General features: G+C 36.4%; 1 protein-coding gene across 3 annotated transcripts; it reads right to left on the bottom strand.

Moving 5' to 3' along the window:
- Positions 1-12,920: 12,920 nt before the first annotated feature.
- LOC129251090 (uncharacterized) lies at positions 12,921-51,440 on the bottom strand. 3 transcript variants are annotated; one of them, XM_054890499.1, is made up of 3 exons: positions 50,755-51,440; positions 50,016-50,699; positions 49,661-49,952 (listed from the first exon to the last, which is right to left on the bottom strand). In XM_054890499.1, the coding sequence occupies exons 2-3, from the start codon at positions 50,464-50,466 to the stop codon at positions 49,927-49,929; spliced, it is 477 nt and encodes a 158-aa protein (XP_054746474.1). In that variant the 5' UTR covers positions 50,467-50,699; positions 50,755-51,440; the 3' UTR covers positions 49,661-49,926. The 3 variants fall into 3 exon arrangements, with proteins under 3 accessions (XP_054746475.1, XP_054746474.1, XP_054746473.1); XM_054890500.1 differs by lacking the exon at positions 49,661-49,952 and adding an exon at positions 12,921-12,956 and having other exon boundaries at positions 50,016-51,440; XM_054890498.1 differs by having other exon boundaries at positions 50,016-51,440.
- Between the last annotated feature and the right edge of the window lie 20,649 nt (positions 51,441-72,089).

A 72,089-nucleotide genomic window follows, 5' to 3' on the forward strand; every position in this document is an offset into this window, starting at 1 on the left:
ATCACTTTTAGGTAGAGTAATAATTTTATTATTCTTTTTTTCCTGATAAAAATAAAGCCATATTAAGTACACCGCTTCACCTTAGCAGGAATAGTAAAATTTAGCCGTACACCCCCGAATCTAAAGAATTTTTGCAAGACATTTCTTTTTTTTTTGTTAGGGCGAACGTAGGGCCTTAGGGTCGGATCTTAGAGTATGACATATATCGTTATTTTTGTCTCGAGGAGACATTTTTTTCGTTGCAAAGTTTATTAGCCTGAAGTACTTAGTATCACAGATCTCAGTTCCTACCATCCTAATGCCAGTAAATTAAATGTCGCTGAAAATCACCTAAATTTTGCTAAGGAAGTTTTTCGATTCGAAGACATTTTAGTTTTGGGTAAATACTTGAACGGGATAGTTGAGGTCAATGACGAATATAGATGTATAAGGTAGTGCAAAATTATGAAGAAAAACAATATTTTGCAGCTGTCTAGTTCACAAGTGTCAAATAGAATCGACGTACGACGTCATTATAAATCTTCTAATAGGGTGACTGATTTTGTGTCACCTTGTATCATATTTTAAGGTATGACTGTAAATTCCAGAGATACTCAGGTGTGTACGGAAATTTTTTTTCGGTATGACCTAAAATTAACTCAAACATAAATACAGAGAAAAGGAACAAATTTGTATAATTAATAAATTATTCTTAAAACTTTCATTTACCAATTTCTGTGTACCTCGTCCAAAACTAATGATTTTCATCAAAAGCTATCATACACTAGTTTCTTAACTGGTAAAATGCTGTTGCAGGGACTGAAAATTGAAATTTCAAAAATAATAGCGGACGAAGCAAACTGGTAGTAAAATAGTTCAAAACTAGTAGCTCCGAATGCAGGCAAGATTTGCTTTAATTTACATACAAAAGTACTTTTATACTTTTAAAATAATATATGTATGCATATGTATTCTGTAAAGTGTTGAAAACCGGCTCATGCTAATTAAAACTTTCTACTCAATGCATTCAACACAAAACTATTTTACTCAGTTGCTGTAACTTTTCTGTGCCCAAGGGAACTAAAATTGCATAACAAACGATAAAGGGAAATTTGCAGGAAAAGTCTGCTGGTGCGTAGGGAAACGACAAAAAGTGACAAATACAGAACTTTCATACATCTGAATATGTCATGTGACAAATAAGCTTATGCCAAGTGGGAAAAGTGGCTTTCGGAAATGTAGGTACATGAACAAAAGAAGAAATAATACTCGATTTATGTAGTATTTCACATTGGGATGAGCTCATATTTTTAACACAAACTCTTTTATCAGAAGCAAACTAACAAATAGTGGGGGGTAGTAATGGGTTTTATGTAAATCGATCAGCATTGAAAAATAATTTATTTATCTGCTAAATCTTCAAATATTCAATGCGAAATTCCAATTTAAACCGTCAATGCATTTTTCCTAGTTTGGAACTTTCACGTCAAATACGTAGCGTAGGACAATTAATTCCTCTTGAAACACTTGTTGCTTATGTGCCTGGGGCAGATATATTAGCGAGGCGTATGCTCAAATTAATTAGCAGCGCAATAACACGGAACCTGTGAATTTCCCTGCGGGGCTTGTGATGTAATATTTATGGATTTAAAAACAATACACGCCGGTGCATGGATTTCTCGCTTCACTTCACACGCGCCCTTGTGTAATTGTTAAAAATTTGCGGACGAAACAAATACAGTAGCGGTTAAAGCAATAGCAGCAATGACTAATTATGTTTCTTTATTTATTTTATTTTATTTTTGTACATTTTAGCGTGAACTATAAACTACAACAAAAACTAAATAACTCAAAGTTTCAAGCTTTGTAAAGAATATTAAATATTCCGGGAATGTACATCAAAATTTGAAATTTTTAGCAAAAACTTTAGAAAAGTTCTGGGTGAAACATTGCGTAAATTTGAAGTGGCTATAGAAAACCAAAATTGTTTTAATATTTTATATATTTGCTTTATCTATCATATTATGGGGTTAGAAGTAGTCAGAATTTTCAAAAAATTGCAATTTTTCTCAAAGTATAATATCTTTAAAATATTGTGTGAAAATTTGAAGCGAATCTTACAAATACTTTTCGACTTATTCAACAATTAACAAAGAGCGCTCGGGCGCTCCGGAGCGTTCGAGAGCAAGTAGCTGGCAGCAACTGCAAGCAAACGACGTATGAAAGTGACAGATGAGCGCGCTAACTATAAGGCTCGAGAAGGGAGAATGCTACGTAGGCAACAGCAAATCGATATTTTGGCAGCTGCTATGACGGCTCAAGAATTATTATATGGCCCAGGAATAGATGACACAGTGTAAGTAATTAAGTAATTCGTATAACTCTACATAAATCGATAGCCAAACTTTAAATGCGTTTTCCTCAAAACTATGTGGTTTGAATTGATGATCACTGTAACTTCATAACCACTTGGTAGATTTCAATAAAATTTATACTGCTTTTGTAAAACACAAAAAAAAACTCGTGCCTGATCGAAGGATTTTTTTTATTTCGTTTTTGTTTTTTAATGATTAATTGTCAGTTATGTGTTATTATGTTTTTATTATTTTCAATTAATTTCTCGCCACTGTACATACACCAAGTAGTCGTAAAATATCTAATAATTTAATTTTTCAGTGAGAGAGATATTTCAGTATAGAATTTACAAGAGAAACTTTAGGGATTAGATATAAGGCGTTTTTCAATAGGTGCGCTTCAACTTTTTTCCGATAGGGAGGGCGAACGACGCAATATTTTTTATTTTTCGCTTGTCATTTGTAAACTTCTTTAGTATACATTTCATCACGGGACGCTACACACTTGAGCAACGCTTTAAAGTTATTCAGGCTTATTATGAAAACGGGCGTTCAAATCAAAATGCATATCGCGCACTTCATCTTCAGTGAGGACGCACATTTTCACCTCAGTGGATTCGTCAATAAGCAGAATTTCCGCATTTGGGCGAAAGATAATCCAAGACAGATTGCCGAAAAACCAATGTACCCACAAAGAGTGACTGTTTGGTGCGGTTTACATGCCGGCGGCGTAATTGGCCTATATTTTTTCGTTGACGAGAACGATCGCCACGTTACTGTGAATGGGAATCGATACCGCGACATGATAAACGATTATTTTTAGCCGCAATTGAATGGTATGGACTTAGACGACATGTGGTTTCAACAGGACGGGGCCACAAGCCACACAGTACACGCTACAATTGATTTGTTGAAGAGTAAGTTCGATGAGCGCATTATTTCCAGAAATGGACCGGTCGAATGGCCGCCGCGCTCGTGTGATTTGACGCCTCTAGACTATTTTCTTTGGGGTTATGTGAAGTCATTGGTCTACAGTAACAAACCGGCGACGATTTGTGAGGTCAGAGCCAATATTGAACGCGAAATTGTTGGAATTTCGGCCGATTTATGCAAGAGACTGGTCGAAAATTGGGTTCAACGATTGGACTTCGTAAAACGTGCACGCGGTGGTCATGCAAAAGAAACCGAATTTTATACTTAAATGTATATGTTCAAATTCGATAATAAAAAAAAAATTAGTTAAAAAAGTTAAACCGTTTGTGTTTTATTCAAAAAAAAAGTTGAAGCGCTCTTACTGAAAAACGCTTTATATCTATGTAAATATCTATAGTATTATGCAAATATATATTACTAGCCAACCCGGCCCCCTTCGCTGGGCACACTAAAATAGAATAGATATGGTTTAGAACAGAAAGTATATGATTTTCATATTATTTATTTCTTTATTCTTTATTCAAGCGCTTTGGCATAAACAATATTTTTTGTTTTTCTATTTGTTTTTGAGTAAATATAAAATATAAATTGAAAATCAGGAAAAAAGAATATTGTTTTTAAATTTCAAATCAACGCATATGAATAAACAATCGTCTTTTTTCCTGATCATCCATGTTTTTCGTTTCAATTTATATGTTTTATTAAGCATTGGAGCTTTTTTAACCATTATCCATTTATATTTTTCAAAAACAAAAAAAAAACGAAAAAAATTGTTTTTTCCACGAACACATAATTTCATTCGGATTTCAAATTAAATTCTCAAATTTCGTAAGAAATTATTCACTGTTCCAAAATCCACTCCAAAAAAATTCACAAACAATTTTTACATGTTGCACTTACATTTTTTCCTTATGGCATCCAAATCAGAAAGAAATATTGACACATTGTAACTCACACTGTCAATTTGACAGTTCAGTTCCGCCCCAAGGGTTAAAAAAGTAAGCGACATTATGGCTGGCTCAAAAGAACGCTGTACCCGTTGCCACTGCTCCGAATTACAACCAAACTTTACGAAACCCATTTTCAATACTTACTTAACAATGTGCATAAGTTTGGTTTAATTCGGTGCAAAGACACGGCGGGTCCACGTTTTGGCATATATTTCGAGATCCTAGTCATCAATAGGTACGAAAATTACCCCGTATTAAAGCACTTATCAACAGCTTTCATTTGATAACCATATTGTACATACACAGCCAAAGGTTACCCGGGTCCACGTTTTGACCTATATCTCGAGACCCCAGTCACGGAGCCGCATGAAAAATACTCTGTACTAAAGCATTCACCAACAGCTTCAATTTGATATCCATATTGTACAAACACATTCTAGGGTCCACGTTTTGGTCTCTATCTCGAGGCCCTAGTCACGGAGCGGCATGAAAAATACTCTGAACTAAAGCATTCACCAACAGCTTCTATTTGATACCCATATTGTACATACACATCCGAAGGTTACCCGGGTGCACGTTTTGACCTATATCTCGAGCCCTATCCACCAATAGGTATCCAAACTATACAGAAACCATCTTCAATACCTTCTTAACATTGTGTGTAAGTTTGGTTTAATTCGGTGCAAAGACACGGCGGGTCCACGTTTTGGCATATATTTCGAGACCCTAGTCATCAATAGGTATGAAAATTACCCCGTATTAAAGCACTTATCAACAGCTTTCATTTGATATCCATATTGTACAAACACATTCTAGGATCCACGTTTTGGTCTCTATCTCGAGACCCTAGTCACGGAGCGGATGGAAATACTCTGAACTAAAGCATTCACCAACAGCTTCCATTTGATACCCATATTGTACATACACATCCGAAGGTTACCCCGGTCTACGTTTTGACCTATATCTCGAGACCCTATCTACCAATAGGTATTCAAACTATACGGAAACCATCTTCAATACCTGCTTAACAATGTGTGTAAGTTTGGTTTATTCGGTGCAAAGACACGGCGGGTCCACGTTTTGGCATATATTTCCAGACCCTAGTCATCAATAGATATGAAAATTACCCCGTATTAAAGCACTTATCAACAGCTTTCATTTGATACCCATATTGTACATACACAACCAAAGGTTACCCGGGTCCACGTATTGACCTATATCTCGAGACCCCAGTCACGGAGCGGCATGAAAGATACTCTGTACTAAAGCATTCACCAACAGCTTCAATTTGATACCCATATTGTACATACACATCCGAAGGTTACCCCGGTCTACGTTTCGACCTATATCTCGAGACCCTATCTACCAATAGGTATTCAAACTATACGGAAACCATCTTCAATACCTTCTTAACAATGTGTGTAAGTTCGGTTTAATTCGGTGCAGACACGGCCGGTTAGCGAACACACACAAAAAGTTGACTTTATTTTATATATAAGATTTTTTTCAGTTTGTGTCCGAAAAATCCAAATATCTTACGGAACCCTATTTTTTTCCAAAATAAAATGTAATCCGTGTTACTCGTGGATAATGTAGTTTTCGAATGGTGAAAGAATTTTTAAAATCGGTCCAGTAGTTTTTGAGCCTATTCGTTACAAACAAACAAACAAACAAACAAACAAACAAAGTTTTCCTCTTTATAATATTAGTATAGATGAAGGCATGGCTGAATGCCATTGCGTAAAAGTTTCGACAAAAATCAGTCATATTTGAACCTTGTCATCTTCATTATTTTCCTTTATATTAATTTTAATTTGTACATCTTTTCTTTTTGACACTTTCAAATAAATCACTCCAACTAATCACACTGAAGATTAATACAAATTTTTGTGTATTCTAAATTTGATTTAATCTGTTTTAGAGGCCTCTAGTTTCGTTTTCGTATTTTTATTTCTTGAGCCCGGTTTCACAATGAAACAATAAATTAAATTATTGTTAACAAAAATGTATGATATTGTATATTTGTGGTCCTTTTCAAGTTATTTTAGTAATATTCATAAGAACTTGCGCCGTTTTCTATTCGTTGATAAGTCGAATTTTAAAGTAGTTAGTCCTTTAAAATTACTTTAGGTCATTGAGAATGTGAAGGATAAAGCTGCCAATTGTTCGGAGAGAGCTGACTGAAAATCACTCCAAGTGGAGTTTCAAGCAATGGCTGATTTACATGGACTGTTGTAGTGATAGAAGTAAATATACATATATATAAATGAAGTTAAATCAGTTATGTGAATAGAATAGTTAAGAAAACGATTAATTTCTACTAAAAAAACGAAATAGAGAAATGGAGAAAGGGGAAAATAGCATAAATTAGCAACTAGTCTTTTTGGTTAAAAAGTAAATTGTCATTGGAATTTCATAATGAATAATTATTTGGATAAAAGCATATATACGGGAGAAGATTTTCGCATACCCAAACCAGCCGATTCATATATTCGGTATGCGGTAATGCTTTCATTTTGTTCCGCGAATTAAGTGCTTTATCGAGATTGACGAAACGTACTCATTCCAGCAGTACCTATATTCGTGCGACTACCTTGACTTTTGTCCAAAGGGTGGAAAACTTATAAACTTGTCTTCGCCTTAAGGGGGGAGCCTGGTTTATAAGGTCAAAAAAATTATTTTTTTTTTTTCGTTTTAAGCGATTCCTAATATATTTCAGAATATTCACACAAAGTAACAGAGCCTAATTCTCAATATTTCCGTAGATACAAAGCCAAAGCTAGGCGAGCGTTAGGTAGTTACGCTGTGACCGGACAGCTATAGTACAAACTTTATCTGCTTTTCTCGACTTTTCATTTTTATGATTTCTTTGAATTGGGGTACATGAATGAAAAAAAACTAATGAACCTTTTGAAATGAATCATAGCTTGTTCACTTAACTATTACATTCTCTTCTATTTGAACTAACAAAATAGATAAAAAAGAATTTTTCAAGATTTTTATACCAAGTTGAAGTGAATTTTTTTTTATAGAAAGGCATTTTTTTCTTTAAAACCTCCAAAAAGTTGAAATTTTGGAATTTCTCTCAGTTTTCTTAGTTCATCTAGAATAAAAAATCATGATAATTAGAAATCCATTTGAATTTCTTGCTTTAGATAATAATTACGAGCTGTATCTTGTACGCCAGTTGGAAACTCCAGCGTTGCAGCGCTCTACAAATTTCTATGTTAAATATTTTTTTCAACTTATTTTAACCAGTACAAAATTTTTTTATACTTTTTAAAAGTTCATTAAAAGATATAAAAAACTTTGCAGTGCTAAATTAACTTTTTCCTTAAAAAAAAAAATCGCAAAGAGATGCAATTTTTAGACCTCATAAACCAGGCTCCCCCCTTAATCATCTTTTGAAAGACTCCATGTGGTCCCGGTGACTTACAGCCACCAAAAGGGGCTAAACAAAAATTCACCGACTCCTCAGCCATCACCCATAACGCCAAGCATCAGTTTAGTGTACTTTCCAAAATATATAACTGCCAACAGTAACGGGGTTCTAAGTTACGCAAATGCTGACTTCTTGTCTAATGACAGAGAACACTTCATTTTCGCCTGCAGGTTCATTGCATTTTTAAGGCCGAAAATGTCGATATCATAAGCATACGCCAGTAATTGCACGCTCTTGCAGAAGTTTCTACCATGTCGGTTGAATTCTGCAGCTTGTACTATCTTCTCCTGAATCAGATTAAAGAAATCACACCACAGAGAGTCGCCTTATTGGAAAGCTCATTTGGAATCAAACAGCTCAGAGAGGGTCTTCACAAATCTGATCCAACGCTGTATTAGTTTTGCAGGGATATGAAATCCAGGCATCTCGACATACACATATACACTAATGTTCGTCCTATTGACGGCAGTGGTGTGCATCGAGTATCTTCTCTCGGGTCTGTTCTACGTTCGGCGTACTGTGAATATTAGTTAAATGATAAATTTACACGGTCTATAACCACACTGATAAGATCCTATCAGTTCACTGACACTGAACTTTGGTCTTTAAAACAGTATGCTCGATAGAACCTTTATGCGATATTAAGAACACTGGTCCCTGTGTAAATGGTGCATTAGTGCAGGGCGGCCCTGTCTTGGATTGGGTAGAGTAGACTTAAGTTCCAGTCGGCAGACTTGCGTTCATCCGACCAAATTCTGCAAATGAGCTGGTGCTTGCAACTTGCCACTGGCTCGGGTTTCTCATCTTCTCCGAAGATGCTCTTGCTGTTACTATTTGATAACGTGCAGAAGTGATTTTTAACGTCGACTATAAGGTCGCCGTTTTTGTTCTCTTGGAAGTCGTAGCGTAGCACACACCTTAAATTTCGTCAATTCTGCAAGCAGAATTTTTGATCAAAATGGCGCTTTAGTGCCACTCGAGAGTGCCAGGCCTGCACTTCAACCATTTTACCTACCCAATCATTGAGGACGGCAGCTAACAAACTTAGGATAAAAATTTCAGGATATCTATATATCTATTAGGCCGCTAGTGTCCAAATAGTTAATGGCCATATGAAAAATATATTAATAATATAAGACATTTTAAGAAATCATTTCATTTCTGCTTCTATAGTTTAAGCTTCTATTGCGGTAAGGTACCCAACACAACTTAAAGAACATTTTACAAATTTTTAAGTATATTCTTAATATTTCAGCGAATAAAAACAAAAAAAGATGTAAATTGTACGCAAAAAAAAACATAAATTTAAGATATTCTGTGGTATAGTTCCCCCAAATATGTAACCTTTTCCTTAGAAATAATCATGCATTACACTATAGAAATCGCTATTACTTTTACGTACATTTTTGTATCGTTTAACTACTTTTATCATTCAGTTAGAGTTTCCTTGAAGTCTCGTTTAAATTTTGTACGAATTTCAAATAAATGAATGCAAAATTGCCTTCATTAGTAAAGTGGGTCAACTTTTTACTGCCAAAAAATATGACTAAACTAAAAGTTGGCCAACAAAATTCTCCCACTAATATACATGCCTAAATACTATTAGGCTCATTCATTTGCGGGTGAAGCTCAAAAATATATGCAAAGCTTCACCGACACAGCAGCTGGTATTTCCAAAAACTACTCATCGGAATTGCCGTCAAAGTATATAAATTGTGCATTGATTTATGTAAAATTCGCATGCCAGGCCGACGCCAGTCACCAGCCGCCAACGGCAATGAAAAATTCTAGCCAACAGCAGCAACATTTCCGCAATAATGGCCACAAACAACATGCAAAATAGCGACATAAGCAAAGGCAGCTGGAATTCAAGCAGAAATTCAAATTCGTTGAGCCATTCAACACAACTGAAGCATGATTGTAGAGGAAGACTGTCAGTAGCATCGTCGTCCACACCGCAGTAAATTCAGAGCCCGTTTAGCTTCTGGCGTCACTTTGTAGGCTCAACAATAGAAAAACGACAACGAATGCATCACACGATGAAGTTATCCTTTTGATTTGTGTACAAAGCAATGAGACACTAGCACATGACATACCAAGCAATGGCGAAGGCGAAACAGCATTACCAGCTGCATACAAACAAAAGGGATTTCGGCATACCGAAAAATACTTGTACGTTTATGCAAGAAATGCACCGAATACAATCAAAGTGAGAAAAACGGAAAACTGAAATTGCCATTGTCGAGAGAGACAGAGTCTGTCACTAAGCACATAGCATAGCCAATCGCGTAACAGTTAGAAACAGAGAAATGGAACTCAAGTGCCACAACTTGAGCGCTGAAGGCGAACTAATAAACCCTAGTCAATGTGTGTGCCGCGCTGGAAGCTAATATTCGGAAAAGGACAACACACAGCACCTGCCTTTTTCTAGATATATTTTCTGCAGACTTTGAAATTGTATTTCTTCAAGTAGCTTGAAAGCTATCTGCACCATTCATCTGGTTACGAAGAAGTTTTGAGGAGTTGTTTTGAGTCTACCAGCGAAGGTGTAAGTTATCATATCATGCCTGCCCTAATATTTGACCCAGCAGTTAGCATTGCTTTGATCTTGTTTTTCACAAACAAGTGCGCCGTCTATAATCATCACGCCGTAATGGGATCCTAACGTGATCATCAGTAACAATGAAAAACAGCAAATCCCTTTACGGTACCCAGGCACCCAACTAAGAGCATTGCTGAACAATAGCTTAGCGGTCTGATCTTGTTTTTCACAAACAAGTGCGCCGTCTATAATCATCACGCCGTAATATGTTCAGTTATGGGATCCTAACGTGATCATCAGTAACAATGAAAAACAGCAAATCCCTTTACGGTACGCAGACTAAGAGCATTGCTTAACAGCAACCTAACAGTGGCGTTCGCTAACAATGCATCCCAATAACAGCGTCACCGGGCATGCGGGATCAAAGCATATGATAACAACAACAACATAGACAGACAAAGGGTATTTAAGGTGGCAGCGTAGAATAAGAAGTTAGTTATTTGATTTGTGGATTGACGACGATAAGTCGTGGTCGGGAGTAAATAAAGATGTAAAAAAAAAGTGTTTTAATATAAAAACTTAACTGGACTAAATAAAGTTATTTAAAAAAAAATATAATAAAAAAAGTGCTTTAATACAAAAACTTAACTTGCACAAGTTTTGGCTGGGTGGCGCTGGTATTCAGATTTTTCCAAAAGTTAAATTTAAGCCCGATTTACCTGTAGTCAAGCCTATAAGTTTTTGACGTGATAACGTCTTATAATTCGATTTAGCCGGCTGCACGCACGAAAAAATGTGTCGTTACCTTGCTCATTTGTCGTTACCTTGCTCATTTGTCGTTACCTTGCTCATTTGCCGTTACCTTGCTCATTGTCGTTACCTTGCTTATTGCCGTTACCTTGAATGAACTGCAAGCGAAAGCGCCGAACGAACGACAAAGCAAACAAAGCAAACGAACGGCAACGTTCGACATCTTGCTCTCTCCTACTTAAGTGAGCGTATATATGTATGTATATGCGCATATGTACATATATAAATTGACGTATTTGTATTTGCATATGCCTTCTTATTGATTATTATTATTTTGATTTACTTGAAGAATTTAAAATAAAACCAAGTTTGTTAATAATACCTGTTGTTTTAATGTTATTATTATATTTTGACGTGATAACGTCTTATAATTCTATGTAGCCGGCTGCATGCACCAAAAAATGCGTCGTTATCTTGCTCCTGCGTCGTTACCTTGCTTGAACAGCATGTTATGTTATGTTATGTTATGTTATGTTGTGTTATGTTATGTTATGTTATGTTATGTTATGTTATGTTATGTTATGTTATGTTATGTTATGTTATGTTATGTTATGTTATGTTATGTTATGTTATGTTATGTTATGTTATGTTATGTTATGTTATGTTATGTTATGTTATGTTATGTTATGTTATGTTATGTTATGTTATGTTATGTTATGTTATGTTATGTTATGTTATGTTATGTTATGTTATGTTATGTTATGTTATGTTATGTTATGTTATGTTATGTTATGTTATGTTATGTTATGTTATGTTATGTTATGTTATGTTATGTTATGTTATGTTATGTTATGTTATGTTATGTTATGTTATGTTATGTTATGTTATGTTATGTTATGTTATGTTATGTTATGTTATGTTATGTTATGTTATGTTATGTTATGTTATGTTATGTTATTTTATGTTATGTTATGTTATGTTATGTTATGTTATGTTATGTTATGTTATGTTATGTTATGTTATGTTATGTTATGTTATGTTATGTTATGTTATGTTATGTTATGTTATGTTATGTTATGTTATGTTATGTTATGTTATGTTATGTTATGTTATGTTATGTTATGTTATGTTATGTTATGTTATGTTATGTTATGTTATGTTATGTTATGTTATGTTATGTTAAAGTATATTATGTTATGTTAATGTTATAGAGAATGAGGCTATAGCCATACAAAATATCTATCAAACAAATAAAATTAAAATTTTCTTTTGAAAAATGCAACCATTCAATCAGTATTTTCTATCGTCAGTAAACCGACTTTACAGACCACCTCTTTTTAAATAGACCCGTTATGTAATTTTTAGATTGGGACATTTCCAAAATTTAATATGAAAATGCTTTAGAATGTGTTTTGAATAGAGCCCTTATTTATCATCGAGTACACATCAATCGGCTGGAATCAGTTCAGAAGACATTTATGAAATACGCTCTGCGGTACAATTTATTTGATGCTTCATATTTCTCAAGTGGTCAATTTATCAACTTACTGACCCCGAGCAATAGAACAATCTTCTTGCCTGTATATTCTATTGTTGATATTGCTTCTAAGCTAAGTCAGTCTAAGTTAGCTTAGCAAAATTAAATTTTATGTTGACGCGAGTTCTTCGCATCTTAATAGTAATGCAGCAATGAAAAGTAGGCTGTTTGAACTCAACAAGCTCTCAAGTTCCGTGGGCTTCGAGCTCTCGGTCGCAAAAAATGTTTTAACTATTAAACGTGAGCTTTTCGTGTTCCTTATATGAATTTATTGTATAACTCTTGATTGTTAAGGGACAGATACCTGTAAACGGCCATATTTTCCCTGATTTTCATTAAAATTATTCAAAATGAAGAAATCAATATATTTTTTTTAATCATATAAAATAGCGGATGTACACTCAATTCTTCCAGGAAGGTCGCAGCGGGCTTCTCAATCGGCGGGCATTGTAGCATCGACGTTAGTGACCTGAATACAAAAAACCAAAAGTTTGTTTGCTTATTAATGTCATTATTTCTATATGATTTAAAAAGAAATGGAAAAAGAAAAATTCGCGGAATAAAATGCTTAAAAAAAAAGAGTTTTGGGGCGAATTTTTCTACTATTTTTGCTTTCGAAACATTTTCGAAAACTTGTAAATTCACATAAAGCGTTTTTCAGTAAGAGCGCTTTAACTTTTTTTTTGAATAAAACACAAACGGTTTGACTTTTGTAATGAAATTGAAATTCGATTTCTTTTGCATGACCACCGCGTGCACGTTTTACGAAGTCCAATCGTTGTACCCAATTTTCGACCACTCTTTTGCATAAATCGGCCGAAATTCCAGCAATTTCGCGTTCAATATTGGCTCTGAGCTCACAAATCGTCGCCGGTTTGTTACTGTAGACCAATAACTTCACATAACCCCAAAGAAAATAGTCTAGAGGCGGCAAATCACACGAGCGCGGCGGCCATTCGACCGGTCCATTTCTGGAAATAATGCGCTCATCGAATTTACTCTTTAACAAATCAATTGTAGCGTGTGCTGTGTGGCTTGTGGCCCCGTCCTGTTGAAACCACATGTCGTCTAAGTCCATACCATTCAATTCCGGCCAAAAATAATCGTGTATCATGTCGCGGTATCGATTTCCATTCACAGTAACGTGGCGATCGTTCTCGTCAACGAAAAAATATGGGCCAATTACGCCGCCGGCATGTAAACCGCACCAAACAGTCACTCTTTGTGGGTACATTGGTTTTTCGGCAATCTCTCTTGGATTATCTTTCGCCCAAATGCGGAAATTCTGCTTATTGACGAATCCACCGAGGTGAAAATGTGCGTCCTCCCTGAAGATGAAGTGCGCAATATGCATTTTGATTTGAACGCCCGTTTTCATAATAAGTCTGAATAACTTTAACGCGTTGCTCAAGTGTGTAGCGTTCCATGATGAAATGTATACTAATGAAGTTTACAAATGACAAGCGAAAAATAAAAAATATTGCGTCGTTCGCCCTCCCTATCGGAAAAAAGTTGAAGCGCACCACAGTATCATAAAAAAGATCTGTGCAAAATTGCAAGGAGGTCGGTCAATAACTTTTCGATTTATCGTGTACGCCAATTCGAAAAATATAGTTTTGAGAAAAACGCGTCTAAAGTTTGAATACAACGTAACTATACCTCTCCCAGCGCTCGAAGGTAAAGAATAGAGTCGTCACGGTTGACGATCTATAATATAAGAAATACTTAAATTTACCTTCTTAAATATGAAAAAAAAAATTTTTTTCGAAATTTTACAAGTATTTTTTTTTTTTTTTTGACTATCAACTGGTCTGTATTACACAAAAAAATAATGAGTAAATGTACCTGCCAGGGGGAGGGAATTCGAGCCACCGACTTTTTTGGCTTGTGACTTCTTTTATTTTACAACGATTTGTTTGGTGTTTGGCAAAGGGCAAGTATTCCTTTGACAGAACTCTTTCTGCTTTACAAAACTATGTTAATTGTATTTTTGTTTTATTTAGTTTTTTAATAATTTTAAGGCTTAGAAATGGAATACCCAGGAGGCAAGAATCAACATTTTCGACACCTGCTCGTCTTTGCTTTTCATCGATATCAAAAACCTGCCGAAGCAACCCAAGACATTTTCGACGTGTATGGAGAGTATGACGAGTTTTCACATTTTTTTTATTTTTTCTTAATGTTAATAGTTTTTTTTTTTGTTTTCAAGTATGACGCATTGTGTACTAAACATATAAATCCAAACTTCATACTTTTTTTTTTTGAATTTAAGAAATGGACAAATTTTCATCAAAATTTAAAAGATTTGATACACAAGTAAAACAAGTGCAAATTTGAAGTTGCTGGTAAATCCCGTTAGTTTTTAAAATTTTCTTTCTTAGATGGCTTTGCGCCTTTGCTCAAAATAACCAATTCACAGATTTTTTAATATATGAAAAATTTTGAGCTGCTTCAGATTTGTATTGTATTGTAACTTCATAAATTTCAAAAATTTTGATGAACATTTGTTGACTTTTTTATAAGTCTTACACAAAGTTTCAAACCTGGATTATTGTGGTCTTTATTATAGGCCGCCGTAGCCGAATGGGTCGGTGCGTGACTATCATTCGGAATCAAGAGAGAGCGTAGGTTCGAATCTCGGTGAAACACCTAAATTAAGAAAAACATTTTTCTAATAGCGGTCGCCCCTCGGCAGGTAATGGCAAGAGTGTATTTCTGCCATGAAAAAGCTCCTCATAAAAATATCTGCCGTTCGGAGTCGGCTTGAAACTGTAGGTCCCTCCATTTGTGCAACTACATCAGGACGCGCGCCACAAGGAGGACCTCGGCCAAATATCCAAAAAAAGAGTACGCACCAATTATATGTATATTATAGAAGGTACTATATTTTTATAAAAAGTAAGGCTTGTCGTTATGCTTTATTTTTTCCCGGGCTGTATGTGCATATCGTCATGTATCATGTGGTATGATCTTTTACTACAGAATTGTACACATAAAAAGTCGTTAGTAAACTTTCAGATTTTTCCTTTTCTCCATTTTACTAGAGAGTATATAAGTTAGGCATCTTCTTAGTTTTAGTTTGAATTTCTACTTGAAGGAGGGATATAAGTTTTAATAGCTTTAACAATAAATAAAAAAAAGCCAATTACTAAATAGTTTCTTTTACTATATGTGGCGGAATTCTACGTACATTCAACGTATTTTAAACGCTTACGGATGGTTTGCAATTCCTGGTTTATTATACATTCGGTTGCGATTTGTCCATGAAATGTGTTTTTCATAGCATTGCTAATTGAAATCGGAGATTCAACAAGCTTGAAGTGGCTGTTAACACGATTGAAAATTGAATCTACCTGGCAGTGAAAATCGGTACAGCTGGTTCGGAGATTAGCTACATCAAACAAACAGACAGTTAGATAGACAGCCTTTTATATATAAAGTATAACAACTTTTACGTTCAAGCTCTAATTTACTTACTATTTTGTGTTCTTTTCATTTTTCCAATTAAAGTTGCAAAGTCTCAAAATAATTATCCAAAACATTCTTCGTAATTGGTTCTTGATATCGAGCTGTATGTCCCGCTAATAATAACAATGGTAAAAGTTCCCTCTCTAGTTATACACATCAACACTTCAAACGCTCTTCGCCACTCGAAGTATTACCTTAGTAAAGCCAAGGACCACGCCCACAAAATTGGTATTTTTCAAGGGAACATGTTTGAGTAGCGAAACCCTCTCGCCGACTGACTATGCGGATGATGGAAAGCGTGCGAATGGTTGGTTGCAGCTGATGCAACTTATCCTAATGACTACACTTCACACGTACGTGACAATAAAAAACTTTATACAAATAAAAATCAACACTTGACAATGGCCAGCAAGCATACACACATTAATTTGAATAATACAGACTGGCATACACCCAACATACATTGCATGTATGAGTGTGTGTACACTTGACTGCTCATGGGCGACAGAGTTTAGAGTAAACAAATACAAATGCCAGCAGGCCATTGTTAGCTGGCTTAGTTGGTGAGGCAGACAGAAGATTGTGAAACGGATATATTTACATAATATTTGTATATAAAAAAGGTATAGGTGAGTATGTTGCACCTGAAAGTATGCTTACACAAAAAGAGTTAAAAGTTTACTGAAGCTAAAGTTGAGCAAGGGGCGAAGTCCTCGGCCGAGTGTGAGTTGCAGTGTGAGTTTGCTAATGGAAGTGATGCTATGGTGATGACATTATGCACATTCTACTTTTTTCATACTTAGCAAAAATACTATACATACACATAAATATGTGCTTCTCATTGTTATTTGCCTGAGAACAATATACAAGTTCTCATGTATTGTAGACTTATGCTTTATTGTTATAATTCTTGCTGCTCACTTGTGAAGGTGACCAGTTATACAGAAGTTCAGTGTTTGTTTATATACACTTAAGGATTATATTTATAAAAAATAAGCTTATCCATTGGCTTGGATCGAAAGCAAGAAATTTCACCAGTATGAGCTCTTGATGGCGAAGTTGCGCCAGTTATTCCTTCTAAGCACAGACATGACCTATGAGATTGGTGCTTTCATTTTCGGGCGCTCTTGCTTTAGTTGCCTACCCATTGATGCTGAATTAAAAATTCTTTTCATTCATCCTTCTTATTGTGTTCTTGCAGTTTATTATTTCATCTCCTTCTATGCTTTGGAGCATACTTCTTGCATAGAATAATTTTCCAGAATCCTTGTAAGCTGCACGTGGTCATATTTCGAGAGATCCTTAGAGTGAGTTTTTGTATGTGGGGAGAGAGTTATGTTCTTTAGCAGCTTTCCGGTATATACCACTGGCTGAAGTTCATTGACTCTTTCATAATTTTCAGCTGTAACTACCAACAGTGATGTGTGTTCCAGTGCGCGTGGATTTATGTTTTGATTTATTTTCTTATTATTCGCCGCTATTTTGAATTATTATTTCTGACTTTCTATGTTAAAGTCATATCCATTAGTCACCAATATCATACTGTGAAAACTAAACGGAACTTTGTTTCAAGCTCACTTTTGCTTCGAATAGCTCCAAATGCCCTTCACAAAACTGACCAAATTATGTGGTATTCATAGTCACTCTACATAGCCGTATACTTTCACAAAGACATTAACTTTAGTTGCGGCTTTATAAATTGACGATTAAATGACGAAGGTCGATATGTTCATCTGGGTTCTTCTTCACGGTTTGACAAACTTGATAATTTGGTTGATGTTTTGTTTTTTTTTTTGCTAGTTATTAAGCCACACCTAGAGTGGTCATAAAAAGTTAGGTTAAGACAATTTCAGTTTCAGACTATATCGAAAAAACTTATCATACAGAAATTCATGCAAATAGCCTACCTACTTACAAGGTGGTGTAAAACTAAGCACCCTAACGAAAGATTTCCAATTTGCATATAATTACACTTGTAAGCTAGACAGCCTAAACAGCCAAGCAAAGGAGTGCATAAAAGTTAAAACAAAAATTTACTTCACCCAAAATCATTTTTTTCTTATTTAATAAAAAAGTTTTTTCAAAAAGAGGATTGGATAACTAATTATACGCCACCATCTGGCAGACTGCACATTGGGTTCAAAGTGCATTCATACTACTGATTCTCATTTAATACCTTAAGTAACTCCTCGCCTTTGACTTTGAGTATTTTTTCCATTATTGAAATGGTCAAACTCACCCTTGTCTATGTAGTGGCGAGATGTTCTCTCACCCTCGAATATAGCTGTGGGTGTATAATTTTCAAACTCGTCACTATTTTCGGCATCTAATATTTAGAGATAATCTCTTTGCTGCGTCGAGAGCGAGCACAAACGGCGGTAATATCGAATTTTACACAAATTTTGATGTGAATAAATCTGAATTTTTCTTATAGCGCATTTTTTTGCCAGTTATTGTAGTAGAATTTGGTTTATATGTGACTACCATGCGGCAAGTCTCGAATTGGTGAAATTCAATTCAGTGGAAGCGAAGTTATTGCATCTAAAGTGTCAGTATGTTTGTGTCATCGGTACAAATATGAGTTTCGAAACAAAGAGGTAATATCAAATTTTGTTTTAAAATCGGTAAAAGATTTAACGAAACATTTGAACGGATGAAAAACGTGTATGGTGATGATTGTCTCTTTCGTGCCAAAGTTCATGAGTGGTTTACACGCTTCAAAGATGGTTGTGAGGACATAAATGACAATGAACATACGGGCTGTCCCAAAGCAGGAATCACCGAGAACTCCATCGAAATTGTTCGAACCGAAATTATCGTTAGATTTCATGGAATCGGAGTTGAATATCTCCAAAACATCGATTTATTGCATTTTAACTGATCATTTGGGCTTACAAAATGTATGTGCACGTTTCATTCCGCATAAGTTAACTGAGAACCAAAAATTGCTCAGAGCTCAACATTTGAAAGACCTCATTAAAGAGGCGAGAAACACCGAGAACTTCCTTTATAACAATTTAACTGGTAATGAAACGTGGTGTTTCCAACATGAACCTGAAACTAAGCGTCAAAGTGCCGAATGGAAGGCCCCAGACTTACCACCATACAAAAAATCGCGTTTAGGGAAGTCAAAAATCAAGTCGATGCTCATTTGTTTTTATGATTTCAAGGAAATTGTCCACAAGGAATTCGTACCAGTGTGCCAAACCGTCAATGCAATCTTTAATCTTGGGGTTTTGAGGCGTATGTTGCATCGCATTTGTAGGGTACGAAGGGTATGATCTCATCGATCCACTCTTGTCACTGATTTTTTGACTAGAAATCGAATTTAGCCATCAATTACTCACCGTATTCGCTTGATATGGCTCCCTGTGACTTTTACCCATTTGAAAAATCGCATTTGGCCATGAAAAGAAAACGTTTTGCGTCCGTAGAGGCCATCGGAAAGGCTTGTACCGACATCCTGTAAGACATTCCGGGGAATGACCTGATACACTCTTTCTTTCTCTCTTTATATATTAAACTCACAATGTTATACCAAGTAGGTTATAGAACACTGAATAGACGCGTATCTTTTTTTTTTAATTCTGATTAAAAGTTTAAATTTTGACAAAAGTTTTTTTGAAAGTTTTAAAATATTACGCATTGTTTTGCAACTTGAAGTTATAAGGTTTCTGTTGTAGTATGAACTATAGTTTTATAAAAAAAAAATTGATTACAAATATTAAATGAAAACTAAGCAAATAGTTAAAACTTTGCACCATGTCACGCTTCTGTTAATGTGAACATAGGTGTATATTCATTAAAGTGGCGAATGATGTGTCGAAGTACTAAATATATCTTGCGAAACTATGCTTTCTGGAAAGAGGCACATATTTTACTTTACCTATTTTGATACTGGCGGCCGCCGTAGCCGAATGGGTTGGTGCGTGATTACCATTCGGAATTCACAGAGAGGTCGTTGGTTCGATTCTCGGTGAAAGCAAAATTAATAAAAACATTTTTCTAACAGCGGTCGCCCCTCGGCAGGCAATGGCAAACCTCCGAGTGTATTTCTGCCATGAAAAAGCTCCTCATAAAAATTGCTGCCGTTCGGAGTCGGCTTGAAACTGTAGGTCCCTCCATTTGTGGAGCAAGGAGGAGCTCGGCCAAACACCTAACAGAAGTGTACGCGCCAATTACTTTTTTTTTTTTTTTTTTTTTTATTTTGATACTGGATATTTAATAGTGCCGTAAAGTTTATGAAGTTTTGAATGTTTCTTCTAAGGGAAAAGCCGTTTTTCACAAAAGTTGATAAAAGAAAACGCAAAATGGACAAACAATGTATCTCTTAAAAATTGATCAAATTGTTATAAAAAATAACTTTTTACAATATCAGTACAATTAAATAAGCTCTCGTTTCAATTCAAACGAAATAATAGTATTTTGAATTTCAAAAAAAAAACACGAATATTAGGACCTCAAGTTTATTTTTTTAGACCATCCTATTCTGGATCATATATGTATATGTAAGTATGCATCAAATTGTGCTCACATACCCACCTCTTGCTCCCCTTTTGTACTTTACTTCATCTTTGATGTTGATGGTTGAAAACAATATTTGCAATCGGCAGACGGCAAGCGACCGGGTAAGCAGGCCCATGAAATGTGAGTAGGCGCGCGCAATTTGTTTTTGTTGTGATTGTTAATTTTTTCTTCTTCATTCTTCACATTTGCTGCTTTTGTAGAAAGTTATTCAGGCTTAGCAAAAAAGTTAAAGTTGTTTGTGCCCAGCAGTTACTTTTAGTTTTTCAGTAGTTCTCGCAGACTTTGTCCGTATGCACATTGTTTTTGTAATGTCTTTTCCTCTCCTCTTCCCTTTTTATTGTTCCTTAATTGTAGTGTCAAAATTGTTTACATTTGACATGAAACGAATTAATTGCAGTGACGCAGCAGAGCTCAGCCTGAGTAAAATATTCACTCCTTACCCGCCTATAACTCACACCTTAGTAAAATATGCACTTGTTTGTATGTATTTGACTACTGTAAATTCGTGTATATGTTTTTGACTTTCACACAATGCTTTAAGGCATATTCGCAGGGCTTTGTTCTAAGCATAAAAACAGAAACTGGTTCCTTAAAAGAAATATTGCATTCTACGAAAAGTTTAAAATTAATTTTTATGAGCGTTTAAGGCAACCGAAAGGAGTAAAATTTATAAAGCCTGCGAAAGTCGTAGCTTTAAATTGCATATATTTTGCAGGTAGGAGACCCAAACAAAACCGAAAAATTGGGTGATGAGCTTGTCCTTAAACAGTCAAGATTAAAAAAAGGAGATACCACAGTAATTTAATATGTTTGGTTAATTTCAAAAAATCGGCAAACTGTTTTAACTAAAGAATAAAGAGAAATACAGAGTGAAGTAAGATATTTATGGTCTCCATAGAAGAATGGTTCGGTGCGTAAATATAATTCGGTATTCTACGGGTTCGAAACCCGCTGTGGATACGAAATACTCAAATAATGGAAAATATTTTTCTAATAGCATTCGCCTCTCGGTGGGCAATGGTAGGCCTCCTAGTGTAGTTTTGCAATAAGGAAGTTAATATTAAAAAAACATCTGCCGGTCAGAGGCGGCGTACAACTGTAAGTCCCTCCATTTGTGGAACAAGAGCAACTAAATATCTACCAAGGATGCGTACCTAAATTATTAATCATATATTTATATTAATTATCAAACTGGTTTTCTTTACATCCCTTCTCTGGCGTAAATAGATTCTTTTGTATAAATAATTATATATTATTCAAAAGATACTTTCTGGAAGTAAGAAAATTAATAAAAAATTAGTTTAATTTATAGCGAGAAAATGAGCTCAAAAATGACTGTAATGCAAATACCAAAACAAGTACTAGTATTATGACTCCTAAATGTATGCCTTGATATTGATACTGAATCGAAGAAACGTTTCACACGCAGCGGGTAATGAATAGGATTTAGATTCAGATTAATGACGACAAAACGCCGAAGGTAAATGAAAATATTTAGATGAAGAAAAAAATAAAGGCAAATAAATATTAAGATACATTTAAATTCTTCGCTTCACCAAACCATGGTGTAATAAGGTGATACCCGTTCCCGTTGTTTTGCAATAATCGCCAAACTGAACTCCCTAAGAAATTTAATTGTGTGTGCTTAAATCGCAAGTACTTTTTGTGTATTCGATATCATACTAGTAACTAAAATTAAGCGACAGCTTTTTTGCTGTTTCATGTGCTTGCACATTTCCCAAATTTTATTGGCTGCCTGTTGCCAACATTTTTGCAATTATTGTCGAATCCGCTGCTACGCTCATAAGCGATTTTTGAAAATTAAATTTAGCAGCTATTAATGTAGTTTTTTCACAGGTGCTCGCCGGTTTCACTGAATGTATTTTACTTGCTTCATCAGGTTTCTACACCAATTGGGCAATGTCTTGCTCCACTGGTAAGCTCTCCTTCAATGTTAGAACGAGCTACTATTACTCAATAATTTCCAAAGGTGGTTAGCCTATATGCCAATTGTGTCGTGTCCATTATGACTCTTGGTCATTGCCTCTTGAGACCGTTTCAGCAGTTTTTCTTAATATTCTTCAGCACTCGTAAGTAGTTTTGCAATATTTGATGGAGCAGTTTCAAGGGATGGCTTAATCAAATCATCGAATAAATTTTTATGTAAAATTAAGGAGATGGAAATATTTTTTTACAATTTCAAAGCGCAATTAATAAAAAAGGCAATTTTTATGTGTGAAATGAGTGTATGTGAAGAAAAAAAAAAATATTTTTAAATCAGAAAGCATTATCTTATTAAGCAGCTATACAGGATAATAAAAAAGAAAAGTTAAAAAATTTGTTTGTGTTTTTATTTACAAAATTATCAAATTTTATTCAACTTTTCGGAATATTTATTTATTTTTTTATTTTATTTTATAAAGGTTTACATAACAATAAAATTATTATACAAACTAAAAGTAGTGCAGCGCTAGCATCGGAGGCTTTCGGCTAGAATAAAATTTGAATGAGCCCAGAAAATCTAAAATATATTAAATTTTTTGTTTGAATCAACTAGAAAACTATTTACACTAGAAGTATATGAAGTAAATGCCAAATTGGTAAATTCACCGAATTAAAACTTTCATTAATTTTTTGATCACTCGTATGTATGATATGTATTTATTTGTCACACAATTTCGAAAAGAAACCCTCTTTTCTTCCCCTTTCTAGTGTGCTTCAAAATATCACCTTTAATTATTACATCATCCAATCCAAAGCAAACAAAGATGTTAGAAATCAGACTTTTCTGAACAAAGTCGAAAGCAGGCTTAACGAATTCGCGCTCATTTTGTAAAGAGCAAGGGTAAAAAAATAGTCGAGTCCAATGGGCTTTGATTCGCGGTAAAAAACACAACATCATAAAACGCGTTTAAAGTAAAACTGTAAAAGAGTGGAAGAAGTGAAAGTAAAATAAGAAATTACAAAAAAAAAACGAGGAAAAACAAAATGTTCAATTCTATTTGAATTATCAAAATTGAAAGTCTTAAAGAAAACGTGAAGAAATAAAAGAAAGGTAAGAGCTTGCTCTCACGAAAAGAAATGAATGAAGATGTGACGATAAGTGAAAGACCCTAAAGTTTTGAAACGCCTGCGCACATTTTATTCTAAATTACCTAATCCTCCCCTTACAGAAGTCTAGACGATACAGAAGTAAAAGATGACAAAAAATAAGACCAGAATTGGGAAGCCAAAGTACGAAAAATAAAATTCTCGCAATAAACCTAATATGTAGCGCCCAGCCCTGCTCCGCATTTCCCAGTCTGACGTGACTCCGTGAGCATAAATCCATAGTTTAGTGCCAGCTTACATCCCGTAACCTTACCTCTAAGCCTCCAAGGTTTTAGTGGATGGTGTGTTGCCTCAACGCAAGTCTCTCTATCTCTAACCAACGCATCCGCTACTTCATTCTGAGGTATGCCATTACGAAATAATCTCTGAGTATCTGGGCAAGTGGGAACGGCAGGCTCAATAATTGCATAATTTTGGATACAATCACTTCTCCTTTAGTAAAGCATCCCCTAGTCATATTAAACAGGGTGCACTTGGCTAATTGCTGAATAACTATGTGGAGCGGTGTCAGCTCGAGCACCATCTTCATCATAGATGTAGGGCAAGCCCCATCGCTCCCGTGATGCACACACATGCTAAGCGCTGAAGCTCAGTGTAGCTCGTACTGTCGAAAAGACGCGACCACTCTGTATGATATCATCCGTCAAATTATCATCGTGTACATCCATCTCAGGATTCTTAGGATACAACCCCAGGATTTTCCTGCTTAACGTTGAGTTTCACGTTTCACCATGAGTTTCTTTGTTGCTTTGGACAAGGTACATTTTTCACTTAAGCTTGGTAACCAGAATAAGACGAATAAACTTAACTTGACGAATCATTCCAATAGCAACCCCGTACATACTGATTTCCATCATTTCTGATAAGACTCTTCTTCTTTATATACAATATATTCAGACCCATCCCAACATATCATCTCTTCGTCAAGTTTAAAGCTGTTATATCGCAAAGGGAATTCTCGCGGCTTATTTTTGCTATGATTACGTATTTGTGTATCCTTAAATTGTTTACAGGATTATAGGACAAAAGTGAAGGTGAATATTTAGGTAATGAAACTAATAAAGATAAAGATTAAAATTAGTATAGCACGGAGATTCGAAAAACTTAAGTGGCTTAAATATCTATGCTTACATAATTGAAGAGCACATGCTTTGTAAGGTATACTGAAATTTTTGCTATTTTCGTCCGAGTGGCGATCGCTTTAAAAAAAATGTTTTCTTGCATTTGCTGTTTCAAGCTCACAGCGGCTTTCGAAACCAGGCTCTATCAAATCGCAGTCAGTCATTCAGCTACGGCGACTATGTTTAAAACGGCGTTATTAAAAAAAAAAAGAAGAGGAAGCCGCATCTGCGTGTCGAAAACTCGCTCGTAGTTACCGAGAAGCTAATGCATCAACAGAGAATGACAGTTTGGTGTGTATTTAAAGCGTTGGCATCGTTTCTGCAGTTTTTTCGAAAACGAATTCAGTTCTGTTTCATTTTATTTTTTTCGTACTCGATAATCTATCATATCCTATAAGCTAGACTTCACATGCACACAACTCAATGTTTTCATTTCGTATTAACTCATATCGGTTAACCCCAAGGCACTATACCAGAAGTACATACGTGCGCTTAGTTAAATTGACACTTCCTCGACACAACGAACTGCAAATTAAATTTTTACATTGTCACGTTGTTAGTCATTGTGACCAAAGTGAGTGAAGTGGTAAGTAAGTGAACGGCCAAAGCTATGCTCCCACCTACTACCTACTACCACGTGACACGTATAATTATTGACGTGCAGTGTGAGTATTTTTAGATTTTGCTAGTAATAAAAAGAAAACATTTTAACCCTTGTCAAAACCGCATACCCACTACACAGCCACATCAAATCGCTTGCATGCATTGCAGGTGCTATAAATGTACTGCACGAGTATGTGTGTGGTACTCATGCACCAATAAATGTATGTGGTATATGTCACAAACAAGCAGACACAGCTTGTCACATAATGTCGCTTAAACGTTCAGGCACGCTACACAAAATTAAGCGCTTGAATGGATGAGGATGGACGAGAAAAATATTATCACGTTTGGCTCCTACATACAATATACACCAATACAGGACATGTACAGGTCACAAGAAACGATGGCATGCATATACTACAAGACATACATAGATACGTACTTGGTATAAAGACTGTCTCACTGATTAGTGCTGTCAGTGGCTGGTTAAGGTGGTGAAGTTAGTGAAAATAGTACCGTGAACGTGCTGTGCTAGCAGCAACAAATACATGCCGTTGTTTATTTACAACGTAATCTGACCAAAAAAAAATATTATAAATTATAATTTAATTTTTTAAAGCAAGAAAGTCGCGTGCCGAAAGCCAATCTAACATTTTTGACCGACAGCGGCAATAAATGAACGAAAAAGTTTCAAAAGGTACTATCCACATATACCTCCTTATATTTGCAAACAAGCTACTATTTAGTATATTTGTAAGTTCAAATAATCAATGCACAGTAGGGCGGGTCGATTTAAAAATCGCTCATTGCTCTGTGAAAATCGTATCAAAATAAGAAACTTTGCCGAAGGAACCATACCTCTAAAACGAATTCTGATGTCCCCCAATTTGGGTCGAACTTTTGGGTAGGGGCAAATTTTGAAAAATCCCACTTTGACCCATTTAGAGTGCTCCAATCGAGTCCAAATGTATGACCGACCCCCACTAACTTTGGACGATCCACCCATGCCAGTGGCACACATCCTGGAACTCCCCTGGGGGGTTCCCCATACAATAATTTCAAAATATCACCATTTTTGGCCTTTACATGAGAAAAGAAACTAAAAAGTTCGACCCAAATTGGGGGACATCAGAACTCGTTTTAGAGGTATGGTTCCTTCGGCAAAGTTTCTTACTTTGATCCCTAGAATATGATTTTCACAGAGCAATGGCCTAATGCACAGTTACATATTTAATAGTAAGCAAACGCTTAGAAAGCTTATTTTCTAAAAGCTAAACCTACCAGCAACTTATTTCGTATCTGAGTAGCTATTCTAACCAGGAGAACTTATCCATACGTTCATTCTGCCCTCAGAAGATTCTACCACGATGTACAGAGTGCAGAGGTGTGGCCAACATTAGGCTGTAAACTGGGTCTCATCGACCTTAAAGCAATTAGCTGATTTGCTGAAGTAAGCGAATTGTTTACGAAAAACATTAGGTTATGTTGGTGATATACGAAAAAATCAACGCCACCTATATCCATATTACTTCGTTGCTGTCTGAACAACGACCAATTTGGCGACTGTGTGAATGCGTGTGAAATGAACTGGTAGAGTTCTACTAACGAATCTCCGATGACGTGGCAGCCGAAGTTACTTTCACAATTTTTCTTCGGATGACTAAATCTTGTAATTTATCATCCTTAAATTCTACATCTTGACTTATAGGTCAACATTCTATAAGTGAAAAATTGCGCGCAGTATTAATATGGATTATTATGCAACTAATGCGTTTGAATCGAGTTCTCAAAGAAAAGCGGTCGGAATGGGTAGACATGACAAACTGATTTTGCTGCATGACAACTCCAGGCCACGCGTTGCTAAATCGGTCCAGAAATAATTAAAAAGACTGAATTGGGAAAACTTGCCCCACCTGTCGTATTCCTCAAACATTGCACCTTCGGATTACCATCTGTTTCAGTCATTATTGGAGAGCGGTTCACTTCTGACAAGAGCATCGCAAACTGACTCAATGAATAGATGAAGTCAAAAGAACTCGAATTTTTTGCCAGAGGAATCCGTATGCTGCCTGAAATATGGAGTAAAGTTGTAGCTTCCAATAATAAATTTATTTGTTTTAGACAACAAAATAGATTTTCAACTAATATCTGAAATAGGCTACTGTTCCGAAATTTTGGAAAGTGTTTTTTGTTACTTTTTCTTTGGGAGAAACTACAAAAGTGATGAGTAGGAAAAGTTTTATGTGCAGTAAGTTTCGATCCTGGATTTCACACAATGGTAGTCACGTACTCCAGATTTCAAGATTTTCAAAAAAAATATATAATATCGCCTTCAGTGGGCAGAAATATACCCCGATCAAATAGATTTATAGTATCTCAAAAAGTCATGTGAAATGTGAAATTTAGTGGAGAACAAGCCTCCAGCATGCCTCCACACATAGAAATATTTTTCAAAAGTTAATAAGTATCCTTTTATTTTGAAGAAGTTTCATATTCAGCCGTATTCGGCACAGACATACATATATAAAGGAGTCCCCTTATTTATTTTCTACTAAAAATTTAAGTTTATCTTTCCCTTTGCACCGTGATTAGCTTTTCATTTAAATAACGGTGTTTGGTGAATGCTTATGACCAAACCGAAAGTGTTACTAGATGATGGATTCAAGTTTTAATATTTAATAACTCCTATCGTAAAAAAGTTATTTATATTTGCACATAACTAGTGACTTCAAATCTGTACGTCCGTGATATGTCAGTTTTGAAAATTGACTAACGCTTTATTTTTCGGTTTGGTCATAAGATTTCACCAAACACCAAACAAACTTTTCTAAAATTCATCTTTTATTTATCTTAATTGGAGGTTTTATTCGTTCTCGCATATATATTTTTTATTAAACAAAGGTATCGATGTCATAGTTTTAAGCCACCGTCAATGTACTCTACGCCGTTGGCTTCAGCGGCTGTGACTTCAGTTTAAGACACGCTTCATGTACGGAAGTTTACTGTTGAATTTCAAAGATCAGTGGTTCACAAAAGTTGTATGAGGTCATTATCACTGCTAAAATTACTTAATACATTTCATCAGTTATGTTGTTACGTAATTAGTCGTGTGTCACCATAGTCTCTGTAGTACTACATATATTATTACCAGCTTCTTAGAATTCGTTTTAAAAATAAAAGTATTTGTAGACAGATGTTTTGTATATAGATTTTAGTACAGTTTTTAATAGAAGGAAATATCTGTTGTTAGACAGATATAAGCGAAAGAGCTGAAAGTCGTATGCACGTAAGCTATTTGTTGCTGGTTCCATTCAAGCATATCTTTATTGGCCAAGTGGGACCATTTCAATGTCACAGGTTAGGGCTTCCGCATATACCCATAAAAGGTGGCCTTCAAAACAACAAGACTGCACTACGAACACCGAGAACCAACGCTCGGAACAAGCGAGTAAATAAAACAGTTCTTAACGCTTTGAAATGTATGAGCAAAATGCCGAGGTTATGTGATAAAATCATTGTACGCTAAATGAATTTTGTTGTGCGGATGCGTGACCTGGTCGAACACAGAGACAAACGTCAGGAAACTACAAACTTTTATTAATAGATACCTCAAACATATTCTGCGAATATGGTGGCCCATGATGACCACGAATGAACCCCTATGGGAGCCAGTAGGGACAGAAATTAAAAAGATAAAGTATGGCTCGCTGGGCCATACATTAAGAAAGAGCGCTGATGTGGTGCCAGATACAGTGCTGATATGGAATCCACAAGAACAACAAATCAGAGGCCAGCCAAAGACAACATGGCGAAGAACTAAACGTACGTATCAGCTAATAAATCAATGAGTCCATTAAGATATCTAGCAAAAAAAAAAGAGATCCTGTATTCATTACTACTACTCAACTAGCCATTATTACTCCACAATGTCTCATGCCTAGTAGAATTTAACAATAGCCATTTAAATATTGAAACTTATTATGGAGCTTGCGTGCTTTATACAGAAGCCACTACAAGATGTTGATAGCGAAAAAGTAGCGAACTTATTAGGCGGTTTCACTAGCCGCTGATTTCAGAGGATGAGAGGATGATTAAGGGGGTATTCTAGAGACATGAATTTAAGGTATTTTTGCGAGTGCTATAAATAAAAAACCAAAAATAGTTTTACCATCTATTTTCTGCCAGATATATACTAATCTTTTAACAATACATAAAAAAAGTATAAAAATTAAAAACTGAAAATTTTAAAAGCTGTTGAAGTGGGGGGTCGAAAAATTGCGCGCAACACTTGTGTTTTCTAATGATCTGAAACTAAAAAATGGAAAATATTATTAATTTAGATGAGTGCCAGTATCGTACTAACTAAGAAAAAGTGTAGAAGTTTTTTTTTGCTAAATTACGGCTGAACGAAAAAATAGTACTTTTTTTACTTTTTTTATACATTTCTGAATTTTTTAAAACAATTTAAAAAAAAAATGTATTTTGTTAAAATAATACAATAATTTGGACTATAGAAATATTGTATGTATAAAGAGGATCCGGTTCAGCAGAACTTGAGATAGCATGTCAAACGTTTTGAAAAATGTAATATAGTTTCGAGAAAAATGCGCTTAAAGTTTTCAGACAACACGGATGTCACCGAAACGGCTATAACTCATGAAATAATAGGAATTTTCAAAAATCCTCTAAAGACAATATTCTTAAATGACTAACCTTTGAAATTTTGATTTTTTCAAAATTCTACACTAGAATACGCCCTTAAAGGACTTCATTTCGAGAATTTCTCAAATTGCCCTAAGTTATATAAAATAGTAGGTACTCTACTCTACTCATTTAAACTTTCGGATCTCAATTATAAGATCAGACTAAACTATAGATTAACAAAAACAAGTTTGAGTTATATTAGAGTACAGAGGTCACGCCAGCAGTAATTAAATACTTAATTGTTTAAGGCTACGCTTAACTTATAGATTAACTCATAGCATCGTTTGAAACCACAAATAATTATTTAGTACACGTTTTCTAGAGAAAAATGCGCAGTATATCTCTAAAATAAAACACCATCCAAACAGTCTAAAGCGAAGCTTGCCACTTTAGCCCAGCAAACTGTCAAAAGTAGTAGTAAAACTAATACAGATTATGAACGTGCATACCTTGCGGGCACCTAGCTCTAAATATATTAGTGTTATATATATAATAAAGCATGCTTTCAGGCGGACGTGCCTGTATTAGCACAATGGCAACAGAGTTGGTGAGACAGGAGTGTTTTTTAGAAGATGAAGTGCTTCCTTCAAAGATTACAACAGTTGCTTTGGCAGCTAACAGTAGTAGCAACAGTAGCAACAGCAACAAGCGCCAGAACTGGCACGAGCGAATATAAATATTTGTAGATGTGTAAGTAAGCTGACGTTAGCTATAAATATTATTAAGTTGGCAGTATATAGCGTATATATAAATATATGAGGAAATATATATGTACATAAATATGAACATACGTGCACGAGTATGTGTACAAAAATGGTATGTACATAAGAGCGCTTGGGGTTGTCTAAGAGATTTGGGAACAAATCGTCAATTTATGGTTAAAAATATAAATAACTAGTGTAATTTTTGTCGCAACAAATAATTTTATGTGGCATTTGCTGAACAGCCTATGCAATTGTATAATTCAGAGAAAAATTATTTTGATTCGAGTATAAGAATAAGCATACAATTTTTGAACATTATAGGCACATTTTAGATTTCTGTAGAATAAAATAGCAAAACGGCTGCTAAAAATTGTGCGGAGGATGTGTAGTCAGCGAAGCTGAGCCTATATCACTCTCTGTGGATCAATATGAAAATTTTTACTTTAGGTAATACTGACTCATAAGTATTCATGATTGGGTAAGGCAACTAAAATTTTTCACCAACGAATTTTGAACCACTTGAAAAATACTAGATACCAAAGGCAGCTGGAGTGTCAGTGACACTTGAAGTAAGTGCAAAAAAATTGATTGACCAAATTTTAAACTGCTGCTGAAAACGCTGCCAAAAATAAAACTAAATTGAAACATTTTTATGCGAAAGAATGGGGGTGATGCAAAATAGGGTGTTTTTTAAGAACTTGAGAGTTCAAAATGATAATATTGTACAAAATAGGAATATGGTAATGTTTTAATGATTTTTTTTTTTATTATGATTTGGTAGATAATTTCATGACATGTGTTTTTTCAATATGATATGACCGGCGCGGCTGCGAGTTACGTGGTCCATTCCATCAGTCCAATTTCTGATCACTTTTCCCAATAAATGTAGCCGTGGCGTCAATGGTGGCGTGAATATTTTCTTCCAATGCTACATGAGTTGCTGGTTTGTGAGCATAAACTAATGGCGGTGCTGTGAACAGAACCACTTCTGGAGAGAAAGTTGTCACCAAATTGATAGTGCTATAAAACTATTCTTAAGCGCGCTGTATGGTAAGTTGAGCTATCTTGTTGAAACCGAATGTCGTCGATGTTTAGCTGATTAGTTTTGGAAACAAAAATTTAGTCAGCATAGCTCGATAGCGCTTGTCATAAGGACCGATGACACCGCCAGTGGTCTATGAACTTGACGAACAGATTTTTTTTATATTTTTTTTAAGTGAATTTCCACAATTAAGAATTATTGTTCTGCCGTTTGAAGATGCATGATGACTTGCCCAGCCTTATTGAATAAAAAAGTAAACACAGTTTGCCATTCTCAGTCGTCAAACCAATGTTATCAGTATCGATAGTTCTCATGCAGCTAAAAACACCCGATATAACAATAACAGATTATATTGGAAGCAAGCTGCAACTCATTACATAAATAGTAGTTGGAAAGGAAAGAAAATCATGGACTACCAAAACAGCACTGAATTTTCAAATTCGCTGTTGTAGCAAAAATTAAAATTGGATGATAAAAATAAAGAAATACATATGACACGAGAAAAAGTTCAAGCCACTCTTGCACTTAATGAGTTTGGTAAGATTTTGGGAATTATAAAATTAAAATGAAAACAGATGTGAAATAAAATAAAAAAAAATTTTAATTTCTATGGGGCAACAATTAATACGGGATGTTTCCGAAAATACAAACAATTAGTTTAATAGGATTGAAATCATAGTTTGGAAATTTTAAATTTTCTTAAGTAATTTATTTTGAATTAAAATATGCCCATATATGCATATATTTGCACTGTATGTAAACAACAATAATTATATGTGCAAATTTTTTTATACCGATATCTTTCTTGATAGTTATACCATCGGCATAGGAATACCATCAGCAACTTTCTTAAAAATCTTGAAACATATGGTCAACTCAAATGAAGCGGCAGGCCAACTAACATCGACAGCAGATGCAAACGAAAAATTCGTCATCTGGCTGCTCAAAAAGAATTGTCTTGCAAGGAAATCACACAACATTTAAGTCTTAATGCCACCGATAGATAAATACATACAATTTTGGTCGAGGACGGAACACTTAAATATTGTTTGCGGGAGCCGGTACCAAGACTATTAGCACGCCACATTAACGCACGTTTAGCATTTGCCGGAAAATATTAATTTAGGACTAACGAGTTCCGAAACGTTGTATTTTCGGACGAAAAAAGTTCAGCTTAGATGGTCCTGATGGTTGCCAGAAATATTGGCGTAGACAACCAAGGCAAACGCGTCATAAGCGGAACCACGGTTTCGGGTCTTTGATGATTTGGCCCGCTTTTGGACATGATGGAAAGTCTTCCGACAAAAACCAACGCAGAATTTTATATTGAAATATTAGAGGATGTTCTCATTGAGTTTACGGGAAACATATACGGAGACGACTTGCTTGTCCAGCAAGACAACGCCCCAATCCATACGGCTCGTTTAACTAGGGCCTTCCTATCGACAAGAAAAATTTCAGTTCTGGATTGGCCAGCACTAAGTCCCGATTTAAGCCCAATTGAGGACCTCTGAGGAATATTGTCGGCCCGTATTTATAAAAATGGCTGTCAGTTTGAGACAATCAAAGATCTGAAAGGTGCTTTAGTGGAAGAGTGGGATAAGATAGGTGATTCCACTCTTCAAAACTTGGCAGACTCTTTGTCTAAACGTATAAATGATATCCTTTCTCAAAATTTGAAACATATTAATTATTAGAAAATCGAAAGTTATAGAAACTTTGAAAAAAGTGTAAAGAGAGGCCAATGCACACATACTTATTTCATATGAAGTTATTTTAATTTCTTTCTTAATTTAATAAGTTTAGTCAAGTTGAATTTTTTTGGTATAAATTTTTGTTCCTATTTTTCCTAGTTATAAATTAAAATTATTCCTTCAACTTTTCTCCTGCTTCTTTATAGTTTTTCATTTGAAATTACTCTTGCACATATACTTATTTCTGTGAGGTACTTGTATGCATATAAAGTATCTGAGCTCCAATTTTATGTATGTATATATATAAATCTTTATGCATATATATATTTCTATATTTGTATAGAGTTAGAAACTAGTTTTGTTTTCAATTGCTTTGAATCAGTTGCTATTTTATTGTGTACAAAAAATAAAATATAAGCCGCAACCGATTCAAAGTACTAGTTTCTAATCATCGTGCTTATTCACTCATCCTCAACCAATTTTAGTCATAAGCGCAGTCGCAGACACATGACTCACACATGCGCTTTTTACATACATATTTCACTTCGCCACGCACTCACCTATTCGGTAAATCAACTTACAAATGCAATTGTAAGTTCTATGGGTATATTGCACTTGCCGGCTCAGTTCGTTCTATTCGCTGTTGCCGAACAGAGAAACTACTGCTACAACTGCTGTTACAGCTACAATCTCTGCTAATAAAAATGATTTGCTGTTAATACACACATACATATTTTTACCCAATACAAAATTCTCAAACGCAACTAAAGTAATTGCTACTTCAAAAAAAAAATGTATTTGATGATATTAGAAGCGAATGGTACTTAAGGTAGTAGTCTGGCCAAATAATCTTTTTTTTCGAAAGTTCGCCATTTATTTTTCAAAAAAAATTTCCCATTGAAGCACCTGGCAGAATGACAAGCCCACAGAGTAATAATCAGTTTAACTTTTTCGTTTCAGATGTCCTGAAGAGCAAAAATTCCGTTGCAAGCAGTCTATATTTATTTTTAAGATGTCCACTTTGGTGCCACCTTACTACAAACAAATATGTAAAAAAAATTGTTTTTGTATACTATTTGATGTCTATAACAACATACTATAAAATCAAAATGATCGCTTTTTATTTTCTTAAAAAAAATTCCTAAAAAAATATCTATAAAAATGAGTATTTGACCAGACTACTACCTTAAATATAGTCTTATGAAATGTTATCGCTCGGATAAATTAGTGTTGACCTAGCTGAAAGTAAAAGAATTGTACTGGAAAATTTTGACACCTCCACTGCATAGTTCTACTGTTGCGCCCTCATATTATCATTTCTTCCGGACTCTGGAGAACTCGCTGAAAAGTTAAACTCAATAGAAATGCAAGTACAAATACACTTGAATCAGTTTCCTGCTGAGGATCCCCAAAAGTTCTACTGGCTTCCATCTACATGGCACATGATTGGCCAGCACCACCCGACGAGGCTCGTCGGCTTGTGTGTGAAGCCAGAAATAAGAACCTGCTGCTCGGATGCGATGCCAACGCGAGGCATGCGTTGTGGGGAAGCTCTGAGACAAACGACCGAGGTGAGTCTTTATATAATTTTATTATTAATACTAACTTATCGGTATGTAACAGGGGTAACACTCTCACTTTCACCTTTCCTAGTACGGAGCACTTCAGAGGATGGGAGGAAGTGATTGATGTTACTCTACTGTCTGAAAATAGCTCAGTAAGGGTAGATAATTGGAGGGTATCCAATAAAAGGTCCTTTTCTGATCATAGTTGGACCCTCTACGATTTGGACCTTAAGGTAGATCCACCCCTACCGTATCGAAATCCTTTAAGAACCAACTGGAAGAGGTTCAAAAATGCAGTAAACAAATCACTCTCACGGAAAACCTTGAGAGTAGGGTCATAACACTGGAAAAGGCATTTAGTAGGGCCTACAAAACGTCCTGCCTCATAAAATTTAGCAAAAAAACTCACCCTCCTTAGTGGAGCAGTGAGCTCTTAAAACTAAGGGAAAAATCTAGATAAACGTTTAACCTCAGCTACTCGACGGGAAATTGGGAATTGTACAGAGAAAGTCGGAGACAGTACAAGAAGGCAATCAGGGCCGCCAAAAAAGAGGGCTGGAGGGAATTTTGTTCGTCAATCGAATCCACTAGGAATTGTGCTAGGCTCAGCCGTGTTCTTTCCAAAGACCACTCAATGGCTTCTTGGGTCAAGAAACCTGATGGAACTTGGACTGCTACAGCAGAAGAATCGCTAGAGCTTCTGCTAAACACGCATTTTTCGAGATGCAGCGCTTACGAAAGTGAGAGGGGAAACATTAGGCGGAGCCAATATAATCCACAGAATCTTGCAAATGAAATTATTACCAAAGAAAAAGTTGTATGGGCAATCAAATCTTTCTCACCCTTTAAATCTCCGGGGCCAGATGGGATCATTCCAAAGATGTTACACGAAACCTTGGACTATATCCTACCATGGCTAGAGAAATTTTTAAAGCGTGTTTAAACTTAGGCCATATTCCAGATAGCTGGAAACTAGTCGAGGTCGTCTTCATACCAAAAGTAGGTAGAAGAGGACATGAATCAGCGAAGGACTTCAGGCCAATCAGTCTTTCGTCTTTCCTGTTAAAAACTTTTGAAAGACTTTTGGATACGCACCTCAGAAGCTCTTTGGAGAGCTCTGGTATATCAACTGCACAACACGCATACCTTAAAGGCAAATCTACGGAGACAGCGCTTCACGAGGTAATCGGAACAATAGAGGGCTCTCTAGAGAGCAAACATTATACCATGGCGGCATACTTGGATATCGAGGGCGCCTGTAACAATGTTAGCACAGATGCCATCCAACGGGCGTTGATAGGCCTGGAGGTGGACAGTTGCATTAGTAACTGGGTCATCTCCATGCTAGAAACCAGGATCATCAAAGCTGATATGGGTAATATCGACATAACGAAGAAGGTCCACGGGGCCACTCCACAAGGGGGAGTATTATCTCCACTTCTTTGGCTATGTGTGATCAGCAAAATCTTAACAAAACTTAATGGAGGGGGATAAAAGTGGTGGCGTACGCTGATGATGTGGTGTTAATGGTGTCAGGGCTGTGCCCAAATATGATCAGTGGAATCATCCAAAGAGCGTTAGGCGAGCTTAACTCTTGGGCCACAGAATGTGGACTAAGTTTAAACCCGCGTAAAACAGAACTTATGCTTTTTACCACCAGATACAAGGTACCAATTTTTACCCTACCAAATATCAACGGACAAACTCTGTCTTTATCAACCAGTGCAAAATACTTAGGGGTAATTTTGGACTCCAAACTTAGCTGGAAGTTAAACGTCGAAGAACGGGTAAGGAAAGCAGAAATTGCTTTATATGCCTGCAAACGTATGCTTGGAAGAAGATGGGGTCTTCAACCTAAGCATACATTATGGCTGAATAAGACGGTTATACGACCTATTCTATCGTATGGTTCGGTAGTTTGGTGGAAGGCTCTAGGGAGAGAGTACAATACCAAACTACTCGGCAGAATACAAAGATCAGCATGTGCAATAACGGTCGGTGCAATCAGATCATGTCCTAGAGAGGCTCCCAATGCACTGACACACGTTATTCCAATAGACCTACATATTAAGAAGACGGCAACCATGAGTGCATTTAGGTTAAACGAAGCGGGCCGCTGGAGAGAAAAAACTTATGGTCATGCTAGTCTATTATTGCGACAAACTCAGTTAATCTCGGTGAGAACTGACTACATCGTCCCGACGGTAACTTTCAATAGGAATTTTGCCACTCTTTTTCCAACTAAGGAAGAATGGAATAAGGGATTCTCTCTAAACAACTTCGACACTACTGTCTATACGGATGGAAGTAAATGGTCTGTGGTGTTGGAGTTGGTATATATTCTCACAGACTTAAAATTGAGAAATCTGTGCGTCTTCCTAATACCAGCAGTGTCTTCCAAGCGGAAGTACTAGCAATTGGGGAAGCCTGTAGGTTACTAATCGCAGATTTCTCTTTTAAGGGCAATATCGCTATTCTTTCGGATAGCCAAGCCGCAATCCAGGCGCTGGTCGCGACTATAACAACCTCTAAAGTGGTGGAGCAAAGTAGGAATAGCCTCACCAACTTGAGTGAAAACTATAGAGTAACCTTGATTTGGGTCCCGGGACACCGGAACATAGAAGATAACGAAAAAGCTGATGAACTGGCAAGAGGGGGATCTGCCATGAATAGCGCTCTTGCAGTACCAGTATTCACTCCACTAGGTGCGGTCAAGAATCCAATTTCTCTAAAATACCTTCGAATTGCAGATTGTAGATGGAGAGACCAGACGAAATGCAAAATCAGCAGAACGTTATGGCCCACCTACAACCTCAAGCAATCGTTGACATTAAGAAACATGAAACGACGGGATACCTGTAGACTTACGGCAGTCATAACTGGCTTCTGGTCTATCGGAGAACAAGCCGCCAAAATGGGCATCCCTTACAACACATACTGTCATAGTTGTAAACAACCGGAGAAAAAAAAAACAATCTTCCATTTTCTCTGTGAATGCCCTGCCCTATGGAAGGACAGAATGTTAACACTGGGCAAACCGCTGAGTCTCGAGCAACTGTCTGGCTTAGATGTCAACAACCTGATAAGGTTCCTAAACCGCACAGACTGGATATAGTCCTGCTGTAAATAACTGTTAAACAATTTGGTAACGAGGATGTGGCAACAAAATGGTGCGGAAGCGCTAGTTGGATTCTGGATGAATCACCACTCTAACCAACCAACCAACACTGACTGAATTATGGTTCTACTTAAGATTCTGTAAACAAAAGTATTAAAAAAAAAATGCTTTAAGTTTGCTGAAATTGTTGCCGAACTTTTTGGACAGCTCAATACATTTCTGTAAAAAAAGTATCGGGAATTATTCAATAAAACGCAATTGTTTGAGCATCAGAGTTTATTTTGTCGCCTTCAAAATAGGCTTCATTCGAAGCAATACACATATGCTAACGATTAGTCCAGTCATCAAAGCACCTTTTAAAAGCGTTTGAAGAGATCTTTTTCAGCTTCAGTGAATTCTCCCTAATGGTCTCTATCGACTCAAAGCCGCGTACGCGGAGTGGCAATTTAAGTTTTGGGAAAAGGAAAAAGTCACAGTGGGCTGAATTCGGTGAATACGATGGTTGTTCGATGATATATGTCGAGTTTTTGCTCAAAAAAGTGTTCAAAATATGAGACTTGTGAGACGGTGCGTTATCATGGTGCAAGATCCATAAGTTTTCTTTCTACAATTTGTGTTTCCTACGCACATTCGCTCTCAAACGTCGCATAACTTCCAAGTAATATTATTTATTTATCGGAGAAAAAGTTCTGTGTAGCATGACTTTCACTTTTGACCGACTTTGACATAGTTTTTTTGGGTTTCGGCTCATGTGGAAACCGCGATTCAGCCGCCGGTTGACTTTCTTGCATATCACGTCTCATCACCTGTTTAGATGCGCTGGATAAATGGAAAAACGTTGGGTCCGAATTTACTTGCTCAAGCATGTTTTCAGCCACCTTCTTCCGATAAATTTTTTAAAGAAATTCAACTCTCTTGGAAGGAGTCGAGCAGCCACTCGTCTCATGCCTAATTGATGGTGTAAAATGTTGCAAATAGATTCGTGAGACACGCTTAAGGCACGAGCTACCTCTCTCAAACTTAAAGGATGGTCTTCCAGCACTATTTCTTTGACTTTTTCGACGTTTTCATCCCTTGAAGACGTTAATGGGCAACCAGATCGTTGCAAATCATCCACGACTTCTCGGCCCTCTGCAAAATCCTTATACCACTCGTAGATCAAACTCTGCGAGACTATAGAGGACAGTTGTACCAACATTCCAGCAAAAGAAGTTTAGACACACATATGTGTAACGTACGCTTTTTAAATGAACAATTCCCGATATTTTTTTGACAGAATGTATATATACACGTTAGAACACTTTCGCGTTGGAAATGTAGGCCATTTCGTGATGTGGCACCTTTACTATTCATTTGTCACTTCTAAGGTTGATGAAAAAAAGGAGCAGTCGAGAAGTTGGCAACAAATCGTGGGCGAATAGTTGAAATATTTGTGATTGTTGCGCATAAGTATGCCAGTAAATCTAGTCGTACCAGTACTCACACATACATACAATACAAAGTCATAAGTGTTCGTATGCATGTTTGTATTGTACATATTCAAGGTATGCGGTTGTGTGCCTAATAGTAATCACTGATTTTACGAAATGTGAAATTTTCCTTGAGCAACCCGTAGCAGTCGCGACTGCTAGAAAGAAATGGACTATAAAAAAGGCACAAATACTTTCACATGACGTTTAGCAGAAAACTATGGGTTGAAGTGACACACACGAACTCAACTTCGACTCATATGTGGCATATGTGAGTAAGTAGTAAATATTAGAGGTTAACCACGGTGTCTTACGTAAATTAAAATTTAATACGCGCCCCAACTTTCATTGTCAGTCAAACGAATGACGCTTTGTTATTATGATAAGCACCCTGTGGCTACACATACATGCACACAAAAGCCAGCTCGATCATTGCTTTGTAATTATGATGCAGACGTCACTCATTATATATCAAAAATCAGCAGTCACCAGTCAGCAGTCAACATTCAAAGTTCAACATTTAGCATATGTACATACATACATACACATTTCCGTTCATATCCGTTGCTGGGGCTCCAGTATTATCCCACAGCGCGAATAATTAATGAAGTTATATGGAGAAATGGAATTTTATTAAAACACGCCATTGCTTGCTCGCACCGCGATATTTATGTATGCTCTTATGTATACCGACCAGGGTTCTTACTGCTGACGATTATATTTTGTACATACATTCATACCTCATATCTGTATTCAAGAATCTAATTGCTTTCGCCTTATCTACTGCTTTAATTTAATATATTTAATTGTAATTTTTGTTTTGCATGTGGAACATATTTATGTATTGTAGTATACACATACATCCAGATACTCCCATACCGGTCCACACGTACACAAGTCCAGTTTCTACTTGGTAAATGTCATAAAATTGTCATACTGTTGTTTTTTTTATATTAAACTATCTGCATGAATTATGTTTTATTAAAATTTTATGACAGTTCTCGCGAGTGCATACAATACACACTCGTATGTGTTTACATATTTGTTTTTGGGTTGGTCGTGAAAACCTTTTAGTTTTGGTAATAAAGTCTGCGCTCGTTAAATTAAAATAGGATTTTATGTTCCTTTTTATTTCTAAATTCAAATCACTCTGACGTTTAGGTTAATTTATTACAGGATTAAAAATGTAGTTATTTATATATACTTACATACGTATGTACATATATGCAATTATATAATGCAATTTTGTAAGCACATGGAGAAGGAAGTCGAGTTCCAGATTTATATATTGAAAAAATGGAAGAAAGCTTTAAATTCAGCAAAGCCAAATGTATTTTCGTTTTTCTACTTGATAATTCATTTGAGTTTAATAAATGCGACAAAATTATATTAATGTTTTCACACTTTCTCAAGAATCACATAATGTCTGTGACGAGTCTAAAAATATTTGCATTTATATGTGAAGCATTTTACTTTTGAATCAACTACAGGGAATGCGTTTAAACCACCTGTTGGTTAAATCGAAAATAGAAAATGTTTCGAGGGCTCGATCAAAGAATTGCAGTTGATGGGAGTACTTTGAAAGCGATAATATCTCTAAATGATGAATAAATTTCAATTTTGAATTTCCTGAACATTTTCCAGGAATTTTTGAAGTGAAACTTCTTGGGTGTCGATGAACGAGCGCGAATGGAGATTAAAATTTCAAGATCATGCAACGTTTTGGGCATTTTCGTTCCGCGAGAGTGAAAAAAGATATAACGTAGAGGAAAAGGAGAGAGAGATACACATATCTAAGATACACTTTAGGCTATTTTTCCTGAGTTTTTCCTTGTGGTTGCTAATTTCTAGTGAAAAATAACACTGCCTAATTTTTGGTGCAAAATTGCAGGAAATATATTTTTGGTGCCTACTTTTTGGCGTTATATTTCCTTGGTGCCTACTGTTTGAGGCGTTTTTTGGTCCCAATTTTTTTGGTGTTTTGTTTTAGTGTGCCCACTTTTTGGTGCTAATTTCCGTTTCCTGGCTGGTGCTTGTGCGTACTATAAAGTGCTATCCATTCCGGCGTCGGATTTATTGGTATTGCCTTGCAGTAATTTGTACCATTGCTGCGATCCTGGAATCGTTGCGTCTGTGCGGGTGATAAACGCTCGGAGTAGTGCGCGTTGTTGCCACGGTTTGTGTCCGGCGACCCTTTTCTGTTTTTTGTAAATTTTGTCTATTTGTGTTCTCTGCAAATGTTGTGAATTTATTTAGATATATATTCTTTCTCTCTCTCTCCCTCTCTCTCTCCCTCTCTATCTCCCGCTCTCTCTATATATCTCTCTCTCATTCTCTCTCGGGTATCTCCCTCTTTCTTTGTCTCCCTTGAAAGTTTCACTTCTGTTATGTGTACTACGCTACACGCACTTTTTTAATCAAGGTGAAATAAGCAGTCAACTAAAAAAATTTAAATATGTAGTAATTACGAAGGAGACGTCAGGGAACAACTTCATAAAACAAAATAGTTTATATCAAGTATACTTGCGAAAAAGCTTCAAAAATTCTAAATCTATATACATATAGGGTGGGCCATGTAAAATTTGCTTTTTGAATCGGCTATAAAAAAAACTAAAAATATTTTTTCAAACATTTTTTTTTTAATTTGAAGATTGAACATTGTCATTTATGAATGAAGAATAATATCGTTCAAGAGTGACTGCCACGACTGGCTTTACAGTAGGCCATTCGATCAACCCAATTTTTAAGCACATTTTCGATTTTTTGGGCTCCAATTTCATGAATGGCAACTTCGATTTCGTGTTTTAAAGCATAAATCGTCTCTGGATGTTTCGCATAGCATTTGTCCTTAACGGCTCCCCACAAAAAATAGTCCAACGGGCTTAAATCACAGCTCCGAGGCGGCCAATTGATATCGGAATTTCGGCTGATTATTCGGTTTTCGAAAACGGTAGCCAAAAGTTCGAGTGTAACTTTAGCAGTGTGACAAGTTGCACCGTCCAGTTGAAACCAAATGTCGTCCATGTCATCCTCTTCAATTTTTGGAAACAAAAACTCGTTGAGCAAGTCACGGTGACGCTCGCCATTTACTGTAACCGCGGAAGAAGAAGAAGACTCACCACTTTGGAAATAGCTTTTCAATATTTCCCAATTTTGTTCAAGTGTATAGCGTCCCATTTCGTAAATGCCAAACCTTTAAGTAAATTATGAACTCGTTTGACATGTCATTTGTGTTAACATTCTCAAAAAAATAGATGGTTCAAAAAGCAAACGCTATGTGGCCCACCCTGTATATGTGATTTCCCATTTTAATTGATAAGTAAATTTTTAAAATAGATAAATATTAAATAAATTTTTGTAATAGGTTTCCTAAATAAATAAACATCAGTGCCAACTAAAAATATTTTGTATTAAGGCTTCCTGAAACACATTTCATTTAATATCAATAAATTTTACAATACATACGGCAAGAACAAATTCGTAGAAAAAAACTTCCGTTATGTTGCTTTTGTTCGTATGCATTGTCTGCTCATAAATTATACTCAGTTTCGTGGCAAATTTCCTTTGTTAACAACGGAGTGGGGAGCTAAGGAAAATTGTGTTGCAGTGATTAAGTGTGATAAAAGTGCAAGGGAGATTTACGAATTACTGCAAGACTTACTATTTCGAGAATGTTTGTTTACCGCACGCCCAATCGTTTTACCCAAACGTCTGAAGTTACAGACAAAAACAGAAGTGGTCGTCCTCGAACGAGTGCAGCCATAAAAGCCGCTCGAGCAAGATTTCACCGAAATCTCTTTAGAAAGCAGAAAAGCATATCCAGAGCAATGATATATCGACCAGATCCATGTCAAGACTAATTAGAGTCCACATGAAAGTTTTTTGTCTCTCAACTGGTCATCTTTTGACAACGCGCTTGAAGAAAATTAGACTCGGCAGATGCAAGCAGATTCTTCGATGGCACGTCGTCAACGCCCATGAAAATATTATTTTCACATATGAGAAAATGTTTGCTATTGAAGAAATTTTTAATAAGCAAAAGGAAAGAATCTATGCTAAAACTTCTAATATTGTTCCAAGGGTTCAGCGTAACCACCACCAGTCTACGTAATGGTTTCGTGGCAGTGTTATACATATCTCTTCATTACGGCGAAAAAGAGATTAAGATCGAGTAAAAGTGTATCAGGAAGATGTCTTAGAAGGGGTTGTGAGGCAGTTGAGAAGTACTCTCTTCAATGGAGAGTGTTGGATCTTCCAGAAAGATTCCGCTCCAGCCAAAAAACACCCAGCAGTGCCTAAAAAACAATATTCCTGGTTTCATAGCCACAGAAGATTGGCCGCCTAGAAGTCCAGATCTGAATCCATTGGACTGCGGTTTGTGGTCAGATTTGGGGAACATGGGCTGTCGAAGGCCTCACAGAAATTTGGGGAGTCTCAAACAATCTTTGATTCGTCAATATCCATGGAAACCGTGCGTGCTGCAATAGCTGAATGGCCTAATCGTATGAAGGCTTGTGTAAAAGCAAATGATGACCTTTTCAAATGAAAATCTAAATTTTTGTCTTTAGTATCTGCATGATTAAATATAACTTATTTCACTAAGAACAGTATTATAATTTCATATCTCTAACATATATAACTTCTGACAGAACTTATAGCAGGGCTAAGTAATATTTAATAGAATGTTGTGATTCATTTTTACCATAAAATTTAGGTGAAAACGCTTACAAAAAAATTATTTTTGGAATAGATTTTTCCTAAAAAATTTTGTAGCACTTTAATACGTACTCCAATTTTTTAATAAACTACATATTTTTAAATATTATACACAACTCATGTAAAACTCGAGGCAATATGTTTTGAGTGACGCTCGCTTAACATTAGAAGATGCAGTCCGTCTAATAGAAGAGTGGTCGCCATAACTTAGAAACTGTTTGACTCCTAAGGCTCTAACAAACTGCATGTTATGGGCTTATTATATTTACTACATAAAATATACAGTCACCACCATTAGCCATAATGACGTCACATCTTCAAGCCATATTTGGTGTTAATGGTGTGTAGGTAATCGGTTTTAAATAAGCCAAAATTGCCACGATAACTCTTTGACTGTCCATATTTGTTTTTCTTTAAGTTTTTGCTCTACAGCAATCAGGCGACTTTGAAGACCAATCTAACATATCAACAACGTTTTGCTGTTTCCACTCTACGCACCTTCGGCTTCGATGCTTGGGACGGTTGACTACTTGTAAAATCTAAGGTTGGTTAATTCTTGGCAGCTGATAGCAATGGTGCTTTGTGGTAAATTTTATTCATCAACATTTCATTGAAATAGGCGGTAAACACAAATAAACGGTGAAATCATTTTTCAGAGAAGCAGCCCCAAGCATGAACCTTAACCGAATAGTTTGCAGTTCATTCAAGAGCAGGCGCAGAGCAGGCGTATGCAACTATTTACTCAAAACAAATATCCATTCGGGAATATTACATTTGCCCAATCCAGTTCTGAATTTGCCTTAGCTAATGCAAGTCTTTTTTCAATGTACGATAATGAGAACATCGGTTTTTTTTTATTTAGATACAATAACACCGTTTATCCTTAATTCCGCTTCAGCTTCACGCCATGATAACCTCGACTTTGTCACAAACAAATCAAATCTGCTGATCTTGCTTTGGAGAGGTTCATGTTTTTGGGCCTCGACCGGGGAAAGTCGTCCACACTTTTAACTACGGTATACCATTGCATTAATTTATTTATGAACGTCTTCGACTCTTCAAATATCTACTATGCTGATGCACGGCCATATTCGAACCTTTAGGATGTGTACATAGGAACACTGGTTCAAATCGTTCTCATACGCGGAACTCATTTTGCAGAAACGTTTTGCAGCGTACGCTTCCTAAATTTCCCACAAAGTTAACCAATTGCACAACGCGTATTATGAAAGGGATACGCCTAAATTTTTTTATAATGGAACTCTAAGTTTAAATATACCAGTCAACATTCTATTAGACAGACTGTATACGAGGGTGTCTCTTATTTTTCAAGCAGACGCGTTAACTCCACATTCACTTCTGTCACATAAATAACGACGGAGTGATTTTAAACCTTTTTTTAGATTAAGCTTTAGAGGTCGTTCCCACGTAGCACTCTTAAAAGTAGTCCAATTCTTATATAATACACTTGTGTCAGCGTTTTTTCCAATCCTCGAAGCAGTTCTGTTATGCACTTTTTAGTATGTCCTTGAACTCGAAGAATCGCTACGGTTTTTATCTGTTCAATCGCGCAAAACGCTGGCCTTTCATTTGTCTCTTCTTTGGGAACAGGATAAAGTCGCAGGGCGCCAAATCTGGTGAATACGGTGCGTGATGATAACGGCGTTGTTTTTGGCCAAAAATCTCCAAATGTACCATGAGCTGCTTTCCACAATACAGCGCGTTTTTTTCGTATTGCTCACGCAAACGGTGCATAACTTCTTATTTGCCATACAACCTTGTGGTAAGAACTCCTGATGCACTACGCTATGCTAATCGAACAAAACAGTGAGCATAACATTGACATTTGATCGAACTGTACTTGTTTTTTTTGGTTTTGGCTCTCCTGGACTCTTCCATTGGGACGAGTAGGCTTTGGTTTCGATGCCATAACCATATATCCATGATTCGTCACCATTTACAAAATTTTTAATTTGGAACGAACTTCGCTGCCACACACTTCTGCCCAAAAATTTGGAAAAGATTGCTTCGCATGAGCCAACCTATATTCCGACATCCTCAGCAACTTCTCTAATTGGGATTCGACGATGCTACATAACAATCTTCCTCACTTTCTCAACATTTACATCGATTATTGATGTGCTGGGGCATCCAGAGCGAGCGTCATCATTCACATCTCCTCGACCTTTTGTGAAAAGCTTGTACCACTAGTAAACATTTTTTTGACTCAGAGTACTTTTACCGTATGCCACTGTCAACATTTCAAGTCTTTTTGAGCACTTTATTCCATTTTCTACACAAAATTTGATGCAACTTCTTTGATCTATTTTTTTTTGATAGCAGAAAATCGCGGAGCACGTCAAACACTTATCTTAGTTATGCCTCTTACAAATAAACTAAACAAGCTATATTGTTAAAACCGTGAACATATCTTTGAGGCGAGTGTATCAACTTAAAGTCGAATGTACGTAGCCCGCGAAATTTGAAATCTTCACCTTATTTTTGGAATACACCTCGTTTATAGTTATATTAATCCATTGAGGGGCGAAGTGCCGAAACAAGATTTCTCAAGTCCTTTCTGTCGTTAACAAATGTTTTAGCTTCGTTCCAATATAGTTCAAGTCTCTCCAGCTCGACCTTGAATTGTTTTCTACAGGTACGCCTTGGCCGTTCTCTGCGTCCGCTGCCTTGTTGGCTCCACGTGATGGCTCGCCGGGCAATGTCATCAGGTAGTTTGCGTAATGTATGTGCAATTCAAATCCATTTACCTTTTAGTATTTCAATACTGATTGAAATTTATCCCGTTGGGGCCAAAAATTTTGGTTTGTTATTGTGAGAGACATTGGCTGAAAAAGACCTGTACTCGTATTTTCCGTATATCTTTTGGCGCCGCATCAATTTGCTTGTGATGACTAAATATTACTTTAAGAATACGGTATGTAGGTGTTTGGCTGAATTATGGCCCTGGCAAGTGCGTTGGGGTGGCTCGACAAACGACTGCTGTATTTGTGACTAAATCGTTTTATCTCTTCCCGTTGCTGGAGTAAATCGAGTCTCCAGTGATTAATCGCAGCGCGTTTGCCTGAAGCCTCTCTCTGATGTCAATGTTCATTTTCGTCGCCGCTCCCCATAGTTGGATGTCGTAAGTCCAAATGGGTTTAATTATTGCTTTGTACAGGAGAAGTTTGTTTTCTAGAGAGAGTGCTGAGCTTCTTCCCATAAGTCATTGTAGAGAGGTGAGTTTAGGACCGAGTTGTTTGCGTTTGGTCATTATGCGTTTTTTCCACGTTAGGCGTATGTCCAGGTGCATACCCAAATGTTTCACGTTATCCACTTGTGGAAGCTGCTGATCGAATAAGATGGCGGCAGCACATGTTTCTCGTTTCAGTGTGAAGGTAACTTGCGGGGACTTTGTTGTGTTTACCTGTATTCGCCATCTATTAAGCCATTTCTGCATATTTTTAATGTTTTCTTGTAGAAAATATGTCGCCAAAAAACTGTAAGTTGCACTCTCAACCAATTTTGAGAGTGGTAGATCCCCAGTAAATATTGTGAATAATACTGGGCCAAGGACACTTCCTTGTGGTACACCTGCAGATGTCGGGGCTAAATCCGGGATTTCGTCTCGTAGTTTGATTCTGAAGTACCTTTCATTGAGATAGGAGCATAGCACATCATAGTAACAGTGCGGCAATGTTTTTCTTTTTCAATTTATACAGTAAACCTAGGTGCCAAACTTTATCGAATGCCTGTGATACATCGAAAGCCGCAGTGCAAAATTTTTTTTCTTCTACAACTTTGCGTATGGTGTTATAGACTGATGTTATAGACTCTTCAGTTGTTGCGGAAGCCAAACTCATGGTCGGGTATTCATTTGTTTTCTATTAGATTTGGCTTAAATCGCGCTAATATAATTTTTTCAAAAACTTTTAATAGGATTGGGAGAAGACTAATTGGTCTGTAACAGCTTCTAGTGGCTTACCAGGCCTGGAGATAAGGATAATTTCCGCAATTTTGAATAGCTTTGGAACATAACTGGTCCGCAGAATGGCATTGAAGAGTTGCGTGATGTATGATAAGCCTGCGTACTGGAGTTCTTTTAGGACTTTGCCGGTCACAAAGTCATATCCCGGAGCTTGTTTGCATTAGCCATAATGTTTTTTTTGGTTTCCGATATTGTTGTAGGTACAATTGGCAACGACATTTGGTGAGGTGCATCAAGATACTCAAAGATGTCGGTTTCGTCTATTGGGAATGTGGATGGATGCGGAGTAAATACTGATATAAGATGCTTGCGAACGCCTTAGCTTTGTTCTTGTCAGTTTTTCGCCAACCGCTCAAATTATTTCTTAGTGGAGGAACTCTTGTTGTCGAATGGTCGAAGTTTTTCCGTGCCTTCCATAGGGAATAATCAGTATTTTTGTGTGCAGATAGTCCAGACAGGTGTTTTGAAAATTCGCGATTATTATTTTTGTTTGTCTCTAGGGTGACGTATTTCTTTAAATATTTTGCGCAGCTTTCGCTTTTCTTTGACTAACTGCATTATGGATGAGCTGACGGGCTTTTTACCAATGAAGTTAGATGAAGCAGGTGTGCATGACCAAGATGCATGGTGAACTGCGTTATTAAAAAACTCTAAGCTGTTTCTATATCCAGCCAGTTTTTTAAGGGTGGATCGAGGTGCAAGATTGGCCGGTTTCTGAACATGAAGAAAATCGGAGCTGAACCGAGCAAGTATCGGGGAGTGATCTGCAGATAAGTCGACTTTAATATCAAATTGTTACTATCAATCCCTTATAAAACCATGAAATCAATCAAATCAAGCAGTTTATTTAGATCAACTGGCCAAAATGTTGGTTCTCCTGTTGACGCGTGTCTATAATGTTCAGATTGGATGGCTCTGTATAATGGCAGGCCCTTAGGATTTATAGTTCTCGAGCCTCAGGACGGATGTTTGGCATTATAATCAGCAGATGACACGAAATTTATTTGAAATTTATTGTAGTTACAATAACAATGACAAAAAATACATAAATTAATTGAAAGAAAATACAACCGACTCTAAAGCAAGTGAGGAAAATGACAAGTACAGCCATAGATAAAAAAATATACGTATCCTAAACCTCGTCACCCAGCGCAATTCAGTAAGTCTAGTCCGCATAGCCAAGCATGCCTGTTGTTTTGTCAAAACGCTAATGCACCCGTAACTAAGCGAGGGGATATATATTTTTTGTGTTTGTATGTGTGTGAGTTTTCTTGCAGCATTGCACGTTGAAAGTCTAATTAAAATGAAAATATGCCACGGGTGAATCTTTCCATTGCTATGCTAAAGGGCGCGGCGTATACGTAATTTGAATTAAATGGAATTTTGGTGAAGGTTGTGGCACCAAAAATAATATTTCATGGCATTATTACAAGTGACATGTTGCCTCTTATTGTTATTTTCCACATGTCTGTGTTTGTTTTTAGCGACATTAGTACGACTTTAACACTTTTCCAGCTTCCTCTGACACAACATTTTACCAGTGTGCGCGTTTGTGTTCCCCACTGGCCTAAAAATCATGCATGTAAATCATGTAAATTGACAGCGGTGGCAATCACAGTATGCCATTTTGACTTGCAGCTAAATGTATTGAAGAGGATGTAACAACAACAAAACAAATACATGAAATATACAATAACTCACCTGGATCATCGTCATCATCCCAATCGATTTGGCCGGCGCTTATGCTAAAATTCGCTGTAAATACCAACAGAGTGACAAGGCCAACGATGCAGCTACGCCAACTGCGCCAACTGCTCAAACCAGAAGCTAACAGTAGTTGAGGCGGCGATTGCGCAGCATTTGTGTTGCTATCTTTGCCGCTGCTACTGCTGCTGCGGGTGCTTTTTCTGCTTATGTGGGTGATTGGTGTTGCTTTTCTTGGTGTAGGAAGCGTTAACGATGCAGTTTCACATATCACTGGCAATGAACTACATATTCTTGTTGCTGTTGTTGTGGCTGCAGGTGTGCATTTGTTCATTACCGTTGTGGAAGCGCAAACTTGCGCTGTTGTTGTTTTACCAATTTTAGCTTTATTGTAGCGTAGCGCCGTCACGGATAGCGTCGTTGATCGTTGTAATTTTAAGAAATCCATTTTTGCGAAAATTGTGGAAATTTTACTTTGGGTTGGGTTGTTATTGTTCGACGATTTATTCGTACTGAAAGTATTATTTAGGTTTTATGGTGGCACACTAACCATACTTGTTTTGTGCAATATTTCTTTCCCTTACCCTTGTGTTTTTTTGTTTTTGTTTTTGTTTTACTTTCCGCTCGCGCTGCAGAAAACTCGTCGTTGTTGGTTGGTTGTTGCTCTTGATGCTGTTGCTACTGTATTCGGAAGTTATAATTTAATTTGCAACGTCACAACTTGTACCCAACTTACAAAGGATATGCTGTCGTGTATCTAGCGCTATCTTTGCTGCTGCTGCTCTTCCTGTTGTTGTTGTTATCTTATGTTGTTTGTAGCACTTTTCTGTTAGCGCTGCGCTTGTATTCTGCAAGCAATTGCTTGTTTTGCATGTTTCACAACACTTGCCACGCTCTAATGAAGCAACAATGTGCGCCACCAGTCAGCAACAATTACAACAAAAATGGAAATGACCAGCATGCAAAATCTACCTTAAAAGTTTTTGCTGTGTTTCGCTCAGCTCGGGTTTATTTATTTATTTTTTTCAACTTGCAATGTTGTGGAATTTCCTTTTAAAATTCCGTCGCTGTTTTGCCTTGGAATTTCTTATTTTGTATGCTAGACTTTCTTCTTGCTCTTCACTCTACTTATGCGTTTCTATTCAATTACCACCGCTGCGTGTATTTTTTGCCTTTTCGTACACCTCATCTTTGCCTCAGCTTCGCTAATTAACTTGTTTTTCTAGTCCTAATTTCCACCACTTGAAAGTGTTTGGCCCGTATTTGCCACGAAAAAGAGGTTTTTTTGTTTTTTTGCCGTTGGCTTTCGAAATTTCTAAAGTATTCACGTTTTTTGTGTTTTTCTTTTTTATGATCCGCCAATGACTACTTGCCAGTCTCAAGATGTCTTTTTAGTCATTTTGCGCACATTCACAAATTCCACTAGAGTACTTTTGAAAATCTGTAAATAAAGAAGAAAACCATGAAACATCGAGTAAAATGAAGCAACCATAAAAAGAACGAATTGAATAAAGACATAATAGCAAGAATAAAATTAATTAAAATTTCAGTAATTCCACGCATACAATTAAATGTGGGTTTAAGAGCAAATTATTTGTATCCTGCATAAAATCGTATACACGTGCCAGCACAACAACGAAGAAGAAGAAAAAAAAGAACAATAACACTTGGGAAAACCTTTCAAAATAAGCACAAGCACCAAAACACAGCGAATGAATACCTTTAATATCCCGTTAACTAGACTTTGAAACTTCAAGCGACTCAATTTCGAAGTATTTTACTGAAAGCATAGAACAGCCCAACCTTCAATATTTGTTCAATAGGGAACACATTGCTCTGAGAGCTTTCGATATTTTTTTACATATTTTAAAAGTAAAATATGTTAAAAATATAATGTGAAAATTTTAGACTAAAATTCAAAATATCAGTAAAGTTAAAGCGCATATTGAAGAACACGTCATAGCTGCGTTTTGTTAACCGCACATCACCTAGATCCCTTCTTGTATAATAATATATTGTACCGTTGTTATACCTGCTCGATATACCTGAAATGTATATATGAACATCACTACAAACTTATTTTGGAGCATAGTTCCATGAAGATTTTGAAAATAAGCATCAGTATACCTTTATTCTCTCGTGCGTAAACATCGACGAAAAGTGAAAATGGATAGAAAAGGAAAGAGAGGCAATGGTCAAACTTAGTGCGTATTATGGATTAGCAATTACTAGAAACGAAAACTCAGTGGAAGATATGAAGAACGCTGTTGGGCGACTAACTACCATTTGATTTCTACTGACGAAAATCCTCAGCATTCCCATTGCCCGGAGGGTGCCCAGGATTGGTGTGAGTATCAAAAAATCAAAGCCGAAAAGAAGGAACATACTTTTGTTCACCCGTCTGCTTTTGACGAGGATACCATATTGTGTTTGAAGCCGATTTATGAAGAATTGTCGTCAGAGGATCTTTTGAAATGCTGCTTAGGCAAAACCACGCAAAACAATAATGAAGCATTTAACCATTGCGTATAGAATTTGGCTCCAAAACATATTTTTGTTGGGCAAAAGACACTTGAAATTGCTACATTGACAGCTGCATGCACTTTCAATGAAGGATTTCATCCTATTTTGAAAGTTATCGACACTATGGCTGTCACAATCGGTCCGCACGCTGCTAGCTACGCTACAAAATACAATGCCGCTCGGGTATCAAAGGCGGATAAAGACGCAGTCAAGGCTTCTAAAGCGGCCAGGTCAATAAGTAGAGTAGCAAAACTTGCTTAAAATTATGCCTTCGAAAAAACCGAAGGATTATTATACGTATCAGCTATAGACGAGTAATGTAAGTATGAATTTTGTCAAGAAAATCTATTCGAAAACTTTAAACGTGTTCTGCTCAAAACAACGTTTTTCTGGTCAGTCAATGACCTACAGCAAATTCTAAATATTTAACCGATTGATCTGAAATTTCCATCAGTTATTTCATACATCGTTTTTTGTTCAGTCTTAACTTTCCGTACTACAGTCTGATTTCCACCCGAAAAACATAGCTTTTTTCAAAAGTCCGTCATTTGTTATGTTTAAAAAAAAATGCCCCATTGTAGCACCTGCCACAATGACAGGCCTACAGAATAATAATCAGTTTAACTTTCTCGTTTCAGATGTCCTGAAGAGCCAAAATCTTGTTGACACGGTACCTATCTTTTTTCAAGACGGTTACTTTGGTGCCACACTACTACAAAAAAAATTAAAAAAAAAAATTGTTTTTGTATACTATTTGATGTCAATAATAACATACTATAAAATCAAAGCGATCGCATATTATTTGCTTTAAAAACAAATTCCTAAAACATATCTATAAAAAAATAGTATTTGACCAGACTTAAATATGATTTTCATTCGCGACCAAACCAAAAATTTTCAATAATGTATTTATTACGTTAGGAAGTGTACCTGGTGCACCATAATAGATATGTATGTATTTTAATGAGCTATAATTTCTTTAGCATGGAAGTTTTCATTTAAATTGTTATACAAGTACATACAGTGGTTGTCAATAAAATTCAGCAAATTTATTTTGTGGATACAAATCGAGAATGCCTGGAACACAATGCCCCTGAATAGTCACAGTCAGAGTATTTACAGTGAGCCAAATAGCCAAAAAAAAATTTAGTTATGCTTATTTGACCATTCATTTGAATGAATTAGTTGAAAATTTTCACATATAAATCAATTCACACACATATCAAATAAGCACTTTGTCAACTTTTCAAGAAAAATGTTATTAATATTATAATTTCTATGCCCAGAAGAAAAAATATAGGAGTTTGTTTGTCTTGGCATAGAGTGAGTACTAAATTCATATCCGCCACTGTATATACAGCTCGCGAAAAAATTGAAGTACTTGACCTGGTTTGACAACTTTCCTTTGTATTTAAATTTTCATAATTTTTCTATACAAATAAAGTTTATTCTACACGAAACATCATATAAATCAAAGTTACGAGCTTTGTACAAAATTTGTAAAAATTCGTACAATTTGCATGTAATTTTCAAGCTTTTTAATCAGAATTTAAAAAAAATTGTTTTTGCGATTTTATAGCACATTAAATTTTATTACAAATAAATTACTTTTTTGCGCATTTTCTCCATTTGTTATGTGGAAAAAATATGTGTCACGTATACAGGCCCGTGCGCAGAAAATTTCCGAGGGGGTGGTTTTAACTCAAGTTATGTAATCAATGAAAAAAGAAAAAAAAAATTTTTAGAGTACAGAAATTTTATTGTCAAAAGTAATAATTAGCTACATTTAGGTATGTAATAAATCAACTCTTCGAGGTACTGAAAAAAACTCTTTCAAAATTATTTGCGGATCGATTTTGACATCGCGATGTACATTGAGTGAGGCTAAGCCGTTCAGGCGATCTTCAGGCATTGTTGATCTCAAATACGTTTTCAGTCGTCGCAAAGTTGAGAAGGATCGTTCATTCGTCGCTGTTGTCACATGCAAAACTGCCATCACGCGAAGCATCTGGTTAACATTTGGAAACGCATCTTCATTACAAATATCGAGTGCTTCAAGTGAGTTTTTTATTTCCTTTCCGGCAATGAGCTTCCGCCAAAGTTGTACTTCGTTGACCCAGATTTCACGGGAATCGTCGTGCAAAATTGAACAGTATGGTTGGAATAGTTGAGCGGAGGACTCTTCCTCGAAAATTTGCATTTTGTTGGGAAAAAGGCAAGCGAAATTTGATAAAATATTGCGGTGATTTAAGAATCGAGATTGCAATTGTACCAGAAACGAATCAATATTCGGTAAGTAGATTGTTATGCGGAAATAATCTTCAGCTGAATCAGTTTGTACGTTGGAACGTTGGGTCTGTTTCGACGCAATCCTTGGCTTTCGCAATTCAATTTCATATTGTTCGCTAATTTCGCTTCACTTGCTTTGTGAGCTGTCGTCAAAAAAATCGGTTCCATAAGAACGCGTGTAAATAAAATTTGACAGATGCTGACTGTCGCTCGCTGTCGTCTATGTAGGCACAGTATCACGACGAATCGGTTAAATACGCATTGCGGGAACAACAACAAACAGAAAGGAGTATTTACATATGTATTAAATAAGTATATCTGCTATGTAGGTATTACAAGCTTTCAATTCGGTTTTTTATGTGTGCGAAAGCGAGAGAAAATGCCGCATTGCGGTTCAGTTATAAGTAATAAGGCAAATTTAAACCGCTTTGCACTTACAAGTGTGTGCACGAACGTAAATGACAATTTGAATACATACACCCACCAAAAAATTCGATCCGCATCTAAGGCTATAAAGAGTATCAGATGTAATGGAATTTGGCCATTTGAAATATAAATGTTTGCTGAAATCTCCCTAAAAGGGGTGTTTGAACCCCCAAAAGCCCCCCCCTGCGCACGGGCCTGCACGTATATAGCCGAAAGGTATTTCAGCCATGAAACACATGATCATCAAAACGCACACCACAAATTGGAAGAGGAGCTCGGTACAACACCCAAAAGTCGCCAATTATATATACAGTGTACTCTCTCCTAACGGACACCTCTTTTAAGCGGACGCCTCCCATAAACGGACAGTGTTTTCAGTGCCAAAAAGTTTTTAAAGGTATTTGAAAACTCACCCGTTACGTGGCGATGAAACAAAAAGCTTTGTAAGACGTCTGATTTAATGACAGATTTTTTCATGCAGCTCGAGAGAAAAATATAACCTCAAGACCGAAACATCGCTATATTTCTCGATAATGCAATCTCCCATCTTCGCGATCGAAAATTGAAAAGTATTAAAGTTATTTTTCTCTCAGCAAACACAACAGCATTGTGCCAGCCCCTTGACCAAAACTTTAAATTCATGTATAAATCGTTATTTTACAATTTGTTTCGGATGGAAGAGACAAATTCTGCTATGGGGTTGTCAAAATCAATAAATTTATTAGATGTTGTTTATTTCATGCATAAAGTGTCCACAGACAATACAAAGTGGTTCCATTAAAGCTGGGTTAAAACAGATATGCTCAATAACTATGTAAAGCGGTTGGCCAGCAGAAGATGAGCTTCCGCTATCAGCCAAGTACTGGGACCTCCAACGTTATTAATCGAGTTCACAGTGAAATCCAAGTTGACATGAAAAACTGTCTTAATTTAAGTAATGAAATATTCATTAGTGATGAAAATTTGGAAAATATCATTACAGAAGAGTTAACTGTTTCCCAACAATCCTTGGCCATCTCGTCTGAAGATGAAATACAATAGAAAATGAGATTGACGACAAGTTAACTTCCTATAAAGAGGCTTATTTAGCTATAAGAAAACTAAAAGCTTTGTCTTATACTCGTATGTATTTATGTATTAATATTCTTGTTTTGGAAATAAAACTGCATACATCTATTACACATTTTTATCAACTCTTTTTATATTTTTGTCATAAGCGGACAAATTTGTCAGTCCCTTAGGTGTCCGCTTAAGCGAGAGTACTGTATATATATATATATATTATATTGTAAATACTATACTAGCCAGACTCAATATTCTAAATATTTTGCAGGATGATTTTGATCGTTTGCCTCATGGCGCGCAAATAATATTTCTTATTACAATTGAATAACATTTTTTTGGAAACTGTGAAAAGCACTTCGACTCGTTTTCGAAGCAATATTTTAAAAAATTTAGCATACTTTTCATATCATAGGGCATTTCGATAAGTCTTATTACAGAGAAATCTGGAGAAGCCAAGGCAGTCGAATATACAGCAAAATGATTTTCATTTTGTCTTTGAAAATATGTTTGACTAACGCCTCCACCTATCAGTTTTTCGTCGGAATTAAGACGCCACAAAAAGGCATGGAATTCCGAAACAAAAAATCCGCTCCAATCCAACTTGTCAAGAGACTAAAAGATTTGGTAATAACTTGAAACCAGCCCTCCCCATATTGATTAGTTGTCACAATTGCAGTAATTGAATTGGTTGGGTGGAACAAATTATAGGTTTTCCTGTTTGGCTCAGAAAGGCAGTTTAATGCATATTGGCTGAAAAATTTGGTTTAAAACATAGCTAGAATTACGAGTAGTAATTAATATTTGGTTCCACAGTCGTAGAATTACTGGTGATGATTTATTATGAACTATACAGAGAAAAAAAATTATGCCAAGGCAAATGATTTGATGAGTTCGGTAATTTAATAGATATGAATGGTTGAAATTAAATTAATTTAATTAATGCTGTGGGGATTTAAATAAATGCTTTTGTATACCGGTGTACACTTGTGCTCAAGGGTATTGTAATTTTGTTCATAACTGACCAGCATAAGGGAATCGATATAGGTCATATATGTATACCGGAATCCTCAGAATGATGAGAGAAGTCGATTTAACCATATGCGCCGTGGGCACAATAAGTCGTATAATCGGATTTCACTCATAGATGGCTTCAGTAGAATTTTTAGGTTTACAGACGTACTACAAATGTAAAACACATTTTGTTATTTGATAGTTGGCAATTGAGCTGTCAATCAGTAAAAAAGTTTTTTGATTGGTTGCGTAGTTTTCGTTTGGCGTTCGTTGAAAAATGGAAAATCAAAAATATCATTTTCTTCATATTTTTATTTTCGTTTATGGTGACGAAGCTTTAAAAGAACGACAGTGTCAAAATTGGTTTGCCAAATTTCGTTCAGGTGATTTTTCACTCAAAGATGGAAAACGCTCTGGTCGTCCAATCAAAGCAATAATCGATTCGGATTAACACAGTATGCATTGAAAATCACTTAAAACAACTTGGCTATGTTAAAAAAGTCGATACATGGGTTCCTCAAGAGCTGAACGAAACGCATTTAACGCAACGCATTAACAGCTGCGATTTGCTAAAGAAACCTAATGAAAATGATCCATTTTTAAAACGACTGATAACTGGCGATGAAAAATGGGTTGCTTACAACAATATCAAGTGGAGGAGATCGTGGGCAGGCCAGGTGACCCAACTCAAACAACATCAAAAGCTCATATTCATCAAAAGATGGTTTTGTTATCAGTTAGGTGGGATTGCAAAGGAATTGTCTACTTTGAACCCTTACCACCCAACCGAACGAAGAATTCTGATGTCTGCATTGAACAACTAATGAAATTAAACAATGCAGTTAATGCATTTGAAGAAAAGCGGCCCGAATTGACAAATCGAAAAAGTATTGTATTCCATCGTGACAAAGCAAGGCCACGCACATTTTTGGAGGTTTTGCCACATACACCATATAGTCCTGACCTTGCACCATCTGATTAGTTTTTGTTTCGATCTTTACAAAACTCGTTGAATGTCAAAAATTTCAATAATTATGATGATGTGAAATCGTACCTGATTCAGTTTTTTGCTAATAAAAACTAGAAGTTTTATGAACGTGGGACTATGATGCTGCCTGAAAGATGGGTAAAAGGTCATTGATCAAAATAAGCAATACATTACAGAATAAAGCTATTTAGTTCCATGAAAAAATTGTATTTGATTTTCATAAAAAAAATTCGGAAATTACTTAGTTGCCAACCCAATATTTCAAAGAAACTTCCTACACATATTACTTCACACCCGGGAAAATTTGGTATTGAAAATAGACGAAATCGGTACATAACCACTCCGAACTCCCATAAACTGATTATTTAAAAAAAAAAAAACAAAAAGAAAACAGGATATCTCTGCTAAATTTTGAAAAATTATAAAACGGTGAACTCAAAAAAAGAAATGCGACACAAGTAAAGGTTTTATGGTAAATATAGATAATGGTGTATATTTTCATCCAAACTGAGTGCACGTATTCCTCCCTCATTTGGTGCCAACACAAATATTATTGAGAACAGATAAAAACCACGCCCACTTTTTATATGTCATGAGTAAATTTCGTCCATTTATATGATGTTACAAGAAATAACCTTCATTGCCCATGAGAAACTAAATTTTTCTAAAATGTGCACGGGTATATGTATAAAGTTCGGTCCGGACCGAACTTAGTCTTCCTTATTTGTTTTAATTATTGCATGTTATGTTGAATAAATGAATGTGTTTGGCATAAAGTGAACGTAATTTGACTCAATTTATCATTGTCGCCATTACATTTATTTTGTTGTTTGTTTAGAACAAAAAAAAAATGTTTCACTTGTATCCCTCCTTCGTAGAACAACCCGATAAAAAGTTCATGGGCAGCCAAATTACTGTGAAATAATATTCAATAGATTAACACCAAATACAATTAACAATAATAGTTTTCGTAATACCTCCAAAAAGGGGGGAAAGAAATACCTGCCGCAAGGTTCGCAGTCTATTAACTTAAAGAGCAGGCACGCATTAATCGAAAAATCCAAGAAGTCGGAGTCAGATAGGGGAAATTAGAAAAAGTTCGAATGTCCTTTGGAAAAATATGTCGTGCCTGCTTGCAAATGGAAGGAGGCTACTTTAAGCATTTTTTTTTGATTTATTTCTTATGTTTCTGCTTTGTTTTCTTGAGAGCTTTGAAATAAATGTTTCAGAAAAAAATCAATTTCCCATATATCTAAAGCAGTTAATTTGCGGACCAATGTTTATTAAGATAATTATGGTTCATACTGATACCTGATAAAATATTTGTCAATATTTTTATAACACCCTTTGAAGACTTAGCGGGTTCATTTCCTATTCTTTTCCAAAAAAACCAAAGTTTGTGCGCAATCGCAGCCCGAAATCTCAATTGCTGAAACAACTTATTTGATGTTTCATACCCATAGTAGCGATCAAATTCATTAACAACGGAATAATATGTATGGATATATTATATATCCTATGATCAAAAAGTAAAGTGAAAGTGATATTGACTGTTTTCTTCGATTGCCAAGGCGTAGGGCACCATGACTATCTTCTATCTGGCCAGACAGTCAATAAAAAATAGTATTTATCCGTTTTTAAGCGTTTGAGAGATGCTGTACGTCGCAAACGGGCGGAAATGTGTGAAAATAATTCTTGGATTTTGCATGATGATATCGCGTCATCGCACCGAGCCCAAATTGTGCTGGATTATTTGACCAAACACCAAGTAAATACCATCGTGCAAGCACCATATTCACCTGATATGACCCCGTGCGACTTCTTTTTGTTTCCCAAGTTGAAGTTACCACTTCGTGGAAGGAGATTTCAGTCAATAGACGAGATCAAAGAGAATGCGACGAAGAAGATGAAGGCCATCCCTTCGTCGACCTACCAGAGGTACATGGAGGACTGGGTTAAACGTTGGCACATGTGTGTTGCCTCTGACGGGTCATATTTTAAAGGATAAATTTGCCTGAAATTTAACTCTGTTTTGTTTTATTTAAACATTCACGGTACCTTCTGATTATAGGTTACATATAATTAGCGCTTACACCCTTTATTGGGCATTTAGTCGAGCTCATCCTTCTATGATTTTCCACAAATAGAGGGACATACAGTTTCACCCCGACTCCGAGCGACAAATTGTTTTATGAGGAGCTTTTTCATGGCAGAAAAGCACTCAGAGGTTTATCATTGCCTGTCGAAAAAACTTTTGTATCATTTGTTATTTCATAGCCTCAATTTCGAACCTGTACACTTCCGAATATTAGTCACGCCCCAATCGATTCACCTACGTCTGCCGCGTCTAATGTTTAAATCTAAGGGCAGTGCACAATCAAGTTAAGATGTACGATTTCGTATTCACCTGTCTTTTATTATTGACCTTGGTTTTTATTTACTTTGTATTTGGCTTTTATGCAAGTATACAATTCGTGCCACAAAAAAAACCAGTATGTATAATATAAAGTTACAAACATTGTAAAAAATTAAAAAAAATTCAAACAAATTTCATTAAAATTTTACACTTTTTATTCAGAATATTTCGATAAATTCTAAGTATGCAGTTTTAGAGCCCATAAGATTTTTGGTGTATGTACATTTTCGATAATTTTCTTGTTTTTTTTTTTTTACAGTATTATGCATTTTCTTCAATATAACGAATGCTCTACAGTTTTTTATATGGAGTAAATACACAAGATCGCCAGCTAAAACAAATTTTCAGAAATCACTTCATTATTCCAAAATTCAATGAGTTACACTACTGTAACTTGAAATTTTAAACAGATTCTGGTAAAAATGTTTCAAACTTTTATGAAATTTTGATGAAGTATTGTGGGATTTATTAAAGCTTGTTGAGATTGTTTAAATATCCTACAAATTTTAAAACTTAACGTTACCTTAATTTACGCTTTAATTTTAGTATGACGATTTGTTTAATAAAAAAGTAAAAAAGAATTTAAATTAAATTACGCCAAAAATAAATAAATAGTCACAGATTTGCTATGTCATCTCGTTCAAAAAGTTTCCGGAATATATTCAGAAAATTCAAAATACAAACTTATTCATCAAAAGTGATATTCTCGCCTTCGACTGCAACGCACTTATGCCAGCGTTGGATCCAGTTTCCGAAATATTTCTGGAACTCTATTTTCCGTATAGCCATCAGAATTGCCTTCGATCTTTCCATTGGTTCTTTTCAGCGGTTGAAAGGCGTTCTCTGTAGTGGTTTTATGTCTCAATCAAACAGAAAAAAATCACAAGGAGCCACATGAGATGAATTCGATGGCTGTTGACTGGTCGTTGGTCAAAAATTCATGGATATCGATGGCAATCTGCGGCAGTGCATTGTCATGGTGCAAAATGCACGAGTTGTATTCCCTATTTGCTTCACATAAATGTCCTAAAAAGTTCAAGTAATAGTTCTTATGAACTGCCGGACCTTCGGGCATAAATTCGTAGTATTCAAGGCTGTTGTAATCCATAAAAATCGATCTCTTGTTTGACTGAAAATGACGTGGTTTTTTAGTTTTGGTTCATTCGGAACTGTCCACTAGCTCGCCTAATGTCTGAATTCTTGGATTGCGTGTCATACTCCCCTTTGGTGGTTGTTGGGTCGGATTCAGCCCTGGAAATCTTTTCGTTGAAATTCAGCTCCGACGGGACAAACTTTGTAGCAAATCTAATCAGTTTTCTTAGAGCGTCACCTGGCAGTTCTTCCGGAAACTTTTTGATCAAGGTGGCATGTCGCGCTGCTATTATTGGGAACACAGGTGTGCATGCTGATTGTCTTTAATATAATTTTAAAGCTCCCTGCTAGAGCCATCAAAAGTGTGTGAATTAAGTGGATTGCAAAGATGCTTGTTTCATTGGCAAAGTGCCTTTTTGTTTGCAAAAACAACTAGCTTAAAAATATTACTTCACTCTGACTCAATCTGAAGCTATTCAAGAAGATTCTCCTTAAAAAAATTAAATTTGTATTTTATATAGAAACCCAATTAAGATTTAAAATACATCAAAAATTAACACATTGCTTATTTATTGTCTAAATATTTTTACTTGATTATGTTTTTAAAGGAACATGGTTTTAATTGTGAAAGTGCATACAACAACATTAAATCCGTTCGTCGTTTAAAGTTTTTGAAAACTACTACGCGAATACTACTTTTAAAACAGTTTCCCACCTTCAATAGTAAAAAGAACAGTAGTTCAGCACCAGAAGAAGAAAAATGTCAAAAGTATTCGGCACCTGACAGTACATACTGTACGAGTATACATGAGCACATAATATAAAGCACGCACTTGCAGGCGCTTACACCATAGAAGAAAAATGTGTTGTACCTTTGCGATGGAGAGGGAATGTGTACATATGCGCACATTAGGGTGGGTTGAATTATTCGCACGAAAATATCATCGCTACTTTTTTTTTATTGCTGCTCATTTCAATTCGTATATACAACAAGTCGCGAAACACTAGTTGACAAGTGAATGTGTCTTTCCGATCCTGGTATACGAGTCGGGAGTAAAATGTAAAGAGTAAAAAACTTGTGTCCAAATATTCTCTTTTGATTTTTCCTTTGATCACTCAGAAAACGTAATTCCTCTAAAATATTCCGATTAGGGAATAAACGACTTATATTTCTATAAATAAATAAATAACTCGGTACACTAATGTGGACACCCACATTGTGTACAGCTGACGGTGTGATGCAAGTTCATCATACAACTCCTTTTAATGTAAATAGTACATTTACAACAGGTGAAATAATACTACAATAATGAAATAATTGGGCAGTCGCTATAGCCGAATGGTTTGGTGCGTGACTACCATTCGGAATTCGGAGTACGTAGGTTCGAATCTACGTGAAACATCAAATGAAGGAACAGTAAGGTCCCTCCATTTGTGGAACACGCACGCCAGAAATAGAAGGAAGAGCTCGACCAAACACCCAAAAAGGGTGTATTATTCTTCCTTATTTGCATGTTCATTTCCGAACGTAGGCGATCGTACAAAAGTATATGTGTATACTACTGTGAGCAGAAAGTAAGGTGAATTTGGTTGTAAAATGAAGAATCTTTATTTATTCTTGTAAATCAATTTCAACCCCTTTCAAAATAATTCCCTCTCGATGAAATACACTTATGCCAACGATTTTTCCAATCCCCGAAACATGCCAAATAGTCCATTTCCGGTATAGCCATCAGCACCTTCTTCGATTCAGCTTTGGTCTCTTGAGTTTTGGGAATAGGCAGAAGTCACACGGAGCCAAATCAGGCGAATACGGTGGTTGCGGAACGATATGCGTGGAATTTTTGGCGAAATGGTCACGAAGAACGAGTGCAGTATGAGACGGTGCATTATCGTGATGCAGAAACCAAGAGTTGTTGGTCCATAATTCTGGCCTTTTCAGACGAATTGCTTCACGTAAACGACCCATAACGCTCAAATAATATTCCTTATTAACAGTTTGGCCAGGTGGAAGGAATTCATAGTGCACCACACCACGAAAATCGAAAAAAACTGTCATCATCATATTTTTGAACGACTTCGACGTGCTCTTTTCGGTCTGGCCTCGCCTTTAGCACGATATTCGCTTGATTGGTCGGTTGTTTCAATGATGCATTTCCTGATAGTCTGAAAGCATTGTTTCACACACATCAACGCGACGACTTTTTTCCAAGAAATTGAGAGTTTTCGGTACCAAACGAGATTTGACTTTTCGTAGGCCCAAATGGTCCTTCAAAATGGTTTTCACAGATCCTTCTGATATTCCGATCATATCAGTAAGGTCTTTAACAGTCAACCGACTATTTTTGAGCACTAACTCCTTCACTTTATTGACGTGTTGGTCATCTGTTGACGTCGATGGTCGCCCGGAGTGCTCCAAGTCATCAACACGTTCTCGAGCCTCTTTGAAGTCTTTGTACCACTTATAAACATTTTTCTGCGACACGGTCGAATCACCAATTGCTTTCTGCAACATGCTAAACGTTTCCGCAGCCGAAATTTCATTCCGCAAACAAAATTTGATGGCACTTCTCTGCTCAATCAAATCAGACATTGTAAAAATCGAAAAATGCACTTTTGGTCGTTTGGTAAACACAAGCTTAAATATATTACTGATAATGACATTCACATGAAAGTTGGCCCAGATGTTATTAACAGTGAAAAAAATAACTAGAGCGAAATTTTAATCTCGCGAAGTTTGACAAATAAATTCACCTTACTTTTTGCCCACGTAGTATGTATATACATATCTATATAAGTGTAGTTGTTGCGTATACATTTATTTAGTTTCTGTTCTGGTCAGAAAACATAATGTTCGGAAATTAACTCATTCGGCCAAGCGAAGCAACTCCGTCGCTCTCTCAAGAGATCGCGCGGCTTTTGGATCTTATAAGACCCGACTTTGAGAACATTTTTCAGTATGCGGTAGATGCTACGGTCAGATATTTTCAGTTCTTTCGCTGTTTGATTGGCACTTGGTCGGCGATTTCGCTCAAGTCCCTTCAGCACTTTTTGAACCATTTCACGCGATGTTGCAATCTTTTGATGACCACTTCCATGACGTTTCTACCATCCGATGCTACCAGTATCATTGTAAGGAGTAATGGTGCGATAAGAAAAGGCTTTATTTACTTAAGGTGCTCGAGCTCACGAAAAATCGCTGGTTGTGCCTTTCCAGCCAATTAGAATGCAATCACACTATTACGTTGGAAATCCATTACTGATTCTCTTTTTTCGCGTTTACTATCGCCAAAATGCTTCCGCGCCCAGGTAAACAATACTCTGGACTGTCATTTAGTCAACTAACACACAGCTGGTGACCGTGCATCAGAATTATCTGTAGAAAACGAAAATACCGCAGAATTCAGCTAAAAACAGATCGACCCTCCCTAATGTACATATATGCGTCCCTTAGCAAAGCACTTCAATTTACGCAGTGTGCATTGAGGCGCACACATGAGGAACCCACAAAGCAAAAAATAAAAAAATATTCTCAAAAAGTCCGGCTTAACTGCAGCAATGCCATTGGGCAATGGTCACCGGGCATCAGACAGCTGCTCGAGCTAAAGGCAAGTGCACAAACTGTACTAGTATGTCAGCTAAAGAGCAGCATTAGACAGGTTGGCAGTGAAACGAATGGCATGCAGCTAAAGTGCCACCGCATAGCAAAGCATTGAGAAAACACAACATATCACACACCTATACACACGCACACACGCTTACTCAACAACCCCAATGAAAGCAGAGGAAGTGAACTCAGCATGTCTGCATGCTTAACACACAATCCATACTCAAAATCGAGTTCTTAAAATAAACTTAAAAATGCAAGTTCACTAGCTAAATGACTAGGCAAACGGAAGAGACAGATTCGCTCATATATTATGTACATATGTGTGTATGCCTATGTGGCGGGTGAGTGCGCACTTCTTATATGCACTGCAATATCTGAAGTCAACGCGCCATTTCCGAGACGTGTATGGGCAGGGGATTTAAGTTTAGCGTAAACTTTCAAACCGCACAATTGTGTCGAACTCTAGAGAATTGAACACCCACCCCCTCTAGCCGTGGTACGTGTATGCATTTGTATGTTTGTCAACAATTACTTAGCTCTACTCATAGAAGTGGGGAGGTTCACTAGGGGTGTCTCTATATGGATGGCAAAGCTGAAAGCCAGAGTAGCAAGGGCATAACGGTAACTCGTCAACTTCGGTCAGTTAAATACTTGTAAAGAGAACGTTTCAGAGTGCCAGTTATGGAAGTGAGGAGCGGTGACTATGTAAAGGATCCAAAGAGTTCTTGACAATCATGGACTTCATCAATTTAGTAACAACAGCATAACATATTCAGAGTTCACCGAAATACGTTAAAAAAATTTAGTATCAGCGGCCTAATTCTAAAGACGGATTTCAAATATTACTGCTAAATATACGCAAAAATTCAACTGCTTTAGTTATTACCGGAGTAAATTATTAAGTTATAAACAAATTAAAAGCTTTTTTTCATTTTTTAAGGTTACATATCTTCGATCCTTTTCAACGACCCTTTTTAAAACGAAATTTTTTAATATTCAAGATAAAATATGCTTTTAGTAAGGCGTGCTAAGTAAGCAAATGAGTAGTAAAGTCCTCTCTCGACGAACAAAACTAACACTCTACAAGGCTCTTATCATACCTGTCGTAACGTATGGCGCAGAAGCGTGGCCGATGACAATATTCGATGAAGCGTCGCTCGGAGTGTTTGAGCCGAAAAAAAGATTTGTCAAATATTTTGACATATTGACTGCAGTACTTCATAAGCTGAATTAAAAATTTCAACTTCGTATAAATTTAATTTTCAAAATAGTCACACGACATTATAAAAATTCAAAGACGTTTACTGTTACAAGAGAAATTTATTAGGAAATAATTAAATGATTAATTTAAAATTAAAAATTTAATTTAACAGAAGTGCACTTCTTCGTTTGAAAACCTTGCAGCTTTGTTGCGTATCTTACAACCTTTTTTTCCTTGAAGATACCACTTTAATTTAAAGCCATTACTACTTACTAAAATCATTAAAGTCATTATTACTGTAGTACCTGTCGACAGCCAACCACATCCGTTGCTATAACACTTCATTTCTCTAAAGAAAGTTTTGCAGCCCATAATACTAGAACAAATTGTTACTCGAACTCACTCGTAAAATGCACAAGATTGTCATTATTTAAATTATATAATTGTGATATAGTTATTTATCTCAGTATATGTACACCTATAACTTCTTTGATATAATTAAAACTAGACCCATCAGGTCTAACTCAAATTTGCTGGAATAGATCAAGTTGTAATTTAATATTTTTTTTTCTTGCATGGTATTTCATGTTAGCGGTGTCAAATTTGCACCTATTCAGGTAGGTAGGAAGGTGAAATGGTTGAAGTGCCATTCTGGTACTCCCCAAGTAGCACTAAAGCGCCGTTTTGGTACCATTAGGAGACCTCCAACAGGCAGATATCTACAGCCAGCCAGAGCTGTTCATATAATGGAGAAGAGTGATGAGACTTAGGTTAGCGCACTAAACCAGGCTGTCGAGGAAAGGAGCACCTAGTGACCTTAATCGTCTAGCTGCCAAACTCGGACACTTACAGAGAAAATTCTCTGGAGTCTTCTGCTTCAGCTTTTTCAATGGGGTTAAATGGTAACTCCAGCTTTTCCATGTGGGTGCCGATCGTCCAGTAGTCGGTAAACACAGCTACGAGTTTGGAAATTGAACGGCGAGGAGTCCAAAGGACTTTCTGAGACTGTCAGGCCAATTCAATCCCTTCCTGGCAAACTGATAGGCAATTTCATTTCCCTCTATGTCCCTATGACTTGGAACCCAGATCAGAGAAATGTTACCTGCACACCCAAGAGATTTGATTTTCTCCTTACAGGAGTTTACTAATTTAATTCTGCACCATGAAGTCGTCAAAGCCTTAACCGCGGCTTAACTAATATCTTCGTCGCTCCCGTGTTCCCCAAGCATTTTGCAAGCCTGCAGGAACGCAAAGACTTCTGCCTGAAAAACACTACCCGTATTCGGCAGTTTAAAGGCGAGTGATAAATTGGCTGATTTAGAGAAAACCCCTGCTCCTACTCGCGATTCCATCTTGGAGCCGTCAGTGAAGACAGAGGTGCAAGCTTCGGTGCAATTTTTAATCCCATCCTGCCTATTTGCAAAGATTGCCCCAGCACGACCCTTAAACTCTAGTTTTCGGATACAGAGATCTGTTCGAAGTTCGGAGAAATACAGTGTTAACTACCCGAAAATGCTACCATGTCCCTTAAGAGATTGCCTCCAGAGGCCAACCGCCTTTAAGCTGATTGTACTTTGCTGCGATGGAAAAACGTAAAAGTCGATGGGAAGTCAGTGCAAAAGGGCATTCAGGGCAGCACTGGGGCAAGTTTTACATGCTTCGGTGATGCCAATGTATGCAGTCTGCATCCTCCTCAGTTTAGTTCTGCATCCTCCCCAGTTTAGTGATATTATATCCCTTCCGAAGAGATTCCCACCAAACCAGGCATTCATACGTTTAAATTGGCAGAACCACTGCATTGAACATCCACAGCACGACCTGTAACTTGAGTCCGATATACAGTGTGTACACGGTATTGGAGGACATGCATATTTGTGGCTATAACTTCCCGAAACCATTAGTTTTCATTCTGCTCTTTTTCACATGCTGAAGACATGAAGAACTACAACTTAACTCAACAATTACTGTCGCTATATGTACAAATCACACATAATTATAAATATCTAATTTTTTAAGTGCGCCCGTTTATTCATTCATAAGGTTTGTGGTGAATTGGAAGCATCAGATGGAGACGCCAGAATCTATTGCAAAGCGTAAAAAATACGAGGAACGTTCTGACCCTGTCTGATCTACAGAATTTATTCAACAAGAGCAAGCGAACACGATGACGAGGACTCTTCAAATTCAGTCAGAACTCTTGTGGGGGAGTTTAATGCTTCTGAGAGGCTCATCCCTCGAATTGTCTATGAAGATGTCCAGTGGATAGACGCTGAAGACATTTTATGTCGGAGCAAACACTATAACAGCGAGTAATCTGATAAAATGCTTTGTAAACAAAATTAGAGACCCTGAAGTGTCTGAGATATTATGTTTTATTTCTGAGGAAAAAAAATTTGACCAAAGCCTTAAGTCCAACCGCAGAAATTACAGATGGCAATGTTCGAATCCTACAAAGGTTCCAGTTATCATGCACACGAAGTTTCCAACCACTTTTATTGTTTTAGGTTTTGTGAGCTACAAAGGACAGGTCATGCCACCACACTTCTTTACTCAAGAATTTTGAGTAAATTCTGCGGCATATATCGAAGTACTAGAGACAGCAATGATACCTTGGGTTGATAAAGTACGCGTTGACAGCACATATATCTTTCAGCAAGACTCTGCTCCATCACACAAAGCGATGGCAACACAATATTTAATGGCTGAAAATTTCCATGACCGCATAACACGGAACATATGGCCACCTAGCTCCGCAGACCATAATCCATAAAGAGAGTGAAGCCAATAAGCATAACATCATTTCTTCCCTAATACTAATGATCAATATGAGTAAAGAGCCTTTGATTGGAACATGAAACCGTTTCAGGACCCGTATCAAGGAGGTTATTGTAGCAAATGGAAATTTTATGGAATGGTTTTTCGGTAAAAAATTCAAAAAGTTTCATTAGATTTTAATAAAAATAAAAGCTAATTAGTTTTGCTCTCAAGTTATCCTCAAATACCGTACGCGCCCTGCATTTATGCGTATGTATTTGAGTGTCAATAGCGGTGACGGCAGTAGGTAGTGAATGTGAAAGTACTGACCACGCGAGCACCTGCTGCATCCGCTCTACAATAACTTTACGAGTAGAGGAAAATGCGGTATTCTTAATATCAACACATGCACACTTCTACTCAACTAACTGGCGTAGGTACGAGTATTTGCGCGTCTGTCCAATTTCACTCCCAATAAACTTCAGACTCAACTGATTGTGTCAGTGTGTGCGTGGAACAACTATTTGGCTGACCGAGTTGAGCTGAGGTATTTGCACAATTGCCAAGCTGAGCAGGTGCCAACTAGCAAGCACACGGTATGTACATGACTTCAAACATGCACACATACAGGCGACATATATATATATAATATATGTGTGATATATATGCTATAACACAAAGTTCCCCGTTGATGCACCTATTTACACAAACACAAACACTTGAGCTTCGGAAATACGAGTGTATGTTTATAGGTATGAATGTAGGTATGTGTGTACATACGATATATGTATGACAGCAGTCGTGGTCGTTCTTCATCATACTGGCTTTGCCAGTACTTCCACTAACATTTCGATTTCCACAGACAACCACTAACGTCCGTCGTTGCCAAAGTATTATATTTTCCTTGTAAAACTCACGCTTTTGTTGTTAGTGTTGCTGTTTTTGTTTGTTATTGGTGTTTTTTTTTGTTTTATTGTAGACTTCGTTTTTCGTACACAATTCATGAACTGCACTCAGTAAAGTGTACTCACAGTCGTATATCATATTTGCACTATGTGCCCCAATTTCAAACTTTCCAAATGCTCATCCTCTGCCCACACTAACGCCCCATCGTCTGACTATACATACATACATTCTATTGCTGGTGGATTCCTTTTCTACTGCAACACCATCCTGTTCGATATTGCGTACTCATTCAATTTTGTTTACAACTTCAAATGGACACCGATCTAAAGAATATCAGTTGAACAAATATTGTTAAATAAATAAAAAAGTTAAATAAAATAAAGTAAGCCAACGGATGCGATGAACGAAAAACTCAAGCAATTTTATTGCACTTAAGTCGTGGTATATGTATCTTTACAGGGTGGTCCATTAGCTGCTGTATTTTTCAGTCATATATTATTTTGTTGAAGATAGCTTTCTTTCGCTCAAAAGTATTGATTATCAGCTAGAAATTTTGGATGAGCTCTACTCATCTCAGTTATGGAGCCTGGGGAATTGAATTCGGGCTCTGTGTTAGTCTAAAGCCAACCGAAGCAGGCACAAGCAAAATTTTGTTTCACATAAATGGAAGACATGTTTATTTCTTCAAGTCAAAAAAACAAATAGGTTTATTCACTTCATTGCATTCTTAACATAATACCTGGACTCAGAGAATCCTGTATATTACATATAAGTATGCATATACAATCATTTGTACATACACATACGTACCTGCTTTTTTCACATGTATCGATAGCGCCGTAGCCGAATAGGCTTGTGCATGATTATGATACGGTTGATCTTAGGTGCGATCCATATCCACTATTGACATAAAACATCAAATTAAAGAAAAAGAAGCTTTTTTTTAATAAACATTACCCTCAACAGATAATGTCAAGCCGCCGTGTGTATTTTTATCTTGAAAAAGCTTTTAATTTTCATTCGAAAGCCATTTAAAATTGATGACGCTCGCCTTAAATGAGAGGAGAAGTTCGGCCACACACCTAATGGGTAATGTACATATGAATCAATTACAGTGTGTAGCTACCTACACATATGTATGTACATACGTGCATATATAAATTTGTAAATTTTTGCGAACTTTAATCTCCGTAGCTAGCAACTTAGGAAAGTGGAAAACTACCAATTGGTTTTGGGGTAACATTGCTAAAAGTCGATAGTTTTTGCGGTTTATCTGCAATATAAATTTTACTAATTGGCATAAGAAAACTTAATCGTACGAGATTGAAAATATCAATTATTCAAGAGGGCATATTGGTATTGTAAGGAAAGAAAAAAGTTCTAATTTTGAGCGGAAGTGGACTCTGTACATCCGGTGTGTGTGTTGAATCATAAATTAAAAATTAAATGCGCTTGAATCATATAGATATATTTCTGTGTTTAAGATTATTGCATGTATATATAAAATTAGATTGGAGTATTAACTTTAAACTAAAGTAATTTTTTAATTTTGCTTCTACTCCATTTGTGGAACAAAATCAAGACGCACGTCACAATAGGAGGCCGAACACACAAAAAGGGCGGAAGTGCTAATTACATTTTTAATATATTCCATTTAATTAGCAGAGGGAAATGTCTGTAGATGCCTCTCTTTAAGCAGTATAAATGGAGCTCAAGGGAACCCGGTGGTCTAGAAATTTCAAAAAATCTATTTTTTGTTTTTTCGATATTTCGAAAGTTTAGTATCTTAA

The sequence above is a fragment of the Anastrepha obliqua genome, chromosome 1, assembly GCF_027943255.1.
Source record: "Anastrepha obliqua isolate idAnaObli1 chromosome 1, idAnaObli1_1.0, whole genome shotgun sequence".
In the NCBI taxonomy this organism is placed as follows: Eukaryota; Metazoa; Arthropoda; class Insecta; order Diptera; family Tephritidae; genus Anastrepha; species Anastrepha obliqua.

What these genes read in the sequence shown, in the direction of transcription:
- LOC129251090 (XM_054890499.1), bottom strand. Translation starts at nt 50,466, where the DNA reads ATGGATTTCTTAAAATTACAACGATCAACGACGCTATCCGTGACGGCG. An exon ending in GGATGATGACGATGATCCAG is followed by an intron (nt 49,953 to 50,015) that starts GTGAGTTATTGT and finishes CAATACATTTAG; the next exon opens with CTGCAAGTCAAAATGGCATA.